The following is a 72089-nucleotide window of genomic DNA, read 5'->3' as shown; positions in this document are numbered from 1 at the left end:
AGTGAAGGGGATGGATATCATGATCTGGGGCCCGTGTTGATCATGTGGCGTATTGATCGCCAATCGAAACCACTGCTGAAAACGCAGGATTGAGTGGGAGAGAGCGAGAAAGAGAGTGGGAGGGAAGGCAATCAGCTGTGGCTTCTCGCTCCGGTCAGTGGGCCGCTATCAGGCTGCTGCTGCGGTCGCCGATTCTGCTGCAGAGCAGGAAATGGCGGTTTCAGAGAGTGTTGAACATCTTGTCCAGCTTACATGCGTTTGTTTTGAGGGTCCCCCCCCTCTGAGCTGGCGTATTCTGGTCTGCTCTCACTGATGCAGCAGTCATGAATGACAAATCACAACCCGCCGTGGATTTGCTTGAATGACAGCAGAATGAAACTCGAGCATGAGCGCAGCGTGTCGGCGAGCTGCAGCACTGTGGACGACACAGCGGTCGTCCTCTGAGGCACTCTGTGTGTTGTGAGCTGTGACAGTGAGTTATTGACGGGCACGTCAATAAATTAGGATTTGGACATTTCTAGGATTTTAGGATATTTATTAGATTTTAGAATGCTCCTAGGATTTTGGAACATTCCTAGGCTTTAGGACATGTCTAGGATCTTGAGACATTTGTTGGATATTAGGACATTTATAGGATTTCAGGGCATTTCTAGAATTTCAGGCCATTTGTTGGATTTTTGGATGTTTCTCTGACCTTAGGATATTAGGAAATTTATAGGACTTCAGGGCATTTCTAGAATTTTAGGACATTTGTTGGATTTTAAGTTATTCTTAGGATTTAAGAAATTTCTAGGATTTAAGGACATTTCTTGGATTGTCAGACATTTGTAGGATTTTAGGAGATTTGTTGGATTTAAGGCCTTTTGTAGGATTTCAGGACATTTCTGGATTTCACACAGCAGTTTTCCTGTGAGGCCCTCAGTGTGTTGTGAGCTGTGACAGTGAACTATTGATGGGCACGTGGCTCTGCAGTGTTGTTCGGGGGCCGCTGGCCGCTGCGCTGACCTCTGACACCCGTCCATGCACCGGCCGCCATTGTTAGGGGAGAAGGAGGAGGACAGAGGAGCAGGAGGAAGAGGGAGGAGAGGGGGAGTAGATGACCCATGGGCTCCTTGTGTTTGAGTTCTCCCTCCCCCACAGCCTCACCCCTCCCATCCCAACACCTCCATCCATCCCTCCCCCCTCCCCCCCGCACACACTCCACCTCATGCCGATCAATGACAGTTTCATGTGGCTTCTCTGGGCCTGCAGTGACGTGTGTCCTATTGATTTATCGACATTACTCCAGGCAAGCCAACCCAGAAGCCCCCTCTCTCAGTAGGCAGCCAGGCTCCAGCCCAGCAGAGGCGTACCTCCCCCTGCGCCGGGTGGGCCCGTGCCAAGTCATCCAACTGTACCAGGCTCTGTGGAAGCAGCAGCGCATTAGCTGCACACAGCCTGCCTGTGTTTTGGATGCGTGTCTGCGTATGTCACTGAGAATGCTTTTAAGCATGGCCCCCCTCCCTCTGCACATCCAGTCTCTGCCTGTCCCCCCTCTTCTCCCCTGCACTCCATGGGACATGTAATGGGGACAATGAGTGAGACACCCTGGCACTCACAACACATTTACTGTCGCCTCCGATTTCCAGAGGCGACTATTCCACTTTTATGGTTAAAAGGTTCTTTTCTTTCATCCGTGTCAATGTCATGCCTCTGTGGCCATGGCCCATCCTCGTGGCTATTGCTCTCATCTGCCCCTCTTCCTATCTTTTACAGGGGTGGGGGTGCAAATCAGACAGGCCCATCCTTTTACACTCTGCCCCCACGCCCCCCAGGCTCTCCTGTGTCCAGTGAAAGGCCAGTGGATTCAGAGCGAGGAGGGGGGAGAGGGCAGCTGGACACACCCCGTGGCCTGGATGCTGGAGTTGTAGAGGAGAAGGGGGGCGGGGGGGTGATCCAACACCATTAGGACAGGACTGCTGCGATGGCAGCTGGCCCTAAAAAAGGAGGAGGAGGGGGGGCTCAGAGATCAGTGACCTGGCCACAGTGTCCAGCTGGGGGGTCATTTCACGGCCCACCTCCGGCCACGTGCTGGATGACCATCTGGGGATCTGCCGACCCACAACAGAGGCAGCATCAGCTTCTTAGAGACAACCAACAACAAAAGTCAAGAAATCTGTCCGCCTGATCTGGAGGGATTCGGGGGCACTGCAGCTGCCTGTTGTTGTTTGGCATCAAGTGCGGTTTGCATCTGCTGTTCAATGCAATGCAGCATTTGCACCTCACAAGTGTGTGATCATGTTAATTGATTGCAGATTCATGCAGTCTCTCTCCTCTAGTTTCGGCTCTCGGTGGTGATTATTTTCAATATAATATTTATATATATTTTTGTTAATCGTACATCCAAAAAGAGTTCAGAGCTCAACTCAACTTCTTGAGATTGAAGTTTTGTCCAACCAGCAGTCCAACCCCTGTCATCACAGCAGTCCTGTCCTAAGATTTTAGGACATTAGTTGGCTTTTAAATCATTGCAAGCAGCCTTTGATGTAACTTTAATTTAATATGTGTCCATTTGTGACGTTTTGTTTACCATCACGTACATTTGTTAATTTTTTTCTCCCACATTCCTTCTCATTTTTCATGTATGCCAGCTAGCTGACATTATGTTTGAGAAAAGTTTAAATCTTATGTTTTATAAGCACCGGGCAAGTGGGGCAAGACATCCTTTTTTTAATTTTATTTGTATGGATCCTTGAAAAGTCCTGAAAAAGTTGTGAAATTTTGTCCGTGAAAATATATAGAAACCTTTCTTTTCTGTCACAGAAATTTGTTTGAGTGATAAATTGATTGGCTGATCTGCTTTCCATGTAAAAATCATCCAAAGTTTTAGAAGTCATGGAATTTTGTTTTTGTTACTGTGATTTTCTGTCATGCAACATAACAAAGTTATAGAAACATAGCACTAACGTGTCTGTGAGAAACCATGTTTTGTTTGCATTACTTTATGCTACTTCATTTTCTCCTCACAACCTGTCTGTCCTTTCGTGTGAGTGAGCTCAGATTTTGTTTGAATAGAGTTTGGATCTAATCTGTTTGAAAATGAAGGGCAAGTATGGCAAAACTCGTTTTATATCCTTGCATAGTTTAGAAATTTATTTTGTGACTGAAAAATGTGTGTGAAACCTGAAGTACTGCTGAAACACTTGCTACACCAGACAAAGACAAACTGGCACAGAAGGAAGTGAACACACAGTTTATATAGACGAGGGGAAGGGGACAATAACAAGACTTCATACCACAAGGTGTGATGATCAGACGCAGGTGAAACACATTAGAGGAAGAGCAGGTAATCACACAGCAGGGAAACCTGACAACAAAGTGAGGATCTGAATGATATTAGAGAGAGAGAGAATAAGAGAGATGAATAAAATAAAGCAAAAACTTAAGCTGACAAATGAAAAATAAAATAAAAATCCCCCCACACAGAAGCATGACAGTCTTTTTAGCAACTTAAAGGGTTTAAAGAATAAAATCCAGTTTTTCCTTTCTTCCATTCCTTTATTTGTCTGTGAGTTTTGTAAATTTTATAACTGTTTAGGGGAAATGTAGTGGAGTAAACGAGAAAGTTACATAAATATGTAATTAAAGTACAGGCATCCAAAAAATACTTTAGTACTGTAATGAAGAATCATTACTTTGTTTTGTTACATGTCACTGCCAAAAAATAAACTACTAAACTAATTGATGTGGCAATTACTTTTTTTCCAGGATATTTCCTTTAAAATACACACACACACACACACACACACACACACACACACACATATATATATATATATATATATATATATATATATATATTTATGTTAATTTTTTTGGTAATTTTCTTGTAACTTTTTTTTTTTTACTAATTTCTTGCTAATTTTTGAGTCATTTCTTGTTAAGTTGCTTGTTGCCAATTTTCTCAGGCTGCAAAGTTTTAAATTGTTCATTTTGACCGACCAAGAGTTCAACCCCCAGCGATATTCAGCTTAACATAACTAATTAAAAACACAGAAAAGCTGCAAATCTCACATTTGAGAAGCTACAGCCATAGATAGGTCTGTTTCATTGATTATGAAAATGTTTTTCTGTCAGAGGAATATGATTTTTTGATGAATCGATTAATTTTACGACATCTGCTGTTCTTGCTGATGATAGTTTATCTGTTGGATTGTACCGCTGGAGGGTTAAAGGTGTTTTTAGAGGTGCAGGAGAGCACTGCGGGTCACTCTGCCGTCCAGATGGACCTCCAGATTCTCTTTCTGCTGAGCCGTTGGGTTTGATGGCTCTGATCGGAGAACAGATTAGCGCTGGTTTGTTGTCAGTGCGAACCTCACCCCTCCTCCTCCTCCTCCTCCTCCTCCTCCTCCTCCTCCTCCTCCTCCTGTGCTTCTTTCTTCCTCCTCCACCCACTGTCCTCCCCCATCCTTTCATCATCCTCTCCCTCTGTCTTAAACTGTTTAAGGTGATCAAATTTTGCCCATCCTCCCAGCGTGGTCGGAGGAGATCAAGGGTCTCTGACCTCGGCCTGATTGTAAAGGAACCTCCAGAATAAATCCAGGTCCTGCTAAACAGATCGGACCCCTAAAGGATCTTTGTTTTGGGGGGATTCTGTAATCCCTTTAACATTTATCATTGTTCTGCTAATGAAAGTGATCTTTGCGTTCATGTCTGATAGGTTTCTAATTAGATTCCCATAGACCCGTGTGGAAATGATCCAAAGGATGAGCCGGATTGGAGTGCCGGAGTTATTGCTCTCAGAAACACCGGAGCGCTGAAAGAAATTCATAAATGTGGTGGAGGGCGGGGTGGGCTGCAATTGTGCACCGGTGTAATCTTTGGTCAGCACTTCTTCATGGCCGATACGGCGATAGGAAAAGAAATCCTCTTCTGAAATTTGATTAATTGCTGTTTCTCCGCCTCTCAATCCAAACATTGGTGGAAATGGAGGCCGGTTGACAGGACAGATACATCAGCCCGTGGAGCTGCGAGCCCCTGGCAAGCAGAGGCATTTCTTATCCTGTAACAGGATATCCACATACAGCGAGGTGTGGAAAAGTGAGAACTGCATCGTCTTCATTTGGCCATAACAAGGGAGAGGGGGAGGAGGAGTGTGAGGAGGAGAGGAGGGGAGGAGGAGGGGGAGTCAGCCAGCCAGCCAGGCAGGCAGCTCGCTAGGTTGGGCCGAGGCGTATCGATTGATTTCCCAATAGCCTCTGGTCCATGAGCGGCGAACCCTGCCCCCGGTTGCTAGGTGACCACACCGTCCAAGATGGAGAGCGGGGTGATGAAGGGTGACAGCAGCTTTGAGGGTCAGCGGGGCCACTGGTCATTCTGCAGCCCCTCTGGGACGCTCCGGACATGCAGATAATGCAATGAAACTGGACCTCGGCTCGCAGCAGAGACGAGCGGAGCTGCAACACAGAAAGACAATATCGGGAGAGCACAGTGGCGTCCACCATCTTTGTTCTCCTCGGCTGTGATCAATGCGGAGTCTGCGAGACGCATTGGGCTGTGTGCACGTTCACGATGTACACAATCAAAGCGGAAAGCAGCCGTTCGATCAGTTTTATGGAGATCGTGCAAGGTTCAGGTTTCCACAAAAAGTAAATTTGTTGAAAAATATTTACGACAGCGGTGAGATTTCAGAGGGGCCGTTGACCATATATGAAAATATTGATTTGACAAACAAAGGGCTATTCAAATAGTCATTGTCCAAAACAGATTGCCTAAATTTAAAGATGAGGGATGTCATCTTTTTACAATCACAGTAAAAACTCACCACCACAGCTCCAAAGCAATTTACTCAAATGTTCAATTTACTAAATCGCACAAGAGGTCAAGAAATTTATTGTCACGCTTCTGTCAAAATAAATAAGCAGCACTGAGATCTGCAGAAATTGTTCATTTATTCTTCCTTATTGTGGAATTAAATGCAGTGTTTGATATGAAGTGCTTTGTTTGAATGACATATCTACACGCTGGGTTACAAACTGATTGCAAGTAGAACATTTACAGCTTTTTATCAAAGTATGACTCATGACAGGACCTCTCCTCATAAAAATATATTTTTACTCATATAATCTTGTGTTTTAAACGGTCAGCCAGTGAAACATATCAGTCCGAAAGCAGAGGAGACGCTCGGTGAAATGCTCACAAAGCCTCCGTGATCCGAAGCGTACAAAAGAAAAATACAGTAAACATGAAGTGGCCATAATCTATATCACATATTCCACAATGATACATGATACCGTGGCGCTTTTCTACATATCGATTGTTCCACTGTGCCAGTGAAAAATGATACGGAGGGCAAAAGAGAAGAAGAAGAAGAAGAAGAAGAAGCAGGAGGAGGAGGAGGAGGAAAAGGGGGGTGGATATAAACTGGGAGACAAATGTAAAAGGATCTACATCACACTGTAAGCTGTGCACTGAGAGAGAAGTTACCAGAAGGCAAAAAAGCAGCACAGGAGGGGGTGGGAGGTTTTGTGTGTGTGTCGGTGTGTGCGTCAGGTTGAGGGTCACGGGGAGAAACCCATCCAGTCGGCCCTGAAAGGCCACCTTGCATTCTGGCTGCTGCTTGTGTTCTTCCTGTATGAAGGATTTCCCTTCATCCTGTGCCGAGCCTCTCATGTCCTCCTCAGAAGGAGCCAGAGCGTTTTCATGTCTGTTGGAGTTCCATATCCCGAGGACGGAGGACTTATGTGTCTCTGTGTGCGCTTGTGTTTTTTCCTCCCTCCTATCTATTAATAATATTGGGGAGAGAGAGAGAGAGAGACAGCGAGATAGAAGTGGATGTTTGCTTTGGTACAAGGCGAGATGTTTCTCTGTATGCAGCCCTAAGCTGTGCGAGTATTCAGCTCTTAAATATTCCCTTCCCTTGTGACTCCAAAGTATCTCTCGCCCTAAAGGGCTGCGTGGACCTCCCTGGCCAAATATCAACATACCTTTAACAGCAACTGGCAACCGAAATGTTCAGACCGGAGGATTTTAGGGCCTGGATGGCTGGAGAAAGAGTGAACGAGGAGGAAAAAGGAAAATATAAAAAGAAACTGAGTTGTGTCCCAAACATTTAGGAAACAATCATTTGTTACAAAACACTGTGATGTTTGGCCTCAAGGACTCGAGCGCGGCAGGAACTGAATACCTTGACAAGTTGGCTGAGCGCATTGACTCCTCTGCCAAAAATCTCGGCGTCATTTTTGATTCTGACCTCAGCTTTGAGAAGCAAATCAGTTTGACGGTTCGATCCAGTTCCCTTCAGCTGTGGACAATTTCCAAAATCTAGTCTTTCCTCTGGCCCTGTGATCTGGAGAAACTTATACAAAGACTGCTGTACACACAGTGTTCCAGTATATTATATTCCTTATATGTCTTCTTGTCCCGGCTGTCAAAATGCTCAACTTCACTGTCTCCAAAAAGAAAGACCTCATTATCCTCGAGCTGGCCCCTCTTTATTTGCTTCCAGTGCCATATTGATTTTAAAATCTTATTGTTTGTTGTTTTGGGCTTTCAGTGACCTCTCTGACCTTTTCAGCCCTCAGATCTTGTCCTCAGACCTGAAGCTGTTGGATGTTTGAGACTGAAACTGAAAGGTCCTTAAAAACTAAAGGACAAAATAAGTAGTTTGTCCCACTTGTAGGCAAGACTAAATCTTTTGTCGTTTGTAATTGAATCGATGTTTTAGCTGCTTAGGAGGAGAAGAATGGTAATTAGTGACGGCGCGTCATTGCATAAGCTGAAATAACCGTGTCGTGTTCCCATCAAAGCCGTTTGGAGGCAGAGGCGATAACTGCTGCAGACTCATTTGTGAATGCCGATCATACGCGTGCTCATTACATTAAAAAAACAGATGTTTGCAGGTTTTTTGTGCAGTGGGAATGAGGTTTAAGAAACAACGTCAAGGTCTTGCACTTTTTTTAACCCCTTCATCCAGCCTGAACTCCTCCCCGTACGGCGCCACAAGCTCCTTCCACCTTTGCTTGTGCTGTAATTTGCATGGCCACAAGATGTCCTTATCTGGTAAACACGGTCCACAGAGGGACTGCTGCAGTTTTCCTGTTGAGGACGGTCTCCCTGCAAAGGGAAGCACAAAGGAAATGGAGTCTTTTCTGTCTCCTGGTGTGTGTGCCTCCCTCTCAGTACGAGGAGTGGTCAAACACTTGAAACCTCTGAGTTGCCTCAAAGGCCGTTTTTATTCCTCCGTGTTTGGTCCTGCAGCACGCCACATCAGCTCACTCTCACAGGACACATCAGCCGCTTTTAAATGTGCTCTCTAAATAAAGTGACTAAATTACCACTGAGGGCCCTGCACCCAACACACTCCTCCAGCCCTGTGTTTGTGTGTGTGTCACTCTGTGTGTGTGTGTTTAGCAGCGTAGAGCGAGGGGGAGGTGGATGGAGATGGTATCAATCGCCAAGCCAGGCCATTGAATGTATTGATTAGTTACCTTTCTTATTAACATGCTGATTAAAGAGAGAAGGGAGAGAGAGAGAGAGAGAGGGAGTGAAAGAGGGGCGGACGAGGCTGCACACACACACACTCCTCGCCTCGCCTCGGACGGATGAAGAGGAAGCAGCAGCCGCCGCCAAGAAAGAGAGAAGGATGCAGAGTGGATTTAACAGCCGAGCGGGGAAGGAAAATCGGGGAATAATTGGGAAGAGGAGGAGAGAGGGAAGCCAGATGCAAGAGACGAGGATGAGGAGGAGGAGGAGGAGGAGGAAGAGGAGGAGAAGGAGGAGGTGGGGGGCGGATGCAAAGGGGGGGCCGACCTGACTGGAAAACCAAGGAAGGAAAAAGAGAGAAACCCTGCTGCCTTTGATCCCCCACTGAGTTACTGGCTGGAGAGACTGACACACACTTTTTGGGCTGTGAGACACACACATTTACACCCACACACACTTGAAAACTCACACACACACACACTGTGAGGCTGAGAGGCCGAAGCGTGCATTAACAGAGCTCAGCGTGTGTGTGTGATCAATATGTAGGTGCTTTTTAAACTCTACTTTTATCAGTGAGTGACCATGTTAAACAGCGTGCAGTGAGGGATTTCTTTAGATGCACGCCAAGGTTTTCCGAGAAAAGCGGTTTTTATTCCGAGAGGGACCGGAAGGTGTGGAGGGCAGGATGGGTGGGGGGTGGGGGTGGGGGTATGCAGAGGATGCAGGGAGATGCAGACTTGTTTATTTGTATGTTTGTGTTGAAGCGTTTGAGTGGGTGTGTCTGCGTGTTTGTCAGTGGAGGAGGAGGAGGAGGAGGAATAGATATCTGCAGCAGAATCAGATATCTGCATGTTGTCTTGTGCAGGCAGCATGTACAGTTTGCTGTGTGATCCGGTTATCATGACTCCTGGTGTGTTTCTTGTGGTTATGAAGGAGTGTGAAGGCTGCAGTTAACACAGCAGGCCTGTGTGTGTGTGTGTGTGTGTGTGTGTGTGTGTGTGTGTGTGTGTGTGTGTGTGTGTGTGTGTGTGTGTGTCACCTAGGCCTCGTCTTTTTCACATTTATCTGATTTCTAGTGTTTTTAGTGTAACAGATGTCTCACTCTGCTCATTTTTTTACAGTCTTAAATTATAAAACAGGTGGAAAAAAAAAGAAAAAAACAGCTTTAATCAAAATTTTAAAACCTAGATTTAATTGAATAAAAGTTGCTTTTTAGGCACGTTCTTGTTTATATTAAGTTGCTTTATTTATTGAAATGAATAATAATTTCATCAGGCAGCAGAATCAGATATTTGCATTTTTTTATGTGAGAAAGTCATAACAGGCAGCTTGTACAGTTTGCTGTGGTCAAAGTTATAGGAACTTGGGATATTAACTTGCTTACTCTTTTTTTTTAGTAATAATTTCATCAGGCAGCAGAGTTAGATATATGAGCATATTATTTTTATGTGAGAAAGTTGTAACAGGGAGCTTGTACAGTGTAAGCTGTAGTAACTTCTGATACTAACTTTCTTACTATTTTTTAAATTTGAAATAGATAATTTCATGAGGCAGCAGAATCACATATGTGCATTTTTTATGTGAGAGAGCAGCTTGTACAGTTTGTTGTGGTTGAAGTTACATTAACTTATTTATTCTTTTCATTTGAAATGAAAAATCTTTTCAAAATAAGCCAGAAAAGTCATTTTTCTAAGACTAAATTGTTTGCATTTAATCTAAGAACCACACACACAAACAGTTGTGCAAATTATTTCCATGCTCATCATGTGACAGCATGTTTTTTGCGTTATTTACTTGTTTATTTAACAGATGCATAAAACATAGCTTCAGATGTAAGATGCAAAGAAGATGCAATTGGGATTGTAAATTCACTTTTTTGTCCAGCTGCCACAGTGGCTGGTGGATTCCAAAATCCATCAGCAACTCAAAAGATGACCATTGTTTTTATTTTATTTGTTTTATTTGCTGGTGAGTTCAGCAAATCTAGCAGCAACTCATATTTTACAAGCATTTTTGGCGTGTTTGGTGCCAATTTCTAACCCTGGATGGTTTGTAGCTATGGCTAATTTGCCCTGCTTGGACTTTGACAATTAGTTTTTAACCATTTAGCCACTATAATAACATTTTTGAAATGTAATTCCTCCTCTTTTTCATGTTTTTCCACATTTTTGGATTTCCCTCCTGTTTATACTGTTGGTTCCTGTTTTCCATCAGCATCTGATGTTTTTGACCTACATTTGATTATAGCATACAGAGAAACCACTTATCTCTCTCTTTTTTTCTAAGGAAATGTAGGATGCTGAGTTTGGTGTTATACAATAAAATGATAAAATATATAATTAAATATGGGCAAAGACTGAGTGATAGTAGAGACCAGATTAAGAATGCTGAGATGCTGCTCTTTCAAAAAACAACTTATCAAAATGAAATAGATTAATAATAAATCATTGGTGTTAAACATGGATAAAACAATAAAATAAAAATGTAGCAAAAACAGATATGTGCTGAAAATAGAAGCGAAATTCCTGCTGTCAACATGTAGAAAATGTGTGCCAGAGGAAGTGACATCTAGATTTTCACATTTAAATCTCCTGAAAAACTTGGACTTGGCCTCCTCCTCCTGCTTTGTGACTAATGATGGAGAACACTAATTGTTAAACTTTTTTAAAAACTTGTAATGAGCTCTAAACCAGAGCAAAGAGAGAGAGGGAGCAGGGAGAAAAGAAATAAACTCAGACAAGTTGCAACGTATCGACCTTTGCACCCCCTTGAGCTCCATTTTGCATAAATTAAACACTTTTCCGTCTCGAGCCACCACATAATTTCATTTGCATAAAGAATGCGGAGCCAATTATAAAGGCGCGTATTTACATTTTATATGAAAAATAGTTGTAGGGCAAATAGGAAGGCTGATTGAAATGCACGGATCAATACTTACTGGCGCGCGCTCAAGTCGGACGCGCGCTTACACACATAAAAACATATACACACACACACTATTTCTAAAATGAAGAATTAATAATAAATAATAAAATAAAAGCCTCTTATTTTTATAAAAGCTAAAACATCCCTGCAGCATCATTTTTACACCATTTCATTTAATTTATTCCAAATGTAGAAAATAAATAAATAAATATTCAGAATTATTTCCCCTCATGTGATGTTTGATTGTTGCAGGTGAAACTTGTTTTTAATAGTTTTTTCTCGCTGTTGCTGCTGCTGTGGTGCATTATTGGCTCATCTGCACAGGAGGCGAATCCAGTGAATTAAACGAGTGCATTTGCATTAATCCAGATATGATCGATAATAACATTATTCACACTGCGAAGTCAAGTTCCACATCAGGGCGTACACGATCATTACTGCAACTAAAGCTGCAAATAATAGAGGAAAATAATGTGATTATCATTCAGTCGCTGGCTCAGAGTCGCCAGCAGCAGATACAGTTGTTTTTTGTTTTTTGTTTTTTTTACATGTTGGAGACTGAGTGTGTTTTATTTGATTTCATCTGTTTATCTGAATTTTGATGAAGGAAATCATCTGTTTTGAATTTTAGTCTGATAATATATTTTATAAATTTCAAAGAATAATCAGCCATTTTGGGGATTATCCACTGACTATAATATAAAATGATGCTTGATATTTATATATTAAAGCAAAAAATAAATTAAATGTGGAGTAAAAAAATAAAGGGGCGGTTTGAGTCAGCATTGTGCTGTGTGAGAAATCAGTGTGTGTTTGTGCAGCAGGCCACACGCTGTTCATGCACTGAAGGCCTGCAGCTTATAATGTGTGTGTTTCCATGTCGCCATTAAAAAATGGAGAATTCATGGGGAAAAAAAATCCATTTTAATCATTAAAATGTTTTTGTTGCATAACAGATCAGATAGTAATCATCCCTATTAATCTCACACACAGTCAGCCCTGCAGCTTCACGTGAGCCTCTCAGGTGAGCTCATTTTAAATCATTCCGACCATTATTATTACTATCATTATTATTATTTCGGTTCGTTTTTTTGCCTTTCAGGTGTAATCCGGTCAAATTAATCCAGTTATTGATTATTCACATGGCGATCTGTGTAACGCCAGGTCTCGTGGTAATAATTGATTTTATCGATTGGTTAGAGATGGAGGGAAATAAAAAGGCAGATGACAACAAGAAAAGGAAGGGAAAAAACAGAAACACAGTATCATTATATAATATTGTAAAAGTATTCATTTTTAAAATGAGATTATGGTTTATGTGTAAATAGGCAGAATATAGAAATGCATTACTATTTAAAAAAATAGAAATATGTTTTTTCAATTTCATTTTTTTCTAATATTTTTATTTGTATCATCACTATTGTCTCTACAGCAGTAAAATACAGAAGCCTAAATATTTTCAAAGAAATACTGTTTACTAATACACTAATAATGAACGACTGGTGACCTGCTTTAATTACTGCACTGTTTTATAACGTTAAAATATTAAAATAAATGAATACTGCTAAGGCACTTTCAACATTACATGATCAATAAGCTGGAAATAAAATAAAATAACAACTGTCATATAGTAATAATTGTTTTTCTAACGATTGTTATGTTGTACAACAGGTATCAGATGTTAATATAATATAAAACTTAATACATTATTGAAAGATCATATTTGTAAAATTTAACTGTACACAGCTGCACAAAAAAAGATTTATTTAATCTTAAAATTTTCACTGTAAAGTTTTCTGCCTTAAAACTTTTATTTTTTCAAAAAAAGGGAAAATATGACAGTGATCACCAGCTGTATTTCATAGGATTCATAGGATTTCATATTTACATTTAGTTGTGAATAAAGTTTTAAGAGGAGCATAATGACATCATGATGAAATTACTATTTTATTAGGCTTTTTAGCGAGAAAAAAATGATTTATATATATATATATATATATATATATATATATATATATGAAAATGAGCACATGAGACAAAGTTACGTGCGTTTTACACTTAAACAGGTGAGGAAATGAAACAGAAGTGTCGACAGTTGAAACTCTGGTGTTTTACATCAAAGAAAAGTGACACAGCTCACAAATTTAACGTTTGAGTGAAGTGACTTTATTTGAGATGACTTGCAGAGACTGAGAGAGCAGATTATCTGCCAGATCTGGTGAAACGCAGCAGCTCCACATATAACAGCTGCAACAGCTGATGGCCACAGCTATATGACAGGGAAATTAAAAAAGAAGATAAACATTGTTGAATATCGGTGAATATAAAAGACAACAATAACACACACACACACACACACACACACACACACACACACACACACACACACACACACACAAATGATGGACACCTTTTAGTCTTCAACTTCGGTTTTGAAGCCATGATACATTAACACATGACGCATTTATTCCAGCACCATATATACAGGCTATTCATTGATTTTGTTTTACTGTTTGTGAGGATTTATTCCGGCTGAAGTCAGTTTTGTTTATGAAGTTTGTTGATTAAGTTGAAAACTTGCTGTGATTTTTTTTTAATGGCGTCAATTTATGTATCCTTTCAAAATAAGAGATGAACCGACTATCCGAAACCTGCTGTATTATATTTGTATGATTCTTTATGACAATAAACATTTTGGGAAATTAAATTGTGTTTTGTATGTATTATGCAGGCTACTGTACAGTGAGTACATGTGTGTGTTAAACTACTACACACAGAGTGATGAGTGTACATGACATCATGTAAGTTCACTCTGCCTCTGCAGTGTGTGTGTGTGTGTGTGTGTGTGTGTGTGTGTGTGTGTGTGTGTGTGTAAATAATGCATGTGATAAAAAAAAAACTTAACAACAACAACATCAATCTGTTATCACAACATGGGGGTTATTATTATATTTTAGTAGTTAAATATATAGCCTATCATTATCAATATATAGTAATATATGTTTATGGATATATTTATTGATTTTGTTTTACTTTTTGTGAGGATTTATTCCTGCTGAATCTTGCTTCCAATATGTTTGTTTGCTTATTAAGTCGGTTGTATAAGATGAAAACTTCCTAAATTTGTTTTAACAGCATCAACTTAATGACAATTATATTACAGCTAGATTTCATTCTTCAAACGAAAACATACAAATACTTTCAGAAATATGAAGAATCTGCTTTTCTTTGTTTTAATCCTCCAGATGAGATTCTTCTTCTCTCGCGGCATAAAAAACGTAATTTTGTTGTTTTTTTTTTCCTTTTTCGCCTCTGCAAACAGGAAGTCAATATCTCATTCAAAACTGAAACCCTGCGCGCGCACTCCATCTATTATCATTTACCAATAAGTGATCACGTTTATGCGGTGATTAAACAGCAGATTTGGGGGGCGAGTGTGAAGTCCAGGATGAATAATGTCGCGCTGTGTGTGTGTTTGTCCTCCGTCCTGTTGCTGCAGCTGCAGCTCGGGGACGTCTGCAGGCCTCTTGGGCCAGCATGCACTGCGCGTCCACTGCTGCACAAAAAACGATTCAACTCAGTTTTTTTCCTTATTTTTATAATTTTCTTCTAATAAAATATGAATATATAAATGTTGACGACTCTTCCCTCAGCAGCATAGAACTCAGACAGCAGCCTTTTCTCCTGCAAAAACAAACACGCCACCTCTCTGCCTCTCTTTGGATTATTCTATTTATTTTGCAGGCCATGCATGTCCATCTTAAGGTCACAGCAATGTCCCCTGACCCTTGACCCCCTCGCTATTGGCTGCATGTAATATTGGTGATGCAGGATTTGATGCAGCTACATGTCCCTGAGGATGGAGGCATCAGCTAAATGGTTCAAATCTGAAGGCGCTCAGTATTGGCTTTAGATTAAAAGCTTATATCAGGAGTCACTTTACATGAGAGCTGCGGCTAAATGGCTAAAATGTGAGTGTTCCTCTTTGGTGTATTTATTGCCTGGATTGGTAATGGAAGGTTTTTCCTGATGGCTTAAATGTAAATGTTGTGGTTGTAATGTTGCAGAAGCTAAATTATGAAAAACTGCTGCTGATCTGAAATTTTGGGCTCAGTGTGCACACTCAGCTTGCAATTTTTTGGTGGAAAAATGATGCAATGCAACCAATAAATGTTTTAGTAACATTTTCAGCAGCAAGTTTTCTTCATGTGTTCAGAATGTTCTTAAAGTTTGAGCAACATTCTCTATAAACATTAAAAAAAACGTTTATTGTTAAATTACATTTCATCCAAAAAAGAGTCTCTAATCTCAGTACTCAGTTACATTTTATGAATGTTGCTTTGAAATCGTTCTTCTTTTGTTCTTATGTAACATTGTGGGAACGTTAAAAAGAATCTGTCACCTCTGGACATCACCAAAACATCCTCAGAGTGTTGCGGTTAAAACGTTGCATCTTAGTTTATTCTTAGCATTTAACCTTAAATGAACATTATATGAAATGATGAACATCTTTATAAACATTATTTGAACATTAGGTTAAAATATTTTCGTTAAAACATTATTATACCGTGTAGGTAACGTTAGCCAATGTTGTGGGAACGTTCTTTACTAGCTGAGCAAACTAATCTTTTCACTAAAGCTCCTTATTACGCAGAAATACGGTATTGCAGATCACAAGTAGCTCTGTGTTGACAAACTCGGACCCTGAACCGGGTGTGAGTGGGTAAAGTTGGGGGGCTCTGCAGCTCGAGTGTCAGCCTTCCTTCTCGGATTTGCCAGCCACAGAAGGTGAACTTTCACCCCGACCTCCAAAAGGACCTTTTATTTTCGCTCTGTAGCCGTTGACCATTTTACCTCCAGCTACTCGCCATCCATACACGCATCCCTCCGTGCTGGCTGCGCGCGGAGCGGATCGATAGGGCAGCATCTGCTCCGGGAAGCCGGCGGTCCCACACCGCGCACCGCTCCGCTGTTTCCAAACGCCAGAACTGCTCATCTCTGAAAATTAAACTGACAGACAGATATGATTAGTATGCGCTCTGCCTCCCTGCTTCTGTCTCTCTCTGCGTGTTTCTCTCTGAGGCCGGAGCGCGCGCAAACATGCACGCACAGGCCTCACTATGCAGACTAGATGTACATTTATGCTTTTTATATGCTCCTACAGGCGCCAAAGCACATAAATAGATTCACGTGAACGCGCGCAAGCAAGCATGCACCCACTCAAGTCTGCACAAATGATTGTACACTCACGCACGCTCACAGATTAGACACAAATCCGGGCGTCCATGTTGCACAGTAAATTTACACAAAGTGACATTAAGTGGATGCTCTTACACGTGCACGCACTCGCGGGCACGCGCTGTCAGCAGGCCGGGCCTGCAGTGTGTCTACTCGGTGTTGCAGCAGCAGGTCGAGGGTCTTTTGAAGAAAAAAAGGGTCGCATTGATCTTGTTGAGGGACTTTCCAGACTCAAGTGTTGGCGCTGTGAGTGAATGGAGGCGCGTGCTGAGTGCTGATGAAGAGCTGAAATAAACACGAGCGTCACTTGGCAGCTTTTGCCCCTAAAATGTGGCGCGAGAGGAAACAGAAAAAAGAGAGAAATGCAAAATTCTTCAGGAATGTTTGGTGCTGTAGAGACAAAGAAGGGCTGGGGTCTGGTGTGGAGCGGGCGCAGCATGGTGGGAATGGATGGATCTTTTTCTGGAGTCAATAAGTTAGTGAGACCATTTACATAATTGCATATTCATCCTAAATTCCCTTTTTAAAATGGGTTTGGGGCAGAGATACTCAACCTGCTTTGCTTGGGGGCCACTTTTGCAAAATGACAGGGGCCAGTTACATCAGCCCCATTCATGTTTATAGGATTTTAGTTTTTAGGACATTTCCAAGATTTAAGTATGTTTCTTTGATTTCAGTCTGTTTCTAGGATTTTATGGCATTTCACAGATTTTAGGACATGTCAGGATGTTTCCAGAATTTTAGGACATGTCTCAGATTTGGGGGCATTAATAGGATTTTAGGTTGTTTCTAGGATTTTAGGACATTTCCAGGATTTTAGGACATTGGGAGCTTAGGCCGGACCTCTGTCAGGGGATGCATAAGATCCTCCACTGACACTTTTTTTTTTATATAAACAAGCCCTATTTTGATGGTGTTTTATGCACTCTGGCATCTTATGTTTACTAAAAGTACAAAAAATCCCTGAAATGTATTCTCTAGCTCTGTGTCTTTCAGTCTCCATGTTCCAGTTACCTCACTGTGACCAGAGCATCACTTGTTACATGATGAGGAAGAAACCGACATTGCAGCTTGCAGTTTGTGATGAGACACAATAAAGAGCCGGGCGCAGCGCACTGACCAGGATGCGCGCACATAATTCATAAGTTGTGCATGCAATCAGCTGAAGGAGGCTTAACCTGTGGGGTTATGAGAAAGGGAGCATCTCCACCTCCACACCTCCCCCGCCCAGTCACCCCTCCCTCCTTCCCCCCCGGAGAGAAAGGGTTAATTGGAGTAGGAATTTCATCGCACATCTGTCAGATTTTTAAGGCCGTGACGCACTGAAAGCAGAGAGTCAATGTGAGCAAGGGGGAGGAGGAGGAGGAGGAGAAGGAGAAAGAGTTGGTGGTGAGATCGATGAAGTGGCAGGCAGAGGGAGGAGGAGGAGGAAAATCTCACGAGATAATGAAAGAAAAAGAGGAGAGCTGCTAGTGGAGAGCAAAAAAACGAGGCAAGACCCGGAGATTTTTTGGAAAACAAAAGACCGAGAAACGGGAACCGGAGAGAGAGCGCGAGAGATTTCGGTGTGTTAGCCGCAGATGGTTTTTGCACTCTTGGTTTTGGTGAATGTAGCACCCCGGGGCGCAGCGGACCAATTGTGTGAATCTGCAGGGCTGCTCGGCGACACAATCGGAGACATGCACAGGACGGACAACAGCCGCGGACGCGTTCTGAGAGGTGGATCATAAAAGGTAGGATTCATGGAGCTCCGCGAGGCTTCACACGTCGATGTTTGTGTGTCTGAATCGCCGTCGTGTTTTTGGTAGTTTGTTCACGCGTCGTTCACATTCATTACATGCTGGAAATATGCAAACGCACCCAATACGCACCTAATGCTGAGCGCTTCGCATGCGCGCTCCTTCTGTCCGGCCAACTTTGCATAAAGAGCAAAAAAATCGCATGTTGCAAAAATGAAGTGATTAAAATGCTGATATCGATGTTTTCTGCCGGGATGTGTGAGATAAAACGACTAAATGCTTCTATTATTGTTTTGTCTTTGGATGCACGAGTGTCGATTAGTGTTTAATAGTGAGCAGACAAACGTTATTCCCTCTCTGTGAGCATGAAAGTTGAAACGGAGCGGAGTAACAGCGGCTGTCTTGTCTCACGCAGGCACAAAGCTTCTGCCGAGGAGCACAGCTGAGCACCAAAGACACCACAAGAGCTGAGGATCAAATCTCAGGCAAAGCTCCTCATGCTTCTGCAAACTGCCTTTCTGGGAGTTTGAGGGAGTTTGAAGACAGTACTTAACGTTATCAGATAATTAATTAGACACCCCATAAGCCCGGAAATCAATTAATTCACAAATCGATAAATCCATAGTCTGGTGTAAGGAGAGCGCGCAGACTGTTGGCCCCGGCTGCTTGAACAACAATAACAAGAGCAGAGCCACAGCACGCGTTTATCTGCTGAAAGTGAAGATGGATGGGAGTCTCGGGGAGATGTCCCTCCACAGCCACTCCGATCTGGCTCACAGTCAGGACGGCAGGGCCATGCTGCACTCGCGGGACCTTTCAGCTGCTTTCCCCAGGCCCTCCCTTGGGGGACCCTCCATGTCCCTGGAGCCGGAGCCCCGTCCGCCGGGCTTCGACCACTCCATGTCTGCACTGGGATACAGCGGCGACTCCCCGTCCAGCTCCGGCAGCACCTACACCACCCTGACCCCCCTGCAGCCCTTTGACGACAAGTTTCACCACCATCACCATCACCACCCCTGCCTCCCTGTCAGCAACGTCATCGGCAGCTTCACCCTGATGCGCGAGGACCGAGGCCTTGGCACCAACTTCTACAACCCCTATGGCAAGGACCTGGCCATGACGCAGAGCCTGTCGCCGCCCTCCACGGGCTCGGGCCTGGCCTCCTCCATGCACGGCTACGGCAGCTTGGGCAACAGCCCCAACGGCAACGGCGGCCAGATGCTCCACGCCGGCTACGACGTCCACGGGGGGAGCCTCTTCTGCCGGACGTCCGATTTTGGCCGCGAGATGTCGCCGCCGGGTCTGGGAGGAGGCGACGTGTCAGTGGGGCATCAGCTGAATAAAATGGAGGCCCACCAGCACGCCCCGGGCCACCACGCTCACATCTACAGCCAACACTACCAGCCCCACCACCACCCGAGCCAGCAGGCCTCCAAGATGGGCGAGCACCTGCACTCCTCATCGTCCGGCTCGTCCTCGCCCGGTGAGGGCATGCTGCCGGGCTCGCAGGGCAGCGGAGGCGGCGGGGAGGAGATCAACACCAGGGACGTGGCCCAGCGGATCATCACTGAGCTGAAGAGGTACAGCATCCCCCAGGCCATCTTCGCCGAGAGGGTTCTGTGTAGGTCACAGGGCACGCTGTCTGACCTCCTGAGGAACCCCAAGCCCTGGGGCAAGCTCAAGTCCGGCCGTGAGACCTTTAAGAGGATGTCCCGCTGGCTGCAGGAGCCCGAGTTTCAAAGAATGGCCTCACTCCGGCTGGAGGGTAAGATCTGGCTTTGCTCTCTATCTGCCTCACACACATGTACACACTGTGCTCACACACACAACAACAAACAGACACTCGCTCTCCTCTTGTTTTCCCCAAACACCTTCCTTCTCCATGTCTTCCAAAAAAACAAAACCCTCCTCTGCAGCATCAGTATGCAGCTCAGGTAGAAACATGAGGAAAAGCATCACACTGATGTTTCCTTCTTGAATGCAGCACGGCCTCCATCTATTGTCTCATAATCACAATTTAGCAGCACACAGAGACAGTTTGAGCTGCAGAGGACCATATGTGCCGTTCCTTTGTTTACTTTGCTCCCAAACAGCTCCTATTGATCTGTACAGTAGTTACAATAATAAAAAAAGCCACAGACATTTGCCCTCCTCTCAAACGAAGCATGAAGATCAGCGGTTGGCAATTTAATCGCTTTTGAGCCCACAAAATAATTTGTGCAGATATGCCCATTCTGGAGCGATTGATTAATTCTAGCAGTGATTTATATCTGCTCAGCGCGCGGCTGAAGTTGACTTGGCAAGGTAGCTGATGCAAATGAGGCTTGAGCTTCTGCCAGACGTCTTTTATCAACGTCGTCACCGAGGCAATTACTGCGAGGCTAAATACGAAAAAAACGCGGTCCTGCTCCGAGGCAGCAGCGTCGTCACTTTCCTCATATCTGTGAAAACAAGTGGAGGGTTGTTGCTGATGTGGAGGTGATCTTTAGTGCTGCATCAGCTGACATAATTAATTGGTTTTGATAATCAATTTATTGAAGTCAATTAGCCAGAAAAACAGGAGCTCCTCAAAATGTGAGATCATTTTAAATCCAATATATTTGTGGACTTTTGGCTCATTTTTCACAATTTTCTTGAATTTAGTCAGATTTTTTTGTTGCACACCAGTTAGTATTTATACAGATTCTACAGGCTAAAGATTTTTTTGAAAGGCACATTGTAATCTGCTGCTTGACATTTAATATTCTTTGGGGATGTGGATTGAAGAGACGACAGCACGCTGTACAGTGCCGTGTTACAGTGTTGTCCCTCCACAGGGACCAAGGGCCCATCTGATACACGCAGCACAGAAACAGATCCAAGTGAACACAGTAATATGAGAGGAGCATACGTGTGTGTGTGTGTGTGTGTGTGTGTCTCACTGCGGGGGTCTGTGAGGAGGACGTGTGTGTGAGCCTGCCCAGTTGATCACTGCTTTTCGCTCTCTGTCAGCAACTCGACTGATTAAGCTCAACAACACAATGGAGTTCATAGGTAATGATTGTGCACTCTTGCAATCCCTTCACAATTATTGATCTTTGATTGTTTGGCTCTGAGAGCACATGTGTACATCCTCCATTCAGCAAAACGTTACAGCAGCCCTTATCTAAAGACGAGTTATCTGCCAGTTTGTTGTGTAATTTGACAGAGATTTTGTTTGATGAATCTAATCGTGAGAGCTTTGTATGGAAAACGCCTCTTCCTGTCTCACACACACCTTATCTTCCTCGGGATAAAACAGCCCCTTTTTGTTCTTCTAATCATCAATCATTCTCTCTTTATTTTGCAGCATCTTCATCTTTCCAAACATTATTTTAACGAGTCCGAGAAGCCGATCAATCAGCTCATAAAAAATTAAAGTCCCTGCACAGAGAAGTGTGCTATAATGTTTGACAATGCTGCTCTCTGCGCTCCCACACACTCTCAAACTGCATATTTAGTTCTTGGCAAAGCCACAATTTGGACAGCTCGGCACTTTTCTACATAACCTACTTTCCGAAGGGGGTTGTTGTTTTTTCCCCCCCCCCCCCCGGCCAACCCCCTTTTGTTTAATTACAAGCCTCTATTGATTTCCATGGGAAAGAGCAGCACGCCTTGCCCACACACACCTCGGCCGCATCGGCAAATCGAGACTGGAATTAGAATGCGCGGTGCCCTGTGCTCCTCAGTCTGAAGATAGCTCAACTGCTCTCTGCTTCACGCCTCAAGTTTTAAGATGATCCTCCTTAATGCAGCACTCGCTTAAACACATAGAAGGCCCTTCAGTGTCAGCCGGCAGCAGCGTGTTATTTCCATAACTGTGTCTCTGATAGATGGAGGCTGCAGAGCTCTCAGTAATTATGGAACGTAGCCGCTGCCATTTTGTCTTTTTCAAATAATTGTCTTTTCTGCGGAGACATTTTGCTAAACACGGAGGAGGTGATCCCTGGGATTTATCCGCAGTGTCTTGTTTTTGTGTGGATTACTGCACTGTATATATGAGATGCATCTGTAGCCCAACCTCAGGCGGTGGAGGAGGCAATCAGGATTTAGTCGGAGGAGAAGGAGGCAGGATAAAGACCACACAGCCATGCTCCGACACTTAAAGTCAAGCAGTGTTGGAGGGGGGGATCAGAGACTATAACTTTAAAGATGATGGCCGAAGCCCTTGACTAAAGGTCTAAATGAATAAGAAAGGTCAATGCGGTTTACGTGTCGGCTCCAGTGCCTGCACCACCCCCACAGTAATGAAAGCCACAAAGCCTCGTCCACCTCTCGCTGCGTACAGTTCACATCCTCCCAGCGAGGCTCAAAGGTCAACGCCGATTCCATTTACATATCAGGAATTGTAAACAGGCGAACCCACAAACATGCTTTTTTGTTTTTTTTATCTTGGCTCTTGCAGCTCCCCCCACTCTGGCGCTGAAGGGGTTAACCAGCCTCTGTGGGTCGAGGAGTCTGAGCTGCACAGATTTAATCAATAATTTCTATCAGCCCCTGGCCCAAGAAATCAGCAGGGGGTGGGCTGGGGGCTGCGGGCGGGGGTGTTGTGTGTGTGTGGGGGGGGTGTTCTGGCTGGGAGGGGGGGTGTAGGTTGAGACGCCGGGGGGTAGGGAAAGGGCTTTCGATCACGTTTCAGCAACACGAGACAGGGGCATACATCATGATTAGGGGCTGTTCCCACGATCATAAGAAGCCTATAGGGGAATATTTATGTCTGCAGGAGTCGCCCCAGCGCCGCCGATTTATAGCATGGTAATTGTGAGCCTTTTACACATGATTACAGCATAAGGAAGCATTTAGTTAATGGTCGGCGTTATGATCGTCAGGACGGCAGAGAGCCGAGGATGGGATGGAGGCGAGGAGGAGGCACCCCGACTTCTCCAACAAGCCATAAATCCGCGCTACAAGCCAGCCGTAGCCAGCACTATCATGTCACTCCTTTCATTAAGCTGAGAGTGCACCACTGTACACCTCCCAACCCCCCCAGCACAGAAATATTGATGGTGTAACGCCAGTGAAAAATGTAGCATTTGGAAGAAAAAAAATAATAATTTCACTTGTAGTGATATTGACATGCCGCTGACATCTTGGCCTGTTCAGATTTTAATGAGACGTGGTTCGATAACTCTCAGAAATGCAAACGAGCGCCCCGGATGCCCAAAAGCTAACAGGCACCTGTAATCTCCAGTTGACAAGGGTGCATCCCCGAGTCCAAACACTTCCTTCAGATAATGATTCAGAGGAGGACGAGCACACACACGGGGAAATCACGGCCAGATTTATTCATGTCCAGTCGAGTACTTTAGTTTCAGAAACTCAGCTGGATGTCGGGGCAATCAAAGTCTAACGGCGCCGCACACACACATGCACGGCTCCACGCCCGCCTCTGAAGCTGCTGTTGTTGATGGCACTCGTGTGGAAAAGACGGCAGTAAGGTCACACTTATCTCTCAAGCGCTCTGCTAATGAGAGGAATTTGCTGCTGTGAGTTTGAGGAGTGCAGAGGCGGTCATACAGTAAACATCAGGCCGCGCCGTGTGAGATGTTTCTCAATGGGAACATGTAAGCCAATCAATCCAACGTGTCGGCTCTGCTCTCGCTGCAAACGCCACCATCTTAGCTTCATATCATGCGTGTTTGGAGCATGTGTGAGTGGGATTGTGTCTCTGCGTGTGCTGGGCTTTGAAATATTGGATTTCAAGGTTGTTTCTTGCTGTTATCTCCATCTAATCAAGTCATTTTGGTCCATAATAGAGGACCATAAACCTTGTTTAGAAGTGGAGACATCTGACAGTGAGGCGACATTATTTAAAGAAAGTTTACACCACAAAGAGGCACCTCAAAATAAAAGTGTCATCTTCTGCCTTTTTGTTTCAAAACCAGGCATTTGGGAGGAAAACGATAAAGAATAATATTACAACATTTTGTGTGGGAATATTGTATGGATACACAGATGCCAGGTATCATTTAAAAAAAAGTTATTAATATTGCAAATACAAATTAAACTCTTGGTAGATGTCTTGAATAAAAAAATTAATTGCTTTTTCAGTCCACTAGATACATTTTGTTGCAATAAAAATGACTGACGTGAGATGAACAGAATGGAAACGTTATCTTATTAGATAAAACAAATGTTGTACAAGACATTTCCCCCTCAGGATTTGGTAGAAATGTGCATTCCCACCGCCAATAAAAATATAATAGTAACAGAAGACTTTTATTGAAATTAAATGCATTTCCACCGTAAAGTAATGCAGAAAAGGCACAAATTTATGTATAAAAATTCCCGACCCGAAACCCCAAGTTTCATATGTGTCTGACCCAAAGTTTATATGAAATCTTCAACCTTGCTTTTTGTACCATAATTTGATAAAAGGAAATATATGTCATAATACTCAGTGTATTGCAAAACATTTAAAATCACAATAATACTGTATCTTGACCTAAGTTTCATGATAATATTGTAACTTGGGGTTTCTGGTGATTCCCAACTCTGTTCAAAATACAAATATGTCATTAAGCATGCATATTTCTTTGCATTTATTAATTCATTTATATATTTATGTTCCCATTATTCACTGGCAGGGTAGCAACTACTCTCTCTGTGGTTCACACAAGTAAACATTACTTCATAATTTTAAAAAACACAAATAAAAAATTATTAAGGCAAAAAAAGGGAACGAAACACAACAAGAAAATGGGCAAACTACAAAAATAACAATAAAAGAAAACAAAACAATTAATAACAACAAATGAATGACAATATTATATATATATATATATTTAAAATTGATTGTTTATTTTCAAAGGGACAGCGCACAGTTAAAGGCACCAGACTTAGTTAGCGGCTGATTTGCATCTGTTGTCGGGCAACAGGTAAACAAAAACAAAAAAAAAGTAGCCTTCATCGCCTAAAACACCACAATAAATAAACGACCACAAACTTTCTTAAATTCACTACATACAACCACACAAAAGACCATTAATGTGAACATATCACGCAAAAAGATGCAATACATAAAAGTCCATCAGTATAACATCAGCATGACAGACGGTAAACAAGAAAATCATTGATGTTGACACTTATGCAGATTTTAGCTAAAATTTAAATGCTGTGAACCTTACAGTTTATATAACTCCAACAATGAACCAATGTGCCCTCACTGTGAATAAATAATCAGCAAAACATCTGATACAAGTCAAAGATAATAGTTGCATTACTGAAAACAGCAAACAGCAGTGACTGAGAATAAAAAAAAAGAGCATCATAGATTTCTTTATTAATGACAAAAACATCTGAGATTGTAGGAAAACTTGTCCTGTGTCTGAATTTTAAATATTTTCCCTTTTTTCACTTAAATCGTTTGAACATATACAGTAGATGTGTGACACTGACATGTCAGATACGACAGAATAAGAAACCAAAAGACAAAACAAAACAAACTGCTTGGGTGCACGAACATTATTACATCTTTGATGATCAGCGTATCTGTTGATTATTGTTCCAGTCCAGTGTCGTCTCTTTAAGTTTTGTATAGTCCGTTTTTTAAAAAACATTTTCTTTCTGGTTTTGCTTCTTGTAGTCTCAGTTTGTGTGCCAATTTTTCCATTGAAAAGATTTCTTCCACGATTGTTGGCCATTGGTGTTTTGTTGGTTTTTTACTCTAGTTCCTCCTGACAGCTTTCTTGCTCACCACTTGCAGTGTTTTGATCAAATATCTATTCCTGGCAACAACATTTTCTTCAGAGAACTTACGTAGTTAAAGCACCAAACAGCTGTTAGGGACCTCATATCCTTGTTTGTTTTCTTTTAAATCCTTACCATTTCCCAAAATGCAGTTATCCAAAAAACATGAGAATGAAGGCACTCTTGCCAACATTTCTGATGACTGTTCAGCTGCTTTCTTTTCAGTTTTGGTGTAATAAAGAAACAAATCAGTTTCTTAAATGTTTATGAATTAGTGTATGAATGATGTATCTTCCACATATTCTGCCAATTTTTATCTGAAATTTCTACGTTGAGTTCTTTCTCCTATTTCATCTTGATAATTTTTATTTATCCTTTATTGAGCCAGGAAGGTCTCATCAGGACACAATCGGTTACAACAATATGCAATATCATAAAGCAGCACAAGTGAAAATAGTGAAAGAAGAGGGCTATTCAGAGCATACCAGTGACATCTAAACACATTCCCCCAAAGGTATGAACTATAAAAAGCAGCAACATGTTCCCTTCACTTAATTTGTACAAGAAACAAGTTGAAATCATCACAGTGTTTTGGCAGAATTCTTCACTTATTGTGAGAATATAAGACATTTGGGATCCTTTTTCTACACAAATATAACGTGTTCACATGGATGTAGCTAACCACGGACACAAGGCGTTTCTCTTGTTTTACAGGATTTTATTACACAAACATGCACTCACACATGTTGTCAAGTGTGCCATGAGAACTAAAAACACACAAAAAAAATCACAATATAAGTTGATCAACACATAAAATCTCTCTACCTCATTGGCATAAATAATATGCTCAACTTAGAGCTTGACCACGTTAACTTAAAGAGGAGAACAGAAACGGCCTTGAGCGTTTTCACAGCTCGTAATTTTAATTTTATCTCCACAATTCATCTTGTGCATCAGTTTGACCACTCAGCCTATATTACCTTGCAGGTGAAGAGTTCAGCTCTTAGGAAACACAGTAAACAAGGGAATACATTAGTTCAGAGACATATATTTTTAAAACTGATCTTATTGTTAATAAACAAAAGACACACAAAGCATCATTTAATTCAACTCAAATATTAATAATAAAATTAAAAAGGTATAACTGCCACTTATAGCAGCAACAGTGGACACTATAAGTCCTAATTTAACTCTCAATAAAGTAATGTTTCAAATAAAACACATTTTAGCACAATCGGTAAGAAAATACACTTTTGTTTACAGATTTCAGGCCTCCAGGCCAGTGTTCAATAAAGTCCAGCATTGGCACCAATGCACCGGTCCTCCCTCAGTGTGTGTGTGTGTGTGTGTGTGTGTGTGTGTGTGTGTGTGTGTGTGTGTGTGTGTGTGTGTGTGTGTGTGTGTGTGTGTGTGTGTGTGTGTGTGTGTGTGTGTGCGCACAAACACGCTTGCTTACACTCAGAAACGCGTTTGATACCATCAGCAAAACGTTCGCTCAGCCGCGCAGCGCTGATTGAAACCTCTTAAAAGTGTGCATTTAGGTAATTGCACGACTCCCCCAAATATGTTTTAGTCCACTTAAGGCTTCTAAACACCCCGAGCAATGCCGACTCTGCTTGTTTCACTCACCCCTGACGTAACCCGCCTTTAATAGAAAATAAATTAGTTCCCCCTAAAGTGATTATTACTCACTCAGTGCCGCCACATGTAAATGACTTTTATGAGAAACTAATGATGTTGAAGTGTCCACTAAGGGAAAGAGAAGAGAGGTGGAGGGAGATGGACAGAGAGGAGGGGTGGTGGTGGGGGAGTTGGCTCGGTACACAAAGGCAGAGGTTGGTGTTGTGTTTCCTGTAAATACAGAATTACAGCGTGTTGGAGGTGAAAGGTTCCGCGATGGATATGCAGAGAGAAACATTCAGCCTGAATTTAAAATGCTCGTCTGATTCTCAAAATGGATCTGAGCTCAGCCCACACATACACACACACACACACACACACACACACACACACACACACACACACACACATATCAGCGTCTCTCACACAAAACTGGCCCTGCTTTTTTTTTGCACGATATATTTAAAAAAATAAATAAATTTCAGACTTTTCGTGAGGAAATATTGATTATATAATTGGGCAGGCTGCCGCAGCTACAGTGGCGTTTAACCCAGACCCCGAGTTTGTATTTTGTGGTTGGTGTAAGCGAGTCTGGCATTAAAAAGACAAATTAACACAAGACTTCATCACCTCCATCACCACTTAAAAAGTTTGAATACGGAGAACTTTGACATCCAGCTAATTTTTCCTCTGTGGTATAAAAGAAATATGGAAATGCAGAATATGAAGGGAGGCAGAGTCTGACTAAAATATGGCAGCTTTCTCAGTCAGTTTATTCTAAATGCAAACACAAGATGAAAAAATCATCATTTTGTGTATCTTATTTGTCAGTAATGTTTCTTTTGATTTCTGGGAGCAGATTTCAGTTAAAATATAAAAACAGACACCAGTGGTGGAGTATAATTAACTACATTGACTTAAGTACTGTACGTAAATGTGAATTTGAGGTACTTGTACTTTACTTGATTATTTTCTTTTTGTACTATTTTATACTTTTACTTAAAACTACTACTTTGCAGATGAATATTTTGCATAAAAATCAGAAGAAGAGTTTATAAATAATTTATTTTATTATAAATTAAATTACCCAACAATTTACCAAAGCACAAGTGGTTGATTAATCAGTCAGTTAATAGTTGCCAACAATTTTTATAAATGCTTTGGGGTTTGGGGGTTAGCTATTTCGCTATTTTTTAATTTTGAGTTTTTGGATGTTTTTACTTCTTTTAAAAAAAGTTGTGTGGGTTCTTTTTCCCCCCAAATTTATCTTTGATCATTTTGAGTTTGGTGGTGTTTTTTTCCCTTTAAAAATAATTTAGAGGTTGTTTTTGGGTTTGTTTTTAAAGATTTGTCAGCTTTCAGTACTTTTACTTTGAATACTTGAAGTACACTTTCTGAGTGAATATAATTACTTTTGCTTATGTACCATTTCAAAGCAGGACTTTTACTTGTAACAGAGTATTTTTTTACAGAGCTGTATTAATATTTTACTTGGGTAAAGGGTGCAGATACTTCTTCCGTCACTGACAGACACAGGAAAATAAAAACTAGACTCCATGTGTGTTTTTTAAAAATAGATTTAATGATAAATAAGTTGCAGGAATGACATCATAAGAAAAGAAAACCATGGAGGATTTTTGCTGAAAATAATCCCTGTTGGGTCCATCGGTACTTTTGCAAACTGAGTGCTTCACTGTGCATCTGTTTGTGTGTTTTTTTGGAAGACACGGCCTTATTCAGTGGATGACAACACCAGATTTTGTCTGGAGGCCAAATCCATGTAAAAATATACAGTGTTTTCCAAAGCAGCATAATGAGAGCCGTGCAGAGCTCCGGCCTGGATGTAGTTATCTGTTTTCTGCCGGCAGCAGCTCACGGGCAACACGACGTGAAGGGTTGAACATCTTGATTCCTTTACTGCACAATGAAACAAGTTGCTGATTCATCTCTTTTAACTAATCAAAGTTGCTTAGCTAATCTGTTTTCTTTCAACAAATCCACTTTCCCTCGGCTTAATCCATTTGTCCTAGTTAGCCAGCCGGTCTGTTAGCTAACCTGCTCCCCCCCTTTCCTTTTTTAATTTATCTTTTATCCGTCTGCCTGCAGCCTGCAAGCGGAAGGAACAGGAACAGAGCAAGCTGGAGCGCAACCAGGGCCCGAAGCGCACCAGGCTGGTGTTCACAGACCTGCAGCGGCGTACGCTCATGGCCATCTTCAGGGAGAACCACCGCCCGACCAAAGAGCTGCAGGTCACCATCTCCCAGCAGCTGGGCCTGGAGCTCTCCACTGTCAGCAACTTCTTCATGAACGCCCGCCGACGCAACGTCAACAAGTGGGCGGACGAGGGCCGTCCCTCCTCCACGGGTTCCTCGGGCTCAAGCGTTTCCTCCTCCGCAGTGTCCTGCAGCACGGCATGATGACGGACCGCCGAGGAGGCGCGGTGGGGAGGGCGCTGAGGGAGCAAGGGGGCACATAGACTGGTCTAGGCAGAGATCAGCCGTCATAAATGTCCTCCTCGTTATCAGAAGGAGCGACGGAGCCAGCTATTATAGATGATTTTATGAAGATGAAGCATTTTCCCAAACCAAAGTCGATCGCTCCCTTGAAATAGAAGGGGGCGATACCCAGAGTGATATGAGCGCAGGGCGCGAGGTCCTGCTTGTATAGTCAAGGGCGCAAAGATGATTTGACTCAAAGATGAGTCACGCCCTCACATAGACTCCATCTCATTGCATTATTTTGAGTATCTAGATTAGAGATAATGAGGGTATTACAAATCAGGAGGAAGCATATTTTGGTGTACCTTCTAAATCTTTACTCATCTCTCCAGACATGAAGAATCAAGAAGTGCTCACATGTGGGGAGCTCCATCGTGTAACTTCTTAATCAAAAGTGTTCATCATCCAAAGACGTTAATCCTCCCCGCGATGTTCCCGTTTTTCCTCGAGAATCAAGGCGAAAGAGGAAGAAAAGGCTTTTTTTTAATCTTGTTTTTTCTGAAGAAGCTAATTCTCCTTTTTTTTTAGCATGTGTTTTCAACGGTGGCGTTGTTCCAAGTTCGGAGCCTGGAATTATCAGGACGGTTCTGTAGCGGCCTTGACTCCACGCTGTCAATCATTCACCGCCAACAGGAGCCTCTCCTGTGTTTTAGGAAAGTCGGTCCCGCCTTGAATGAATCAAGAGTTTTCGGGGGGGGGGGGCATCTCGCCATACGCCAGGACAGAATCAATAAACACAAGTAGGACGCAGACTCGTTGGTGCAACCGTCTAGCTTTAAGACTCACACCGAGCTTCCAAACGAAGCTCCTCAGCCATGTTTGACTCAAAATTAAGCCAAAAAAAAAGAAAAAATGAAACACGGAGGCTCGGCGGGAAGAGCTACACAATGTATAGTGACATTATTTTTTTCCACTCATTTCCAAACACCTCTGCTCCAAATCTTTTTTTTACAGATGTCTAGAAAAATGGAGGAATGTGATTCTTTCAGCCCTTTTTGTACAGATTTCAAGCACATCGCTCGATTTATAGAAACACGATGGAAGAGTGGGGCGGTTTGTTTCAGCCCTGCTGACGTTACAAGGTCATTTTTTTGGTCCACAAAGGAACGGCTTTAACACGCCTCCTTATAGCCAATAGTGAAATCCAACCAAGAACGTTTCAAATGCAATTGCTGATCTGATCAATGTATTTATTACTGCATTTGTGTATTTATTGTTTTGTTTTTTTTCCCTTTTTTCTTTTTCCTCTCTATTTATTTGGTTATTTATTTATGCTATCTATATACTGTAAGTATTTATTTAACAATGCTCTGTATGTCTGTGTGAACTGAGTACTTTTTCTGATGGGCACTTTTAGCTGTAGAATCCCATCGTAATACCAAAGATTAACATTGCCTCCCTGAATGTACGGCCTGAATCCCCAAAACCCCCAGTCCCCGACCCCGGTCCCGACCCCCTGTTCAGCCACCCAGTGATGTTGCGTATCTCTCTCTCTCTCTCTCTCTCTCTCTCTCTCTCTCTCTCTAAGGCCTGGCCTTTGGGTTTGTTTTTTTGTTTTTGTAGAATAACGGGGATTTCTTTACTCTTGCAAATGTCTCTGCGGTCAGCTCTTAACGCCAAGGCCAAAGCTTGTTTGAATGTTGTGATAATATTTATAATTAATACTATGAATAATAATAACAATAATAATAATGATGATGATGAGGCATCCCATAGGTTCACAGGTTGCTTGTAAAGTTGTGTTCAGACCAATGCCATCCGGCGGAGTGTGTAAAGTGTCCGGGGACCCACTTAAAGCGCCGTCTGAGTCCTTCAGGGTCACATGAAAACATGCGTACTGTGCGTCTGCCTGGGGAAATGCATGATTGTGACCCCCCCTCTTGTCCCATCTCTCTCACCTGCCCCCCTCCCCAGTGCAGTGCAGACACTCCTGTCTATGTCCGACTCCGTGTGATTTCACCGTCCCCCCAACATGCCGAGCCTTGTGACAGTTGTCTCAGTTCCATCAGGGCTCTTAGGATTCGCTCTTTGACCTTCTGGGTTCTTAAGGTGTTTCTTGGGTTTTCATTTGCTGGTTTCTAAAGGTTTGTACTCCTGGTTTGTTCTCGTCTCTGGATCTCTGATTTGGTTGCGAGGCCTCTCAGGAGTGTAGCTAAACTTCTTAAAGAGTTTGTTCTAGGGATGTCCTGACGCCCCCCCCGATCTGAGTCATTGGATATCGAGTATCTGCAATACTGAGTCCCGATCGAATACTTGTATTTACCTCGATAATACAGCTGATACAGCTGCACGGTGCACACTTCAAGTGTTTTAAAGTTATTAAAATCATTCTGGTGTATGTGATGATAGTTTAATAGCTCTGCAGTGCAATGCAAGAAAAAATGTCTGCGTCCGAAAAGTTCCAAATAGTTTTTTATTTTATTTTTACAAAATAACAAAGTAAACAAACTGAAAATATAGTTTCTAGTTATTGGAATAGCAGCATCACAAAAAAATCTGCAGCAAATTTTGCTCTACGTTTACCACTCCTGCATTATGCCGGACAAACCAAAGGATTGCAAGGAGTGCGTGATAAAAATATCTAGATCAGTTAAAAAATGCGTTGATCCCGATCCTTCAGTACCGATCCTTCAGATCTGATTGGGACATCCCTAGTTTGTTCATCATCTTGTAAGAATCTGTGATTTTGATGCGAGGCTCCTGGGACTCTCTATTACCCCTTTCCACCAAATCAGCTCTGGTTCTTGAACTGGTTTCGTTTGGGACTATTTGTGCAAACCAGCAAACGTTTCCACCACTCTTGAGTGGAACCTTTGTAATTGACTTTGCGTCACCAACGCAGGGCGTTGCACAACGGAAGTAAACAATGGTACCAAGATGGCAAATCACATTGTTTACCTGCAAGCTTTTGTGACATTATTAATAGGGCTGCACCCGACTCAGAATTATGCCAGACGAATCAGAGTTCGTCTGGCATAGGCAGTTAAATACAAATTTTTAATGTTGCGTTTTGTTTTCCATACAGAGTCCCGGGCTCTGCGGAACGTATAGTGTGTCACCTAATAGAGTAAACAAGCTAATGGTGCTAATGACAGGTTGCAAATGTGCAACAACATTTTTTGTAGACTCAAACAAAAGCCTGTATCCTATTGAGCTGCTGTGAGCTGTAAAATCAGCATTTCTTCACCTAATGGTGCAATCTCTCTCCCTCTGTGCTGCTGCCTACATGTCTGCAGCTGCAAAGAGGAGCGTAAAAGTAAGAGCGCTCAATCTGCAGCAAAATCTGGGGACCAAAACTACCCAGAAGTTCACTGCACAGAAGTAAACTACTCCTCGAGTTGAGGCAAGCTTCCAGCTGATGATTCGAGCGTCCGACTTTCAAGGGGCAGCGCTACTATCCATAAAACCAGCACATGTTTTGAGCGGAACCATTAATGGAAGACATTGCACAACAAACAGTGGAAGTAAGATGGCAAATCACCTCGATTACCCGCAAGCTTTTGATATATTATTACAGATATTTGTTTTTATCTAAAAAAATGAGCATGGACCAACTTTTCATGATGCAGAAGACAAACAGTTGTGAAGACAACTATTACATGCAAGACTCCTTCGTCTCTTTTCAACCTGCAGAATATGCAGAACATGTCTTGTGATGTCTTCACAGTTTGTTCTTCAGGTCAAGAAAAACTTCCTATTTTTGTCAAAATGCTCCAAACGTTTCAAATTTAGGTGTGCGAACCAGAACTGAAGCCGTTGCATGTTGGTGGAAAAGGGTTAGAAGAGCGTTAGTGGGGTTCTTGGAGTTCGTTCCAGGTTCTCTCAGGGTCGTTTGGGTTCCCCCGACAACTTGCAAGTGATTTGTATTTCCAGCATTTCCTAAATCACGAGAAAATCACCCAAGATGTGATTCTGTGACCCCTGTGTGAATGCTGCCAAAGAGTGGTGAGGCTAGCTTGGCCATTTTCCACCCGTCTCTCTTTCTCTCTCTTTCTGTCTTTAACGGTGGAAGGGGGCGGATTGCCGGGGCCCCCTTCACAGCGTGCACTTGAAAGACGGGCGGTCATGAAAGAGGCCATCGACTTTTTCGCGGACTTCAAAGGGGAGGCTTTTTTCATCCCGTCTCCTCTCTGGGTATCTGGTCTGGGGTCCGCTCTTGGCCAGACCTGTGGGCTTTAGGGGGCATTCAGAGGGGGCGGGGGGGAGATCAGAGAGGAGGCTGAATCATCCAGAATGAGGATGGTGGTGTAGGAGAGGTCGGGGGGTTTGGGGGATAGGAGGTGTTGGAGTGGTGGGGCATGGAGCTGAATTAAACTTTAATGAGCAACAATTGTAAGCATGCTGAGAGCAGGGGGGGGGGGTGCGCGCTCAAGTCTGTACAGGGGGGGAATAAAAAATAAAAGAGCTGGGAGGCTCCTCTGCTCGCTACTGTCATTGTATCAAAGCTGAGGTGACACCTTTCAGGTTGCTCTTTGTCTCGGAGACCGCGAGCCTAAAATGGAGACAGAGCTTTTTGTATTGAGCCACCTTCTGCTCCGTGTCAAAGCAGGGAAGCTCTTCCCGTTCTGTACAGATGGGAGGCGTTGAGGGGGAGGCAGGGGAGAGGCTGCTGCAGGTGATCAGCATTGCCATTTTAGCCTGCGGCACCCCCTAGTGGCTTTTCTAGAAACTTGAGCAGCAGCAGCCGAGGACGCCGACAGAGCAACTCTGAGGGGGGAAATACTGACACAACTGAAAGCCGATATATACTTTCAGAATAAAAAAACGAAAAAAAGATTTTAAAAAATAGTTTGATAAACCAAAAAAACAACCAAAGATTGATGGGTGACTGCTGAACCGTGATGTATCTTGGGTAGTTTTAGCAGTTTCTTATCAGAGCTACCGTAGCACTCAGAGGATTCAAAAAAAAAAAAAAGCACCAGTGGGGTTCGGCGTGCTGATTATTTATTATGTTGAGCTGGAACTGAGAAACTGACATGAGGCAGTGTCTTCAGATGGAAGTCTCTGTGAACCCCAGTGTCCCCCCCTGTCTGTCCCTGCCCGTCCCCCTGTGTGTACATGAAGACTTTACCCATCTACCTCAACTGTGTGAGATGTTGTGTGGCAAAGATATTCCTTAACCAAAGAATCCATCCTGTCAGGGTGTCTGTCTATCTATCTATCTATCTATCTTGTCTGTCCATCCGTCTCTTCTTCATGCCTTTTACTCCGAAACCAAATGTGCTGGAATCAATCTGTAACAGGAGCCAAACGCGGCCCCCGTCCAGCCAAAGCTTTAAAGTCCAGTATGCTCGAGTGTCCCATCAATCCATGTCCTGTATATAAAGAAAATCATTCTCAAGACCAAAAAAAGAAGGAGGTGACAATCCAAGCAAGGAGGATCTTGCTGTAATCAACGTTGCCTATTCCTTGTTTTCCGAAAAACTAGAATCATTGCTGTTAACAGAAAAGCCCAAGAATCATCCAAAAATAAAAAAAAAAGGTCGGAGGAGACAGAAGCTATTTTTCCACATTTGTAAGCCACCCCTCCCACCCCTGTTTTTCCAAAAATGTTTAGTGTAGTTGAAATACTGTTTGATCCCACTGTTGTAAGTAGGAATTAATGAAATCCATACAAAAAGCTTTAAACGGGGACGAGCTGAGGGAAATATTATATTTGACTGAGTCTGAGTTTCCTCGGCTCCGACTCGACCCACCATGCTTTATCGTGCCATTCTTGTCCATGTGTTAGACTTACTAATGAATGTGGCTAACCAACCAAAGGCTTTAAAAAAAGATACACAACACTTTAAACGTCAATCATGGTGGGACATTTTGTATCAACAACTAAAGAAAATCCCTTTGAATACCTCATGTGAAAATTGTTTGTTGTGATGTTGCACTAAAAAAAAATAAAAATGACTCATTTGTAACCCAACGCTGGATTTCTGTTGACTTTGTTCTGACCTCGCTGGAGGTGTTGGCGGAGAGCTCTCAGCGCTCGCAACCAGAGGATTTGATCCGAGACTCTGCGGTCTTAAACTGTATTTTCAAATAAAGTTAAATTCATCCAACAAAAGGTGCAAAAAATCAAACTCATGAACTTTGCTGTTGCCTTAAAAGTTGACCCTGTGTTGATTCACTGCCCGAAAAATACAGTTTTAATATCTGCATCTTTCAGCTCCATAATTATGCTTCATGAAAACATTCAAACTTTACAGCAGGAACTCTCAACTTGTTTTGCTTAGGGGCCACTTTTGCAACATGACAGAAAACAGACAGGGGCCAATCACAGCAGCCTCAAACGTGTTTATAGGATTTTAGGACATTTCTTGGATTGTAGGACATTTCTAGCATTTTAGGATGTTTCTCGGACTTTAGGGACATGTCCAGAATTCTAGGATGTTTCTCAGATTTCAGGCTGTTTCTAGGATTTAAGATTTTAGCACATTTCTCAGATTTCAGAACGTTTCCAGGATTTTAGGACATTTCTCGGATTTTAGGACATTGTTTGGGTTGTAGGACATTTCTAGGACTTAAGGGTGTTTCCAGGACTCCAGGAGATGTCCAGAATTCCAGGACATTTCTCAGGTTTCACAACCTTTCTGGAAATTTACGACATTTCAAGGATTTTAGGATGTTTCTAGAATTTTGGGACATTAGGGTCTTAGCTAGGACCTCTGTCTGGGGTGTGGGAAATCCTCAACTGGCACTTTTTTTGATTTGAATATTTTTGTTATATGGTCAAGAATAATGTTATTGCACAAATTCCCTGAAATATGGTGATATTATTTTAAAGGTCATATCGCCCACCCCTAGCAGGCAGTTAGTTTAGCATACAGACTGGAGGCAAACGCAGCCTGGGTCGGGCTGTAAAACCATTTTTTTTGCCAAATTAATCAAAGGAGACAGATGAGAGCATTTTTTTTTGTTTTCATAAAAGACTTTAATTAAAACACACCAAAAGGCTTCTCACTTGAGACGATGTCACTGCCCTGCAGGGATCGAGTGTGTGACATGCCATCACATCAGCATGTGCACAGGACGGAGATATTAACCAGAGACACGCGTATTGATTTTGGCGTTCCCTCTGTTGCAACATGTAAAAGCTAAATTGACCAACAAGCCAATTTCCAAAGGAGTCGATGAATCCTTTCAGTCGGTTTTCATGGCGGATTTAACAGACAAACCGCGATTTCAAAAAAATCTCAGCTTCACCTTCATCGTGTCTGATGCACATCAGGCCGAGATCACACATCTGTCTCTTTATTACACACAAATATAGAAATATAGACAAACAGTCAAACACAGATTCTACTTCAATGCTGTTCATGTAGTACGAAAAAGTCCAGCAGCTTTTGACTTTCAGCATCAAAACATGCATTAAAAAGAATTTTAAAAAATGTAGAAATATTAAAATGTTACGATCAATGTGACATTAAACTGTAAAAAAAACCCCTGTATACATGAAAAAAGAGAAATTAAACGATTGGTTGCAGTTGCAGCTACATGATGGGGTAGCACCCGTACAGAGCGATGCCACACTGGTCGTTCTTGTTACGAGCCATCCGGACGTAGCCCTGGTCTCCGAATTTAACTCCCCAACTGGAATCACAGAGCAGAGACACAGATGAATATAAATAAAGAGAATTAACAGAGGTTTCTAAAATACCTTTTCAGCAGTAACCAAAAAAACCAATTCGCCAATATCAGTATAATAATTATAATAAAACTACCTTTTAGTTGCCAGCCAACATTCCCGTCTTTAAGAGGCTGTACCGGGCTGAGTTTTAAAGAGATATTATACTGATATCATATGAAACTAGATCATACTAGATCAGAGGAATCCAGTGGTGTCAAACAAATCATGCTAGCCCCTCAGAAAGAGGAGTTAATAATGCTCCAAATTTAGGCTTTGGTGATGATAAAACAGCGTATGGCCACGCTTCACAGGGGTCCCTTGACCTCTGACCTCCAGATTTCTGAATGCAAATGGGTTTTGTGGGTACTCATGAGTCTCACTATCACAGACACGCTCACTTTATGTTAGTCCCAGGCAGTTTTTGTCGTCATTTGATTCCTTATCAAGAAAAATGTCACATGGTCTTCAAAACTGTTTTGAAATGCAAAATGATGGAATTGAAAACATGATTAAAAAAATGTGTTTAGTCACGATTAACTATTGGAATTCTGCAATTAAAAAAGGTAATAGTATGCCACAATAATAACAATAATAATAATAAATGATACAGGATGCTCGCCTGGCATGCACTTTAAAAATGTAGGTTCCAGGTTTTATTTCCACAGGAAACAGGATTGAGAACGACATGTTCGGTTTCTGAACGCTGCCAACTGGCTGTTGGTTCTAAATTTGTCGCCTGTTGCTTGTATGTGAATTTTTATGCTGTTTACTTGTTCTTTTATGTGAAATCCTTCCTGCTGCTGTCCTGGCCAGGACTTGCTTGGAAAAACAGATTCTGAATCTCATGGGAGTATTCCCAGTTAAACAAAAGGTTAAATGAATAAAAAAATAATCATTTCCGTGGTATGCTGCACACTGAATATTCACAGCAGTGTTTCTCACACTTTTTTTGCAGCAGACTTTGTTTGTGTGAGACACGAGGCAGAGTATTTTGTTTGGGGACTGAGCAGTAAAAGTATTCTGGACTGATCACTGCATCGATATCGTGTTGGTGTCTTGTTCACCCCTGAGGGATGCTCACATGTTTGTGTGCATGACACAAAATAAAGAATCGATGAATCAATCTGGCGACTGGACTGAAATGACCCACAATAAAGTTTTAAACTTGTTGGTAAAATAAAATGTATAAAGTCAGAGTGGCTCCAAAGTTGCAGGACTGGCATAGACACAGGAAGCGAAGCAGGACTGTGTGCAGTGGATGAATGTGAGTCTGTTCATCTGATCAAGCTCATCAGCTGCTTTAAATCATTAAAAAAAGATTCTTACTTTAGATAACATTAATAAACATTGTCTTTGTCGGTGTAATGTGTGTTAAAGTGTTCATATGGATAAGGCTGAATATTTTAAGAAGTTCTTTCCTGAATGTTTTTCTCTCTTTAAAGAAAAAGTCTCAGAAGTGGAGAACAGAGCTCAGAGCTCTTTTTTGTGCTGCTCACAAAAGTCTTTTCATGTCTCATCAGAAATAAATCAGCCTGTTATTTGGATATTACCAAATTCTGATGCGTTTCTCCTGACCCCCCCTTGGGAGCAAAAGAATAAATCATCAGGAGATTTTTCGGCTGTGCATAGAGGTTTCTCAACTCTGAGAGCAGATCAAATATAGAGCTGAAGCTTCCATTTGATCACTGAGACAAAACTCTGAAATCTTGCAGGCTCATTTATAAGCCAATTAAGTTTTCTTTTGGATCTCTCGGTTTATTTCGGACAAATAAAGATCAGTGCAGTGAGAAGCAGAAAGAGCTTTTTAAGATGATGAATTAAGGTTGTGCTGAAACAGGAAGGCTGTTTGTAAGAAAGTCTGAGAAAATGATGTGAAACTGAGCTTAGTAATGTCTCAGAGACACAGGCTGGACAAAGGACAGATCTTATTTTAAATTTGCTTTTCTTTTAAGAAAACCTCTAAACCTCTAAATGTTTTTGACATTGGCATTGGCATGTGCATGTGCATGTGCATGTGCATGTGCATGTGCATGTGCATGTGCATGTGCATGTGCATGTGCTGTGTAGTCAGTGTGCTGCGACGCTCTGACTTAACCGGATGGTTTTTATAAGCTTGAGCTGCCCAGCACCTCACAGCTGCAGCTCATCAGTCGTCAACAGGAGGAGAGAACCAACAGGTGAACAAAATCAAGGTGACGGTTCAAAGTACTTTCGGTTGTCTTAAAAAAAAGTTAAGTGAGCAGTGTCCCTCCGCAGGAGAAAATACATTTTAATTAAAAAAAAAACCCTAATAATCTGCTCCTCTCTAACACAACACAACACAACACAACACAACACAACACAACACAACACAACACAACATAACATAAAATAACATAAAATAAAATAAAATAAAATAAAATAAAATAAAATAAAATAAAATAAAATGAAATGTAGCAGCAGATGTTGAAGTTTCAGGTGTTTTCAGATATCACTGCTTAAACTCTAAATTAAAGGGCATATCTCCCTGTTAATATATTTTCACCAAACACATAATTTGGCATATGCCTCCCACTTTAGCATTTACAGTCTAAAGAAAAGAGCACAAAAAATATATGAGTATGACAAAACAATAATGATAATACTAAAATATGAACTAAAGTTAAAAGTAAAAACCAAACAGAAAGAAACAAACAATAAAAAATAAACAAGCAAGGAAAAAAATATTTTAATAGTAAAATTTTTTAAAATTGTAAATTATTTAACAATTAATGTTACCTTTTATATGTTTTCTCTCTTGTCTTTTACTGGAAGTTTCCATCTTATATCCATATATTTCCATATTATTTTTTTATATTTTATTGCTCTGTTAGGCACGCTGAATTGCTCTGTATGAAATGTGCTGTATAAATAAAGCTGCATTGCCTTATTTTTGATGCAATAAGTGATGAGAAATAAAACACAATGATTTTGTTACAGTGTCTGATAAGTCTGTTCAACAACTTAAACTCATATCAGCAAAAAGTCCCTCTGTGCGTGTTCACACGGTGTGTTTTACTGCAGAGCTCTGACTTCCCTGTTTCACTTTACTGCGTAAATATGCATGTATGCCCTGTATGTGAGGACTAGATGGGGATTTTTGGGACATCAGAAAAAAATCTCACCTGTTCTTCACCAGCCAGTAGTCTTGTCCGTTCAGCGTGCCGTAGCCCACAGCTAACACCCCGTGGTTCACATTCTGTGTGCAGCCCGGATCATCGAACACTCCTGATGGCAGTGGTCAAAATAAGAAAACACATCTCATTATATTCATGTTTTTTTGTTTTCTGAGAAGAAATATTTAAAGGTCCTGTGAGTCAGATTTAGGAGGATTTAGTGGCGTCTAGCTTTGAGAACTGCAGATCGCAATCAGCTAAAAAGTTTTTACAGGAGCTGAATTACCAAAAAAAGTGATAAAAAAAATAAAGATCTGAATGTAACTTTACTCATTTCTTTCTATTTTTGGTTCATTTTTTGGTAAGTTGCTTATTGTTTTTTTCCCCATTTTTTTAAAGCTATGATATATTTGCTCAGGTTTAAAACTTGAAAGATTCACAAACACCAGGCTGAACAGCTGCGTTTTGCTGCCCTCTGTGGTTGAAATTTACTGTTTTGCACCTTTAATTCCAAACAAGTCAACAGTGACGTCGACCACTGGAGGTGTGCGAAAACAAGATTGTCAGAGAGTGTTAACTAAATCACACTCCATCTGTGAACTTCTGCAGTAACCACTTCCTGTCCCACAATGCTCTAACAAGACATTTGGATGTTTCTGCATCTATTTCAGTCATGTAAGAGCAGATGAGTGTGTGCAGCTGATGGTGTGTGACGTACCGCTCCTGTAGAAAGGAAATGTGGGCCGCGTGGCATCAATGGCTACAGAGATGGGTCCGATGGTGGCGAGCGCCTCCTTCAGAGTCCCCTCGTCTCCGTAAGGCAGGAAGCTGTATGTGGAGCAGTTGGCGGCGCGGTACGCGGGGTTGTAGCGGCACAGCTGGGACTGAAGTTAGAAGACAAACTGGGGTTAAAACCGATGATTGACATTGTGTGATATTCACCCAAAAATCATCCATATTTTTAAAACTTTTTTCCTCAGTCGCTGTTGTTGATGTTTCCATGTTGCAGCAGGTTGAGCCGCAGAGCAACTCTCAGACACAAACACGAGTCACTGTGCTTATTAACAGAACATTTCACATCACTGACGGAGTTTTTCTGCATTTTCGGGTGAATTGGAGCCACAACACCTCCGCGAGGCTGGAACAGTCTGTCGGATCGGCTCAGAGCTGCCCTCCTCCTCCACACAAACACCAACAACAGTGAACCAGATGAAGCCTGGAGGACAAACACGTTGTCCGCTCCGATTAATTTATTGTTGCTCCAAAGAGACATTAACAGCAGACAAGTGAGGAGAGTGTTGCAGTCTGCAGCCCGAAGGGCCCGACTTAACTTCGTGTACACCCACATTGTTGTCTGATACAGGAATTTGTTCACTGTAAACCCGAGTGTGCACCACATTTCCTGCTTGTTTCCACTTGTGTTTCTATTTACTGTAAAAATCTGTCCGCAACTTCCTGTTTCAGAAAAGAACAATCATTCCTTAAAAGTGAGTAGACAAACAATCCTTTATGTGCAGGAGACGTACTGACTTACAATGACAAATGACAGTTTGATATTTTCACCATGCAGCCAAATAAAACTCTGAAGCATCGAACACCACTTTTTTTTTACGGTCGCAGCTGACAATTGTTTTCATCACTGACGAATCCATTTATTTGTTAGATAAATGTCAGCGAAAAGAGACAAATGTGCATCACACAATCTCCAAGTTCAAGTCTTCAAGTGTTTGGTTTCCTCAAACCAACAGTCCAAACACATTTTAACTTTTCTAAGCAGGATTCAATTACAGATTTAATCTTAAATTGATTTCTTTTTTTCCCCCCACAATTGAACCACAGCATATATATGTTGCACTTATTTACACTTTATTATTTGCACTTTATTGTTAGCTTGTCATTATATTTTAAACCTTATTGTTATCTAGTTTATGTTTATATATTTACTTTTCATTACTTTTTTACTTTGTTTTGTATTTGCACACTCTGTATGTGCACTCCTCTAACTCTGCATTGCAACAGCAATCTCGCTCAAGATAAATAAAGTCATATCTTATCTCATCTTAACATGTTTGAATATTTGAATTTTCTCTTCTCCAGCAGCACTGCACACACACACACACACACACACACACACACACTGATCAGAGGAAGACTTGTCTCTGTGATAGTTTGTTTGCTTGGAAGTTTTTTTCAAAGAAATAAAATGAAAAACTGAGGCCAGAGAATTGTGATTTTTAAAAAAATGCTGCCATCTTAGTATAGTTTAGTATATTTAAGAGGGAGAAATAAATAAAGAAACAGGGCATACACTTAAACAAAAATCCTAAAATACAGCAAAGAAACAAAGGGGAAAAGAACAGGTCATTAAAAAAAACCACCTTCCTAAAATCCAACGAAGAAAGAAATAAAGAAACGGGTATACAGTTGAAAAACTAAAAAAAAAGGAAAAAGGTTTAAAAACAATTATAAAAGAAAAAACAAAAACAAGAATGGACATGCAGTTTAAAGACTGGAAAGGGACAGAATTTTTAAATACATCTTTTCCACCTAATTTTGCACCCTTTTTTTAAGCATAGGAAAATCCATAAAAAGTAGGCAGACCCCCCCCTCATGTGTACACAGCTCTGCAGCAGACGAGTATGCCTATCCATTTAAAAAGCAAACAAAATATTCTTATTATTTTTTGCTCGTGTGTCACGCTCGTGAGCTGGGAAACAGTTTGGTAAACAGTAGAAAGTGGCACGGAGAATCTTAAAACACCAAATTCTACTCGGTATTTCCTTGGAACATATAAAGGCAGCATTAGACGGTTAACTTTTAGTTTTATTTTTCTGCCCAGCTACGAGCTCCAAGAGACCAAATTAGTTTGGAATAAAAATTTGATAAATGGGTAAACGCGTCTCTGCTGTGTGTTTGATGAGAGCAGTCCCTCACCTGTTTGCCCGTGTACGGGTACGAAGCTTCCGAGTCGATGCCCTGGTTGTCGATGACGTACTGGAACGCTCTGTGCATGAAGCCGCCGTTGCAGCCGTGGTTGCCGTATTTGCTGGAACAGTCCACCAGGTTCTGCGGGCTGAGGTCCACCAGCTTCCCTGTTGTCTTGGCTAACTGGCCCTCCAGGGCCCCCGCAGCGCTGAAGGCCCAGCAGGAGCCGCAGGCGCCCTGCATGTAAACGAGCCGTGTTACTCTCATGTCATATTTCCTCTTTTCTTTATTAGCTTGGAAGTTACATGAAACACTTCACATCTCCATGTTTGGCAGCTCAACAGGAGAGTGTGGAGCCGGAGCCAGCCGAGTTGAAGAGGTTAAAGAACTCTGCAGACTCTATTGGGAAATTTCCTTGTTTGTCTGTTATCTCCAACATGTTGCACACAACAGAAGGAAGCCCAAAATCAATACTGAGAGTCTCTGGCTGAATGAAACTCATCTGCAACAACACTTCTCCTTTTTCGTCTCGCACTCGACATCAACTTCTTTGCAGGTTTTGAAACAAAAATACACTTTTCTTATTTTTGACTTTTCATGACAAAATCTTGAGACCCATTTTGTGAGAAAATGTCCTAAACTTCATTTAGTAAACTTAGTTTTAGGAGTTTTCCCGTTTGATGTGTTTTTCAATCATTGTGTCTTCAACATTTTCACCACCATTTGTCTGTGGTAATTCAAGAAACAAAGCTCTGAAATAATAATTGATGTAACAAATGGGCCCTCTAAAGTGACACTGACCGACCGACTTCTGCAGGTGTTTTTTATGACGACTTGAAAACAGTGAATCATAACAACCAGATGAGGAATAACAGACTACATGACGTGTCACTCCAAAAAATACTTATGAGGGGAAACTTTATAATAAAACGAGAGGGAAATCCAGACACTCCAAAAGTGTGAAAAACAAGGAGGAATTACATTAAAAGGCTTTTATTGTCGTGGCTAAATCATTAAAAAAGCCAACATGTTTGGACCAGCACCGTTCTTCGTCAGGGCTTCAGAAACATATGCATGATGGATATGGCCCCACCTCCGTAAATTATATTAATTTTAACTCTGGTGGATATTTGGGGTCAAAGAGGTCAAATAAAGGTTGTTCTAAATTTTGACTTCTTGAGTATTTTTCTGATCCAAAAACTGTAACTTTAAAAAAAAGTGACATCACTTTCATCGCTGAGACATTTAAAAGATAAAAAATAAAACTAACATTGTGACTTTCTGGTGTTAATGTCTGTCAGGAATTCATCTTAAGCAAAAAAATCAAAGTGGATATTGTGAAAAAAAGTTGCAAAACAGTTTTTTTGTGGTGACGACTTCCTGTGTGATGAGGAACTGCTTCGAGGAAAAAGAGCAGCGGGACTGAGTGGGACGATGTTTCTGCTCTTAAAGCTGAATCCTGCCGACTGTCGGTTAATGAGTCACTGATGGAAACTGAATCTGGGTGTTTTTGTGTACCTGCATCTTGACGCTGGTGACGCAGCCCTTCTCTCTCCAGTCCATGGTGTCGGGAACATCGGCGCCGGACGTCCCTGTGAAGGCAGATGGTGCCCTCTGGATGTCAGTGGGAGGACTGAGCGCCGTGTAAAACTGCACCATCTCCTCTGGAGTCTGATGGGAAAACCGATAACGACACATGAACAGCAGCACTCAGATCAGTTTAGAGCAGCCTGGATTTATTTATCAGGGCTGTGAATACGACTTTTACAGGACAGAAGTCTTTTACAGGAGTAAAAATGTCTGAAATTATCATCTAAAAACACATATGTGTGAAGTATGGCTACACTAAAAATAATTTTTATTATCATTATTAGTATTTCTTTCTCATTTACTTGATTTTTCTATAAAATGTGAGAAAAAAAGGGCAATATTTCACAGAATCAACCTTTTTTTTATTTTTTAATTCTAATAGCAGGTCAAATCCCCAAAATATTCATCTTATCATTTCAATATTATTATTTTACCAGTATTTAAACCTCTGATACATGAGAAAACTGGTATGATTTCTTTAAAAAAAACACAGAGAAAAACATAATGAGCAACTTGGCAAAAAATGTTTCTCATACAGGAAAAAAATAGTAAAAGGTGACAAAAAGAGATCTGAAAATTAGCTAGGGAAGATTATCAGATATGATTTAAAAAATAAAATATAATAAAGAAAACTGTATTTAAATTGCTCTTAATTATATTATTCAAATAATGTTACAGCTTATTCATTTTTTTGTTTGCCTTTTTTCAGGTAATTTTCTTGTAATTTTATTTATTTATTTTTTTTTACTAATTTATTGCTTTTTTGGGGGCATTTTTTGTTCAGTTGTTTGTTGCCCTTTTCCCATGTTTTTGAAAGAAATCAAGCCAGTTTGCTCAGGTTTCAAAGGGTTATTAATAAAAATAATTGCAGATTTGTTGTCTGTTAATTAATGTGTTGTTGCAGGTCTTTTGTAAAGTAAATATATTTTAAACGCTAAAACTCTGCTGTTAAATAAATCATCTTGATTCCTTGAACATTTCTAAAATGTTGTGACGGTTAAAAGATTATAGCCGGTGGGAGAATAAAATCACATAGAAAGTTTATAATTTAACATTGTGCACTAACTTTTAGTGTAACTTATTATCCGCGCTGTTTCAGCGATAGTTGTCAGGAATCTTTCTTGTGGCGCGATGAAGATCAATAAACTCAGGTTAAAGGACACAAAGCAGACGCCACGTAGTTAATATTCCAGTTTGCAGTCACTCGTTAATTTCGAGGCAGAACAGACTGCAGGCAGTTTGCTGGATATGTGCTGGATGTGTCCTACAGCTGCAGAAATCATCTCATTACTTCACTCAAGTCTCAGAGAAACTTAAGAGCTTCAGACAAAGTGAACTTCCACCAGTCGAGGGGCCAGAGAGGGAAAATTTACATTCTGCATTAAGGTTAAAGCAACGTACGGTCATTTAGATCCACGTTATCTAAAGCTCGGAGACACTTAAAGCTGCTATAATCAATGTTTTAACAAGAGAAAAAGTGTAATGCCAAATAAAGAATTTTAGATTAAAGTTAAAGTTTAAGAAGTCAATCTTTAACACAAGTGTATTTAACTTTTTAAAAAGACTCCCCCGCTAATTTCACAAAGCGGCCAGACTCTTAATGTTACTTTACACAGAAAGAAACAGAGAATTTATACTATTTTAGGGGTCAACAGATTATGAGCCTGGCTGATTATTGGGGTGGATATTTGGCATTTTCACACTTATCTATATTTTATTTTAAAGAACGCTTATAAAATAAATTAATTAAAAAGTGCAAAGAAAGAAACGTTTACTTTTTAAAACCCCAGGGAGCTATTTTTATTTATTAATTTAAATTTTCACTTGACTTCATAGAAAAAGCTGCTGAGAACTTGCTGCATGTGATGTTGAAAGTCTCAGTTTTGATTTAACATGTTAAATGCTAAAGGCATTTAAACAAAGTTTTGTGCTGGAGTTTGTTTAATTTTAAATTATAAATATTGTGAGAAAGATTTTCATTTTTATTGTAAATGCATATCTGTTCCAAATATCAGTCTCTGCTAATCTAATAACTGATATCAGCCCTGAAAAACAAATATCAGTCGACCCCTGAACTATATCAAGACGCAGATTTAAACACACTTGCTGCTCCAGATTTGCACAAAAAAATCTGATCTATCCCTTTAAGGTCCACATCTTTTAAGGCACTTTAATATTTCACATCTCAAACACATTTGCATTTAATTCAGTCATCACAAACTGGAGGTTGACACACCACGACTGATGACGGAGGAAATCGACTTTCAATCACACTATTGATTCGATTTAATATGATTTTAGTCGGACTTACATGTTTACATGTATTTAAAAGTCCAGTTTTAGTCAGACTAATACAATAATTCCACTTTTTCTAACATCATGTAAACATACTGACAGAGTTTTGGGGCCTCACGGGGGTCCAGTTACCTGCTGCCTTGTCATTACTCAGCATAAATAAACCAAAATAACTTCATTATGACGTTTAGCTGTCGATCTTCAAAGTCCAGACTCATTCTGTGTGTCTGTTTCCTTCTGACCTTCCAGCATCATTTATAGCGTGCTGTTATTTATTTATTTATTTATTGTCTCTGTTCATTCAGGTATTGTCCTTGTCTACTTGACTTATAATTTGTCCTGTTTTTTTTCCTTTTGGATAAAACCACTTTAAATAAAGTGTTAAAAATATATATACCTAACTAAACTTCCTTCTGACCTTCCAGCATTATTTATCTTGTGTCATTAATGAATACTTTTTCCGATCATAAATCAATAAATAAAACTCTGTGTCCTCCGGTGTAAACCCGCAGAGTGAGCGAGTGCCTCACCAAGTCTCCCATGTGGTTCATGCTCAGGTCATAGGTGTGAAGCCCCATCGAGGCCTCCAGGTTGTGCATGGTAATGAGCTGTAGGTTCTTCTCCCACAATTCCCTGCGGCGCAAATCCTCCACCTTGACACACACACACACACACACACACACACACACACACACACACACACAGAGTTCATAAGGTCAGTATGATAAATCCCACATATGGATCCTGCGCCTGCAAACATCTGAGAAAACTTACATATTTATAATACATCCTGTTTTTTTAATCTCATACCTCATTCTGGTACTTCTTCTCATGCGTCTTCTTCCACAGCTCCCAGTGGATGTCCAGCCGGCTGTCCAACATGCCGGCTGCTCTGACACACATGGAGACGAGCAGCAAGCCGCCCAGCATCATGCCTGTAAACACACACACACACACACACGCACGAGAAGTCAGGATGTCGCCTGACCTTTGATGAGACGGCTGCTCGCCAACACGCAGAGAAAACAACGCGCCCGGCAGAGATCAGGCCTCGAGTCAGAAACATATGAGAAATAAAAAAAAAAATCCACACGGAGAGGATCGACGAGTCAGAGGCTGCGGGGAGGATCAGCTGTGACGACACAAGGTTTCGACAGGACGCAGCTCATTCAGAAGACAGAAAACTTATGAACACAACACAAATCTTAACTTACTGTTTCTTCATTCAACACACAAAATTCAATAAACCTTCCAACAACTTTGCAAAGCAGAAACCCAACTTTTCTCCTGGAGGTCTTAAATTATTACCTGGATAAACTGACACTATGCTACAAGCCCTGAAATAAAAAATTTTACCTTTTGAAACTCGAGGAAAATGGCTTGATTTCTGTCATAAAAGAGGAGGAAGAACAACAACAGAAGAAATGACCCCCCAAAAAAAGCAGTAAATAAGTGAAAAGTAAAATAAATTTACCTGAAAATTAAAAAAACAAAAACAAAAAACAGGTAAAAAAGAGTTGTAAAAAGTGCAAACCACAAAAAAAAAAGAAAAGCAAAAAGCAAAATAATAGTTAATTAATCGTAATCAAAGTAAAATGTTCAATTAATGGTTATATTGATTTTAGGTATGAGGTTCGGACCTTTGCTGAGAGGAAATTTTAGTAACTGGACCTCTTTGAGTTTTAGTAGAATAGGTCCTCCAGTTGGTGACGCTGTTCTACAGTATATTTGTCATGTTCAATGTCTGACAGAAAATAAATATTTAAACCAAAATAACCTTATGATATCTTCATATCTCACTGAGGAGTCAAAGGGAACCTTTAAGCTTGACAGAAATAGTGATTTGATGTATATCGTGATATATATAGATATCGACTGATATGAAAAAAAAATATTGTGATAACACTATTCTATATCGTCCAAATTTTTGACTCATTTTCAGTGATGTAAACCAATAAATATTTATTTTTTTAGTTTTGTGTCATATTTTAAGCATACAAACCTTAAAAAAACAAAAAAATATATAAAAAAATGTCATCTCAGTGAAGGTCTTTGTGTTGTTTTTTTCTTCTTTTTTTTTTTTAACTTTCTGATCCCTTTTATTTCACTTCTCAAACACTGTGTCCTAAGTGTGTGTGTGTGTGTGGGTGTGGGTCTGTGTGTGTGTGTGTGTGTTTAAGATCTTCAACTGCAGCAGTCTGAGTATCACTTCCACAAATTTAAAGCTATTGAACTGCAAATAAATTCCAAACCGATGCAACCATCACAGGACCAGAACTGAAACTAATGAACAAGCAGGAAATTTGGTCAAACTCATCACTGAACATTTACTTCAGTTATTGTTTTATCACAGCTGGTATTCAGAGGACTCAGGAATCAGCAGTTAATAAAGGAAATGAGATTAGCAGCTAATGTTCATCAATCATTGACTGTCACGTAACAGTCAGTTCAATATGTCGATGTTCCAGTTTCACCTGAAGGGAAAACAAAATCAAGGTGCCACAGGTGTCACCTGATACCTGACGGACTCACCATGACACCATGTTTTTTCACTCTTGTCATGCATGCTAACTGGCTTGTGCAAGTGCTTTCTTTTAAAAAAAGGTATAATAAAGTGATTTTTTATTAAATGTCACTATGTTACGGTCAGATTTTTTTTTTTTAAATACGGAAGTGTTTGCCCCACATAAAATTGTAAATCTCAAAATTTCAATGATAATTTTTGTTTTTACAGTTTCTGGCTGTGATAAATAGTGTCATCTAGGTGATTTTTAAATATGCTTCCAAACCTGTGTCACATTTTAAAAAGAAAACTAAAACATTTAAAGAAAAAGGTCACAAAAAAAGAAAAATCACCTGAATAAAAAAATGCCAGATTGAAAAAATTTTTTTTTTAAAGAAATAAATCCTCAGAACTTTTTAAAGAAAAAAACCCAATATTTATTTTTTAAAAATGCCAACATTTTAAAAATATTGCCATGTTGTAATACAGAAAAAAGACCCCTATTTTTTTTCATAATTTATATTGGTGGAAACATAATTACAAATTATAGCTATTTGAAGATGTATGCCCCTCCCCTACGCCAAAAGATAAAAAATTAAACACCCATCCCAGTGTTTGAAAAATTATTTGACATACACCCCCAATAAATGAAGTCCCTTATTTTTATCTTATTACTGATTTTAGAAATATTAATAAAAAAGACATGATATCAGATTTATAATATATGTTTTAAATAGTATACTGCAGAAAAGATGTTCAGCAAATCATTTTTAAATAAAAAAGAAAATGAAGAGAAACACATTTAGTCCTAAAGTCATGAAAGATCACCACAGCCACATTTAACCTCAGTGAAACAGTTTTATAGCAGCTTTACATGATTATTTCTGTCACTTTTATTTTTACCTGCAGCCTGAACATCTCACACACACACAAAAAAACACAGAAACGAAAGTAAAAGTACACTCGCCTTAAATCTTTTTTTACTGAGGGATTCACTTCTTTTCTAAAATACTGGCATTAATGTAAAGACAGAATATGTTAATAAAAGCTGTAAATTTACAGATGAAAAGATGAAACTTGCCTCGATCAGTCGGACTCATCTGTGCTGTGTTCAGGTTCAGCTCTCTGACGGGTTTCCTGCTCGCTATTTATGAAGAAAAGTGTCACATGATCAGACGCAGCTCTCCTTCCTCTTTTCATGCACTGAAGCTGCATCAGAAACCACCTGAATGACAAAACAAACACACACACACACACACACACACACACACACACACACACACACACACAGAGAGAGAGGAGGAAGTGAAAGCATGACGACGTGAATAAATATTTTTTAAATATTTTTAAACTTTTACTGCGTCAAAACTGAACCACAGAATCAGGTCTTTTTTCATCTGTGAACAGAGGAGGAAGCCTGTGATCTTATTCAATATCCAAACACAATGACAAATCAACATTTATATTAAGACTAAGTCCCAAGACTAAAGTAAAGTCCCAATAGCGTCCTCCAAAGGGTGTGATGTGAATTACAGCTTACATTATTTTTATTTTTTTGAATGAAACAAACAATAAAAAATAGGATTAAACAGGATAAAATATCCCATCCCATTAATTCTAAATGTTTGTTTGTTTTCTCCTGAGGGAAACAGTAAAAATTCATTCAAGTAATGACAAAACTCCACATAAAGATACACAGCAACCAAAAAACAAACAGAGTGACAATGCTGTTTATTTGCTTTTCACTCTCAACCAAATATTGATCTTGTCATCTGATTGAAAGGAAAAATCACATTTACATTGTTCTTAATTTTTATTTATTTATTTTGCAAAAAAATAAAAAAAATAGTTTGGGTTGTTTTTTTCCTGAAATTTATATGAGATGTATTCATATTCAAAATCTAAATTTGTGTGATTTGAGGGATGATGGAAATCTGTCCCTGACTTTGACAGTGGGGAAAAGAAAGTGCTAACATGCTATCTCATTTCTGGGTTTTAGGATTAATTCCTGAAATACTCTTTCTTAGATGACAAGCATTTGTTTGTAGGCTGGGGGGTGTAAAATATCTTTTAGTCATTGTGTTCTTTTTTTTTCTTGCACTTTTTCAGTGGAAATAATTATTAATTGTTGGGTGTTGGCTCGAAAAAAAAATCAACGATGCATTTAACTTTAAAATGAAACCTTTATTCATAGAAAACATCAGTTTGATCATCAGAAAAGTGCTGAACACAAAAACAAAACAAAAGTCGAGAGAAAACCAAATTTAAGGAAGTGATGCTCCAACAGGAAAGGAGGAGCTCCCATCACCCAGCAATGCTTCCTGTCGACATCAATTTAAACTCAGAGTAAAGCTGAAACTGTCGCAGCCGGCTGTGATATGTTAGTGGTGTTTGTAGATTTAACTCGGCACCAAACTCGCCCATGTTCTGGTCGCGGGTTCCTAACACTCGGCCCCGGAGGCGCCGAGTGTTTCTGGAGGCGACCACAGCGGACGTCTGCTGCTCTGAAGATAAAACTGAAAAGTCTCTGAGGGTTCAAAGTGCTTCAGTGACCTCAAGATAACCAGACATCCTCATCAATGTTTTTAAGGACATTAAGACGACTCAACATGTAGCCCTTTTTCATCGTGGAAGAGTTTCATTCCAAAAAAGTCCAGTTTGAGTTTCTTTTTATTGTGCTCTGTTTAAAAAAAACCTTTGTAAATCTGCTGTTTCTCTCTGTAGTGCTGCAGTGTTAGAATGAACTCTGTACATTTTCAAACGTGTTTTTGTGTGTAGTCGTCTGAGCAAAGCCCCTTCGTCCTCACATGACCGGGTAGCTGGCGAGGTTGGCGATGCCGCAGAGGTTGCCGCGGTTGCGTGCCATCATGATGTAGCCCTGATTGCCCCACTCCGTCCCCCAGCTGTCAAAGACAAAAGACAGACACATGAGAGTCGAACGTGGCCAGGAGTCATCTCAGCTCTCAGTTTGTCACCAACAACAGACGGCGTCACATCAACGCCGAGCTAACAAACAGGCCGTCGTTTCATTTTGGCGGCCTCATGAGCCACCTGATGCCGCTCAGACAGCTGACATGTCCCACCTGTTCTTGACGATCCAGAATTTCTTCCCCTTGGTGTTCACTCCGAAGCCCACCGCCAGCACGGCGTGATTGATGTCCTCACTGTTACAGTTGCGGTCGTAGTAAACACCTGAGCACACGACGGAGAGGAAGAGTCAGTGAGCTGAGAAACACAAACACGCCGGCGCATGTGGAGCTCACAGAGGTTTTAAAATGATTTTTCACAGTTAACTTGTGGAAATTTGAAACTTGCTCTGGATGACAAAATCTCCAATCTGCCAGAATTTCACCGTTTCCATTCAAACTTATTATCCTTAAAATCTTCATGAAATCGTGAACACTTTTTATATCATTGGAAGTTTTCCTGCAATCGTCCTTTAAAGTACTCATATCCAGTGATCCTCCTGTGGTTGTGGTGGAGTCCGCCATTTGCGCCCTGGTCTATTAGCCTATTGGTTGAGACCTCACCACAATCATTCATCAAAATTGGGTCTACAAACCAAGCAGCGCTGTAATGTAATGAAGTAAAAATACTTTTGACTTTGACTTTTACAACATTTCTCCTGAGCATTCACAGTACAATCAGAAGGTTTTACAAATCAGCGATCCTAGCTTGCAGGTTGGATTATGGGTAAAGTACATAATGTACATAACCCTTTAAAACCTGGATTGACATAAGCGTTCTTTTGCAGCATTCAGACGCCTTTCACAAGCAATTAAACATTAGAAACAAAGAAAACAAAAGAAGAAAAAAAGGGGGAAAATATAAAAAGAACTGCATACATATTTATCATAATTATATATTTAAATATATGTTACAGAAATATATTAATATACTAATTCCGCACTTAAAAAAAATCAGGAATTTTTCTTGTAACTTTTACTATTTCCTTTGCCAATGTTTTGGGTTATTTCCTGGAAAGTTCCACATTGTCTTCTTCTAATGTTCTTGAAAGAAATCAGGACAGTTTGTGGGATTAAAGTTTCTGGTTTCATGGTTTCATGTTGGTTATCACATCATGTAGATTTGTTAAAAAAGAAGCCAATAGAAGCTCTAACCCTTCGAACCCTGAGCATGTTGTGTGAGCTAAAAACAAACAACGATTTCAGTTTGTCTCTATCTCCATAAAATGATACATATGATAACGAGGAGCGTCTCACTGACCCTTGGTGTAGAACTGGAAGCTGCTCAGCGTGGCGTCGATGCCCACAGAGACCGGACCGTATTTAAAGAGCGCGACGGCCAGCGCATGCTCGTTGCCCTCTGGGATCTCCCTGTAGCCTTTGCACTGGGCCGCCATGCCTGATGAATTGTAGCGGCACGGCTGGTCCTGCACACATGACAGAGGAAAAAAAACTGTCAAAGGTGAAGCTGAAAGTGTTATTTGCAGTTTTGCAACTGACAAAAAGGGCCTGAAATTTAAGACCTTCGACAATCAGAAAATGTTACATAAGGACACAGCGGGGTCACGGTTACAGACTTAAGTGTCTTTATATGAAGAAATTCATTCTTTTAAACAACGAAGCAAAAACTTACAGAAATGCAACAAAAAGTGAATAATCCAAAAATAAATCAGCAGAAAATATCACAGAAACTTTTCAAAATATGAGAATCTGCTGAAAAATCTGAAAAAAATGTCTTCTGTTTTCTGGTGTGTTATGGAAGATATAATTAATTGAGAAAAATCTTTGAATAATTGAATTATGGGATTGATTGTTACTTGCAGGTCTGTACACTGAACATTAGATTTACTGTGACATGCAAACTTCTCAGGACATGTGTGATCACAGCGGCAGAACATTTCTAAAATCCAAACAACAAAGAAACAAAGAAATCAAGAACCAGCTGTTTTTCTTCCTTCATCACCAGCAGATGACTAAAAAGGAAACTCTCTCTTCATTTCTGCTGAATCATTTCCATTTGTGCTGATTAAAGGTCACAAAGTGTTTGGTTTTCTTTCTTTTTGTGTTGAAAGGTGATTGGGTAAAGTGTGACATCGGGACTGCTGAACATGGCAGGTTCAGTCTGTGTCTACAGCTCTGGTTTGATAGTGATTTTAAAAAAAAAGTTATTTGGTATCATATAAAACTAGCATGATTAATTATTAAATAGAAGTAGGACGTTCATCTTAAGTTTGTCTCCACTCCTGTTATCAGTTTTTTTTTTCATGTTGCACATCGCCAGCACAGCGGTGCAGTTGTGTCACAGTGTCAGACTCTGGAAACAGACTCTGGAAACAGACTCTGGAAACAGACTCTGGAAACAGACTCTGGAAACAGACTCTGGAAACAGACTCTGGAAACAGACTCTGGAAACAGACTCTGGCGGGTATTCAGACTGGCTCTAGTTGCAGCTTGTGGTCACAGAACAGGAAGTCACAGCACCAGCAGCGGGGGAACACGTGTTTCACACAACAGGAAGGAGAAACGAAACACTCAGCGAGGTCGACCTCACTTCGCTTCACGTCTCGGGACATGTGATAATTTATTAAGTTGACTGAAAATCTGACCCACTGAAGTGAAAGTCGAGTATAAATCTATTTTATCCTCGACTATATCGGATATATAGACTGGATCTAAATATTTCTTTGATAGGTGCAGGATTTACTGACCTCTCCGACGTACGGGTACGCCTCCTCAGAGTCGATGCCTCCGTTTTCCTGCACGTACTTGAAGGCGTTGGTCATGTATCCTCCTCCGCAGCCGTCGTTCTCTGTGACACAGTCCACCAGGTTCTGGGGACTGAGATCCACCAGCTGACCTGTCGTCTTAGCCAACTGACCCTCCAGGGCCCCGGCTGAGCTGAAGGCCCAACAGGAGCCACAGGCGCCCTGAATCAAAGAGAGGAGAGTCGGATGATACACTGTGCACACAGCAGCTGATAAAGACCTGCTGAGAAATATAAGAGGAAGCGGAGAAATAAACAGAAATACGCGAGGAAATCACACTGATAAATGAGACATGAAAAACAAAAGCTTGTGTCTTCTCCTGTCCGTCCACAGGGAGGCAGACTTTGACAGCTTTGACTCAACACACAGAAATGTTTTTTGAATAACACAATGTCTCTTTTTGTGTGAGTGGTGCAGGCTCACAGGAGGACGAGTGTGTTCATGTCACAGAGAGAAATAAGATGTTTCATCAGGCTGCACGGAAACACCCCGCACATGACATGTCCGAGGCGCTAATATTGTGTTTTAACCCTTCAAAAGCTGAGCAAATTGGTTTCTGTTCTTTCAAAAACATGCGGAGAAGGAATCAAGCAACCCACCCCCACACCACATAGCCTAAATAAATAAATAAATAAATAAATAAAATCAAATAAAATTTAAAAAGCAAGAAATGAGTAAAAAGTTAGCAAAAAAGAAAAAAGAAAGAAAAAAGAAAAAAAACAAAAACAAATGAGAAAATGATGGCAATAGTTTTTTTTATTTTATCTTTTTCAATTTATTTTCATTTGACCTTTTTACTTTATGTTTTATCTATTTTATTTCCCTTTATTTGTGGTTTTATTGATTTTTATTAATCCGTTGTTTGTGGTCTATTTCTTTGTATTATTTTATATTGACATTTTATGTTTTGCATCTTGCATCAGTTTTTTTTAAATTTTAGTCTAACTCTCCCTTAGTTGCTTCTTGCTTGTGTTTAATAGGAGTGTTCTACTTTGCTTTGTTTGTCAAAACACTTTGTATACTCTGTTTTTAAGGTGCTATACAAATAAAGTTATTATTATTAAAGTACTTTTATAATGTGGCCTGAACAAATATTTCAGTATCGTCCTGGCTAAGAGCAGCAATATGAGTTTAATAAAACATATTATCTCAGTCTGCATCAAACAGAATGATGAGACCTGAATACTGAAGCTGTTTAAAGAGTAAAACTGTGTCCTGTGCTGCTGTTTGTGTTTGTGCTCTCAGTCATGAAGAAGCAAAACACCTTCAAAGTTGTTGTCTGACTGTAAATTGAGAGTCTGAGAGAGAACACCTCGGCTGCTCCTCCTGGAGGAAAACGCTGCTCAGAGATGCTCCAATTAAAAGTTAGTAAATGTGTAATCGCATCTTTTCACTGGAGGAGGTCGTGAATGCGGCTCTGAACTCTGCTAGAGCTGAAATCTGCCTCAAACAAACAAAACATCAAAAACACAATTGAGCTGATGATAAATGCAGCCGGGGAGGAGGCTGTTAGTATGCAGAGAGCCACACTGCTGCATCATTCATGAACAACAGGAAGCTCAAGAACAGCTCATAAATCCTGTTCATGGCTGCATTTTGATTTCCACCCACCAGAGGGCAATGACCTCCTCCACATACACTGTAACTGCATTTACAGATGGTATTATTATTAAAATCACAATATTTAGAAACTAAAATAACAATATTGTTTACATTTTTCTTCTAAAATCACCTGGAATTAATACTTTTTCATTTTTGTGCATTTTTATAGAATTTTATATAGAATTTCTAATAAATCATTTCAACAAAAAATAAATTGCTAAAAATTTAAACAAAATTAAATGCATTGTTTTGTGCATTTTTATAGATTTTAGATCTTTTAAAAACTTTTCCATTTTTTTGTTGTTGTAATTTTCTAGTCTTGCAAAACTTTATGTATAGCTGTTATTTCAGTTTTGCCACGTGAAGCACTTTTGACTGAATATTTGTATGAAAAATTAATTAATAAAATTGAATTAGTTATAACATAATCTATCTGAAATAAAGATAAAAATAAAAACTACCTCTAAAACAGATGATTTTTTTTTCTGAGAAGTATGGAACTCTTTTTTTGTGAGTGTGTCTGACTGTACCTAATTTGGAGAAAATACATATACAAAAATCTATTTGCATCACTAGAAAAATATTTTAAAAAAAAAATTGGTTAACCAGAAACATTCAAACTGAACTGCAAAGTCAATAAAACTAAATAAAAAAGTAAAATATTATATATGAAATAAAAACTAAAAAGCACATTTAAAAATAACATAGAAAATAAAATATTAACCCTGCTGAGCCCTCTGTGCTTCAGTTTCAGCTCTCAGAAAACATCACATCATTCTGCTGCTGGCAAAAAGCACAGATGGAGGCGACTCCATCTACTTCCTGCTCTGCTCGACCCTTGTTTACTGAAATAAGACCTGGCTGTCTGATCTGCTCATAATGACTAATTACATTTCATAAAAAAATATATTCTTTTGTTTTCAGAGTCCAGCAGCAGCGAGAACGGGCTGTCTCCTGCGGCAGGTTGAACACTAACTAACTAACTAACTAACTAACTAACTAACTAATTGGGTTGTTTCACTTTTCTGAAGCGTGAAACAAAACTGGAGCAAAAACATATTAAGTGTTTTTAATTTAAAGAATTATTTTAGTATTTGTCATTTCAGATCAATAATGCCTACTTGGAACACAGACTGTATTTCTCTTATAATATTTACAGTTTATTTTTTCATGTTCCCGGTTGATGTCATTATTTTGCTTCTGCCTGCCGCAGCTTCATCTCCCCACAGAAATCAATAACGCTTGTTTTTCCTTCTCAAAGTTGTGCCTGGAAACAGCCATCGGGAATTTTTTTCTCAGTTTTCCCCGAACACACACCATCACCTGCCAAACCCGACACAACTTCTGTTTTTACATTCATTTAAGTAACTTCTGACGGGAATATGAAAGTCACAAAAATAGGAACTTCTTCTTCAGTTAGAGTTTTTGTAAATTTTTGGGTCATTGCTTCTCATGTCGCTCATGTGTTTGAAAGAAGTTTGCGCAGGTTTTAGAAATGTCTCACAAAATGCAAGACATTAGTATTTAGACATTTATTAAACATAAATTAAAAATGTGTAGAAAACTACATTTACAGCTTATTTTCTTAATTATACATTAAAAATATATTATAAAATTAGTATTATTTTTAGACATACAATTCCACTTTTCTGTCTTTGTTGTTTTCTTTTTACTTCAATATTCTTTTATTTTTCTTTTTTTGTTTGTGGTAATTATCACACACACACACACACACACACACACACACACACACACACACACATATATGTGTATTTATTTTATTTTTTTTGCTAATTTTTAGGTCATTGCCTCTTATGCTGCTCATGGATTTCTTCAAATATTTTTGAAAGAAATCAACCCAATTTTCTCATGTTTCAGAAATGTCTCACAAAATGCAAGAAATTAGTATTAAGACATTTAAAAATAAGCTACAGTGTCTAGAAAACTTTTTTTGCTTCTCATGTTGGTCATGGCTTTCTTCCCATGTTTTTGAAAGAAATCAAATCAAGATGCAGTTTTCAATATTGGAGGGCTGATTGGTGTTGCGTATTGGCTGATCTCTGACCTGGTTCTTCACTGACGTCACCATGCCCTTCTTGCGGTAGTCAAGAGATTTGGGGAGCCTGGTCAAAGAGTTGTCCAGATCCACGGTGAAGCTGCGCTCCCTGTTCACGGGGATCTGCAGGCCGGTCATCTTCTCCGACACTTCCTCTGAGGTCTGAGAAGCAGGAGACAAAGAAATGCGACAGGTTGAGTTGCTTGATCAAAAACACTACTCTGGCATGTTGAGTGCAAAAGTTCAGAGTAACAGGTTGCTCTACTCCAACAATAGATGGTATGGAACCTTCCTCACTTCCTGGAATAATCTTGTGAGATAGAAATGTTGTGGGACAGGCAGAGGAGAAGAGAACAGAGAGGATTTATTTTTAGACTTAAGACAAGAACAAGTAAAAAAAGATCTATGGGACGGGGAGGATTTGATTCAGCTGCTGATGGAGGATAAAAAGTGTTTCATGAAGAGAAGGGTTTAACAGTTTTACTCCAAAGTGAGATGTCATTTTTCTGAAGTGTACAAATGTCAAAAAGTCGCCTCCAGAGGGGCTTAAAAGTGCAAATAAGGGAGGTACAAGATTTACAAAACAGTGACATAAAAGAAGATCAGAGGAGCACAAGAGGAATTTAAATAAGTGACTCCTGCTGACTGTCACAATGAAACTGCTGGTGATATGAATACAAGCATTTATTTATTAAAAAAAACCCCTCAAAAAATCCCCCTAAAATTCATTACTATCAGAATCCCCCAGTGCTTTCATCACAGCTCAGGCTGCAGGACAGAGATCATCAACATTAGAAATACAAATCTTCTCTTAACCCTTTAAAACCTGAGCAATGGGGAACAAGAAATTGCTAAATAATTATCAAGAACTTAACAAAATGTTACAAGAAATTACCTGAAAATAAGCAATAAATAAATAAATAAAAATAAAATAAGAAATAAAAGAAACAAGAAAATTGCTTTACGAAAATGCTTAAAATAAAATCAATTTCTTTTCTGTAGAATGATTAAATATTTTTCATAATTAGAAGAATTCTGAATAAAGTTTTCTAGACATTTTTCCATATTTTTTGTCACGTCATGGAGTGTGTTTGTGTTTATAATGTGAGACGCTGGCGGGAAAAGAAACAGGCTTTTTGTTAATGAATGCACTTTGCAGAAAAATCGATTGTCAAGATGCTAATAGCAGCTTATTCTCAGACTGTAAGGAAAGGATCAATGCTGATTGATTTTTAGAGATGCAACAATTAATCGACCATTTCTGAATAATCATATGATCTTTTTAGTCTTTCTTTAAAGCTCCGGTGTGCAGGATTTGAGGGGATATGTTGGCAGAAATGGAATATAGTATAATCAGTCTGTTTTCTTTAATGTATCCTGTAATCAGATGAAAATAAGAATCATTGTGTTTTTGTTATCGTAGAATGAGCCGTTCTTCTGAAGGATTGGGTCCCGAATTCGACATGTTGCACCGCCATGCTTCTACAGTGGCCCAAAACGGACAAACCACACACTGGCTCTAGATGGGGGCATTTGTATTTTCAAGGCAGCCAACTGCAATGAGCAGTGCTGGAGTTACAATGTTTGTAACGTGAAAGTTAAATTTCATTTAAAATTCAGTATTTCTACCACTTTTAATCACAGGATCTATTTCTTTTGGAAAGGAAGCGACCTTTGTGGGTAATTTGGCCTCCAGTGAAAACCTGAATGTCTGGATATTGAGGTATCAGAGAAAAAAAATAGCTGACTTCACATTAGCATGTGTTGGACTCGCAGCATCGTGCCAAAATGTATCAGAAATACATTGATTTTTATTTGGTTTTTGATCAGTTTGAATCACAGAGTCTATTTTTTTTGGAGAGGAAGGGTTTGAAAAAATGTTTAATAAATGTCTATTATACATCTACTTGCCTTTAGACTTTAAGATTTCAGTTATTCAAGGTTAAAAAGTCAAATTTTGCTGTTCATAATGTAAACGCGGGTGTGCACAACTTTTGTTAACTCTTTCCAGGTTTTGATGTACTGTATTTTTAAACATATTTAATGATTATTTTACAATAATGGGCTGTATGTAGCTGATAAATCCTGTTCTATAACAGGACTAAAGCTTAAAGATGATGTTTGAATGATGTGTATTGCTCAGTTGGTCCCTAGCGTCTGGAGCAGAAAAAGGTGAACGCATATTACCTGATGAGAGAAAAGGGGTGAGCGTGTTGTGGCTGTCCCCAAGATGCCAAACCACAAACGAGATTCACAGATTTGTAACATATAACTGCTTTATTTGGTGTTTACGGCTGCTTTAATCGCCTGCTGTGTTTGTTTTAGACAGAGAAACTGCAGGAATTCTAGCGCGGAGACTACAAGAGGCCAGACATGACAGAGAAGGAAGGAGAAACATGTTTCTCTTTCCGTCAAACCCTCATGAAGACTCCTACAGACGGAGTCAATTGTCCTCCACTGTGACACAAAGTAAAAAAACAGAAATGAGTCCGAGAGTGTGCAGGAGCGCCTCGGACTCACCATGTCGCCCAGGTGGTTCATCCCCAGCTCGTACGAGTGCATGCCCAGCGCTGCCTCCTGGTTGTGAGCGTCAATCATACGCATATTCTTCTCCCAGATGGCCCTGCGGATCTCCTCTTCACCCTGAGACACACAAGTGCACGTTTGAGTCAAAACAGAAACACACTGGGTGGTTTACAAAGGATGATGGGATACCGAAGGCTGGTTAAACCTTTGAAATCTGAGCAAACTGCCTTGATTTCTCCCCAAAACATGGAACGAAGGCAGTGAGCAACTTAAAAACCTAAAAATTAGTAAGAAATTAGTAAAAAGTACAAGAAAATTACCTAAAAATTAGTTTAAAAAAAAGAAAGAAAAAAACAAGGCAGGCAGGACTTGGCAAAAAGTGTTTAAAATGTCTAACTCTGTGATATAATTTTAAATATGTAATTATGTTAATTATGAATATAGTTTTATCTCCTAGCTTTTGTGTTTTTTTCCCCCCTTGACATTTATTTGCATTGCTTTTTTAAAAGACAGTTACTAATTTCTTGAAATTTGTGGAATATTTCTTACCAAGTTTCTCAACTTTTTTTCATGTGTAAATCATAACATAAACATAAGAGGAACGCCAAGAGCAATGACAGAAAATATGACCAAAAAATGTGCAATACATTTGTAAACAGTACAAGAAATTTACCTAAAAAAATGAAACAAAACAAAACATAAACCCAAAAGGAAAACAAGACTTGGGAAAAGTGCTTAAAAAATTACAATAATTCTGTAACATAATTTAAAAAAAAATTATTTATGATAATCATATAGTTTTCCCTAGCTTTTTTTCTTAAACCCTAGACATTATTTCCTCACTCTTTAAAAAATCAAATTGTCTAAATCTACTTATTTCTTGCAATTTGTTGATCATCTTATCAAGTTTCTTACCAAAGAAATCAAACCAATTTACTCAGAGCTTAAAGGTTTACAAACTTATGAAAGGCATCTGAAAGCAGCGCTAGAAAAGTGATGTTACTCCAGGTTTTAAAAGGGTTAAAGTCAGACACAACAATAAAAGTCTGCATTTCTAACCAACATTTGGAGAAGACTTTAATCATTTTACATTTTTCACCTGACTGGTTTCATAAGGAGATCAAAACATACACAGATTTGATTTAATCACCATAATTTCAGTCTTAAGTTTTATTTCCCTTCATTCCTTCCTGTGTTAACACCTGACAGCTACAAGAAATTAATTTGGGCAAATAGGGCAAATTTATATTTTAATTAGCAAGTCTGTCTGTGTTATAGCACCATTTCATTAATTAGGCCAATTAAAGCAGAGCACATAAAGTGAGCATACATCTTCCCTGGTACATCTCATATAGCAACATAACTGTCCAATGTTATCGTGAGCTGTGTTCAAATATTCTTTATTCCTTCATTTTTAGAATATTTGTATCTCATCACCACAAAGTGTCTATTAAGAGCTACGAGTGAGACTGATCATTTTCTCCATCACAACATGTGAATAAGATAGAGTAAAGCGCTCGCTGAGTTACTTAAAAAACCTCCATGCTCTACTTAGTATTCGTGGTCTTAACAACCATTAGCATAACCATAATCATTATTTCTATCTTGATATCCATTTCAGTAATGGAAAATGCAAATGATGCGAGGAGACTTTGATTCTATTACGGTGATGTCAGTTCAAGGAGGCTGAATTAGACGAACTGTTGGATGAATACTGATTAAAATCACAGCGAGCGAGAGCGAGAGAGCTGCGCTGTCTTTCTGCTGACTGCACAAATGTAAATAATACACCACATAATGAACACATGGACACACACACACATTCAAATAAATACATGCATGTACACGCAGATACAGATCAAAGCAACGTCAAACACACATGTTTACATACTGTGCATGCACCCCGGCACATGCAGCACTGTAAATAAACTGCACACGTGCATCTGTACCCACACACAAACACTAACACAGCTGTGGAGTGGTGACCTCTCGCCAGAGGTGAAGCGCGGAGGGATACTGTAACAGATGCTGAGTGAGCGCTCAAGACGGAAATCTGCAGTCAGCTCTGGTTTAACACCAACTGAACTACATTTCCTTCTTCACTGCCAGCAGCTGGAAATAAATCATTTAAAAAAAAGATGACTGTAAATTTTAGCGACGGTGAAACTGAAAGAGGAGGGTAAATTTAGAGGTGAGAGGAGTTTCCACTGTGGGAAGTTTGTGACAGCAGCTGACTGCTGCATGTAATAAAATACAAAAACTGATGGCTTAAGCTGACCTCAATTAAAAACTAAATTATAAAGCCTTGGAAAGACATTTTTTCTGTGTGATATCAGTTGTTGAAGCCATGTTAACCCTTTAAAACCTGGAGCAACATCACTTCTCGTGCTGGTTTCAGATGCCTTTCACAAGTATTTAAACCTTTAAGCCTTGAGCAAATTGGTTTGATTTCTTTGGTAGGAAACTTGGTAAGATGGTCAACAAACAAACAGTGAGGAAATAATGTCTGGGGTTAAAGAAAAAAAGCTAGGGAAAACTATAATTATCATAAATAATCTTTTTGTTGTGCCAATTCTTTAAAAAAAAGAACACTGAAAAAAAGGCAATGATCAACTCTATAAGAAAAGTTCTACAAATTGCAAGAAATAAGTAAATTTACAAAATTATTTTTAAAAAGCTAGGGAAAAAACTGTAATTATAATAATCGTAATTACATATTTAAAATTATGTTACAGAATTATTATAATTTTTAAGCACATTTACCAAATCTGCCTTGATTTTTTAAAAACCTAATCTAATTGGTCTAATCTAATTCTCAGGTAATTTTCCTGGGTTTTTGGGCTATTTTTTGGGTTCTTTTTTCATTTCATTGCTCATTGCCCTCTTGCCATGTTTTTAAAGAAATCAAGATACTTTGGCTATTTATGCCTGTATTTACTTCCTGGTTAAATAAAACCTGAATCAAAGCAGAAAGAGTCACTCTGGCTTTACAACAGCCTTTTAGAAATGAACTTCCTAAAATACCGAGTACAGATGAGAAAGATAAAGCGACTGTAAATTCTCATTGTGCTTGCTTTACTTTTGGTTCTCTGTTCTCCACCTGTCTCGTGTCTGCGGGCCAAAACAAGGACGTAGAGCAACCGGTGCCGGCCACTAATTTCTCTCTCTTCCAGTCTACAGTGTTTCTGGTAAAAGAAAAACCCGATGATATATTTTAACATTTATGATTCACCTTTACAGTTGAAGTTAGAGGAAGTAGCTGCAGGGCAGCTGCTTCGTCAAAGTTTCTCATCAGAAGTTAGTAATGAAGCATCAAACTCAATCCAGAGGGAAAAATCTTAAAAAGGGTGAGCTGCTTTGTTATAGTAAATGCTTCATAAACTACAAAAAGATTACAGGGGGAAATAATGTGGCAGCAACTATACGTCTTTGTAAAAAGTAACTGGGAAAAAAATCAGTAATTGCACTCTCTGCTAATTTTTAAACTGTTGCCTCTGCAACACAAATACTTCAGATGTTCTAGTTGGAAAAATCTGTTTATATGCCGATGATATGATACTGTCCACTGGCACACCACCACCACCACAACAACAACAAAAAAAAAATCTGCTTCCAGATGATTTTCACAAGTATTTAAACCTTTAAGCCTTGAGCAAAGTGATGTCTTTTCTTTTAAAACCATAGAAGAAAAAGGTAATGAGCAATTTGGTAAGAAATGTTCTGCAAATGCAAAAAATTAGTAAATTTAGAAAACTATTTTCAAAAATCTATGGAAAAAATATATTTCTAAACATCATAATTAAAATGATGTTACAGAATGAAATAAAATGATAGGCTATCTTAAAAAATAAAATAAAATAAGACTCTACATATAGAACGAACTGAATGTTGGCCAAATGACAAATCAATAAAACCAGTGGAATGGACATGTGTTACTTCCTGAGAGGAAGATCTGCTCTGTTGTCTAAACAGAGCTGCATCCTCCAGATAAATATCCACCAGACTGACGACAGGCCAGCTGAGAGAGCGAGAGGAGACTAGCACTGAATCGACTGGCCGTTAAATTGAGTCAGCTGCAGACAGACAGTGAGTCAAACACAAAGACGTCCACATGTTGAGCAATTTACTGAAGCACAAAGAGAGACGCAGCGAGGGAGGTAAGAGTAAACACAGAGAGCCTTCAGACGGAGAGGAGAGCTCGATAAATGCTCATTGATACCTCCGTACATACAGACGCAGCTAAGAGGGTGAAGCCACCGACACTCAAGATAAATGAAGACTTTAAACGTCGCCATGGAAAAATTATTCAGTCGACTCGACTGTGCTGCAGTTTTTCTCTGGAACAACTGACACGCCACCAGCAATAATGAACATTTGACATCCTCTACTGTTACTGTCAGTTTGATTTTCACATGCAACGTGCACAAGTGATGTAACTTGAGAACGTGGCCAGATGGAATCAGACGTGTGGGCATGAAAAGCTTGAATGACAGTCAGGTAATAACTTCTGCCTCGCCACTTTTGCTTGCCTACGTGGTCTTGGATTGGAAATAATGACGGCGAGTGAGGTGGCTGCAATAGAAATAAACCTGCTGATGTTTTGAACATCCATTGCCATGGTTACTGGGATGTTATCCCCAGAGGAGATTTCACTCAGTGAAAACACAGTTATCTTGCAAATGTGTTTTATCAACATTAAAAAATATCACTTAAATTTTTCACAAATCTGTGACAGAAACCCGCCCACTGACAGAGACTCACCAGGCCGTTGTACTCTCTCCTGTGTGTGGTCCTCCATTCCTCCCACTGGACGTCCAGAGACGCTTCATCCAGGTGGCTCAGAGCCGACGCCGCCAGCAGCAACACGCAAACAAACTGCAGCATCCTGAGAGAAAACGCATCATGTGTCATATACATCACATGCAAAATGAATGTATGCTGGAATTCTTTCTCAGTGAGGAGGGAGAGTCAGATCCGTTATTATGAATAAAAGATCTAACATGAATCATCACTTTGGATTGGTATCTGCAGACTGGATTACAGTAACATAACAGTTTCAGTCACATGATGGTTTAGTCACTGAGCTGGTCAAGGAGCTGTTTATTTTTCCAAGGAAACCGTCCAACAGCTGACACTGGAGATGAAACCTGCGTCCTGTCCAGAGGTCAGAAAACTAATGATCTGTGCTGCTTGCACAAGAATTCAAGTCTGTTCAAAGTTTTTCTTTGCTGCAAACTTGAAATTTGAAGATAATGAACATCATCTGTCAGTTTCACACAAAACATATGTGTACCAGTCCACAGACCTTTTGTTGTTGTTGTGTGAAAAGTTCCTTTGCTGTCTCATCAGAGTTTCAGAAACTGACTTTGCGCCCTTTTTAACTCTAAACCTGAGAAAATAAATCACAGCAGTCCGACTTGTTTGTCCATCTTTCTCTGCTTTCTCTCCATCTGTCATTCATTAGCACCTCCCTGCTTCTCTCTTGTTTTATTACTTCCTCCTTCTAATCTGCATTTGTGTCCACTGTTTCTAGTAAAGCCCATCGATCTGTAAAGTTTTATCTAAACCGAAAGCAGACAACAAACTCTGAGTCTGTGTGAAGAGAGCTGCTTTACGCTGTCTGCTTCCTACACACATTGATTTGATCCTGTCTGGCTTCACCCCTGGGTGGTTGAAAGGAAATGTGATCATTTGAATAGCAGGGTCACATGATCTATGCAAATAATTTATAGTGAAAACGAAAAACATGTGCACTGTGTCGTGTAGCTGTGTGACTCGTAGGAATTCTCCTCATGATGGGTTCTTTGTGCTTCAAAAATCATATTTTACACCATAAATCGATAGTTTGAATGATATGTTTTCTGTCTCACATTAACTCTGCAGAGGTCACAGCAGCTCCCAGTTCAGACGGCAGCTCTGACTTCCAAAACTCTTTCTATGAAGGTCCAACTGGGTCAAAATCATCCTCTAATCCTAATCCTATTAACGCTAATTACTTTCTTAGCTGGCAAAAATACTTATGAATTTATCTCAGCCAAAACTCAAACGGAAGGAATGTCAAAAGTCAAACTTTAACTTGCTTTAAAATTACTGCAAGACATTTCTATCATTCAATCTGAATCTCCGTAGACCGAATTTTACAAAATCTGAAACAGTTCCAGAGAAAGAATTCACAAAATTCAGTAAACAATAAACTTTACCTTGAGTCCAAAAGAGTTTTGTGAAGTTCTCTGAGTGCGTCTTCCTTGACTGCCAAAGTAGGTCAGCGTGTGAGTTTATATCTGCTGGATTTTGAGGAAGTACGCTCCAGGTTTGGGGAGGAGTTTCCTTTTTTTTCCAGGCAGGGGAATTACATCTGGTTTCACTCAAATAGCAAAGATCCTGAACACAGATGATGTCAGGTGTCGGATTACACGCATCTGAAACTTCACAGAGGCTGATCTCAGCACCCCGCTGCATTCTGGGGCAGCGCCTGAAAAATGAACAAGTCTTTTGGATTTTTAATAAAGATGGTTTCTTGAACTACATTCTTATTTTAACCTCAAACATCACTTGTTCATATTTCACCACGCTCTGATGCATAAATCATGTGCTTAGTTCTTGGCTTTTATGTACAAGAATCAATATAATATGAAAAAAGAGGAGAGACTTTTAACTTTGTGCTGTAGTCTGCTTTAAAGTCATGCTAAATCATTTTGCAGAATAATTCTGTATTTAATGTGAATGGACTTTGAGACCCAACTGTAGGACACTAAGCAAACTTTCTTTTTTATCTTATCACTTAAACCTAATGCTGAAGTGAGCACATGTCCAGGCTTGTTACTTTGCAGTAGCAAAACTGCTCTTTTACAAAAGGAAATGATATTCAACCAGAAGTAATGGCACTGGAGTCGTGCAAAGATGTGTTAAAACCTGCTGTGAATCCTCCAGCCGTGCAAAATCAGACTCTCTTTCCATTAACCCTAAAATTGCACAAATCAAACTTGCAAATATAAAGTACGCCTAATGGGAACACATCTATTTAGAAAAAAACTCAGATTTTGCAAATTTTTTTATGCTGGCATGAGGAGGCATTTCATGTGATTTGAAAAAGCCATATTTCGTAAAACTGCAATAGAAACACTTTTTTGTTTTTATAGGTCACATGTCGCTATGGCTACGTGCTTGTTGGTAGGAACTGGATCCCTCATGATGCAGCAGGAGCTACAAGAGCTGTTATTGCATCACATAAAAGTCCAAAAGTTTTTAATCCACAATTCCTCTGTGAGCTTGTGGAATTTCACCTCCCAGAAATCCCCCGTATGTTGCTCCTCCTACGTATAGGGGCCTTGCCTTTCCATTGGCGCTCCATAACATGCCTACTTGGCCTTAAATCGCTTAATTTTTGAGCAAATCTGTAATGGAAACCCGTCTACTGCAGGGTTACATTGTTGGTTTTAAAACATGTCTCCTTCGATATACTAGTAATCTGCTCTGCCAGTTGCGTTTACACATAGCTGTGAAATTGCTGCCCGGGTGATGTTTGTATTGTGTATAAAGTGCTATATTGTTGTTTAGTTATGTTTAGATCTCAAGGTTCACATAATGAGTTTAGCAGGAGCAGAAACTATGCAAGGGGGAGACATGGTACGTTCACACCAAACACAGAGCCATTTTTTTTGCATCACACGATTACAAACAGTTAATGCAAAGATGTAAATAGATGTCAAATTCATTCAAGCTGAAATTTTCCAACTTGTGTGACGCTGTGTCACGAAAGCCTTTAAACATGGAAATCAGGTGTATTCTCCTGACGTTACTAAGAATCAGAATTGGAGAACAGACTCATTACCACCATCTGTTGACTCAGTCTGTTCTCATTCTTAACTCGTAAAATAACACCCCTTTATCAGTGCATTTGGCGTAAGAATGTAGCGCCAAGATATGAGGGCCTGCTTGGGACATTAAACGCTGTATGCTGTTATCTTACAGGTAACTCTAGTGTGTAGTGTAATAGTGTGTGTGAGCGTATTTCACTATGTTATGCAAGAGCATTTCAATCATGTGTGTGAATGGTTTTCAGTTGTGTTTGTGAGCATTATTATTCCAGTCGGTTGCGTGGGAGCATTTCAGTTGTGTGTGTGTGTGAATGAGATTGGTTTCATATGTGTTTGTGAGAGGTAATTCTGACGAATGTCCCACACGGCCCCTCATACCTAGAGGAACCTTTTGCATGCACATGAAATGCCGCTGGATGGCGTCAGGTGAGAGCAAAGCTGGGCAGAACTGGTTGTGGTGTTATTATATGCTGGTGGACCGCCTGACAGCAGATGCAGAAGGATACCTAAAATGTAATACTGTATTTAGATGCTGAGATCCACTAACAAAGGTGCAGCATGTGATTACTTGAGTTGAGAACATCAGTGTTGCACAGAGCAAAACAGAAAGACACAGAGAAAAGTGAGCGAGGCCATCGGCTGGATCACAGCACTGAGCCTCGAATCACTTGATTCCAGCTTTTCTACAAATCAAACTGAAATAAATATTAGTGTTTGCTGCCTTTCCCAGTTAGTAAGCACAGCTGTTAAGGGCAAATATTTAGAAGTTGTGAAATACTGCAAAAAACACTTTAGCAGCTGTTTTCACACAAGTAACAGGAAAGGAAAAATTCACTTAGCATTCGGTGTGAACACACCTTCACACCCAGAACATATCACTCCTGATGCATGTTACTACTAGGCTGTTCTAACTTTATTAGTAACTGAAGGCTGACATTCAAAATTGCTGCATATTTCTGAAGAAGAGCAGAGAAGAGGTCTCAGCATTAACTGTTCATGAACACGACAGATCAGACTGGATCACTAGCGTTTTTCCCACGACGGAGCCAAAATAGATCTTTACAATATTTATTTTTTCTGCAGTGTCGCCTGGTTTTGTGGATCAGGACTTCCTCATGCTGTTAGTCAACATGTGTCCAGTCTGTGTGTGTATATATATATATGAACATGTCGTGTGACTCCTATAGTCACACAGCAGTCTAGCAAATGTAGTCACCTCTCTAAATAAAGAACGTCCCGTGTACCTCATATGTCCAATGAGACATGGCAGCAGGTTACTCAGACTGAGGTCTGAATGAGGAATCACTGCAGTTTGATGGAGAGGATTCAGCAGAGGTACAGAAATGCAAAAAATAATAAAAGTAACATCTACTTTGAATGTAGTATATTGAAAATATTCACATTCTGTGTTTTTTTCATCTAAAAACGTATCATGAAAAAACGTGGCATTTAAAGTTCTGAAAACTAATGAATATTTGATATTTATGATTAGGACTGATGTTGGTTAAAAAAATAACTCAGTGAAAGTAGAAAATTCTATTAATATAGACTATAATATTTTTCAAAGCTTGATTTTAAAATTGCATTTTGTGTGCAGGGTGATATGAGTGTGTGTAATATTAAAGCAGGCCCTAAGGGGTTAATAATAAGTAGCCCTCGAATACAAGTTCAAGTGCTTTTATGTGAAGTGCTGGTGAACAAGACAATGAGCCCTATTTGCTATTCAGTAGCTCATGATGCTGAAGTGCATTTAGAGCGTGTACAACTCCACTTTGTTAGTTAAATTAAACTAACAAAGTGGGCACAAAGTGAGGCGCGAGGGGCAAAGGGGTTGTTTTTAGTCTCTTAATTAATATGTGTGTTTTGGGCTTATGCTTTTGTGTATTTACACTGTGATTTTGACAAACTGGAGCATTTTTTTCTGCAAAGAGCGCAACAGTAGGAGCAGTGATGTGACTGCAGCAAACATCAAACATCATCAAACATGTGTTTCTTCACTTTTCAATCTGACACACAGCACCCACGCTGTCACGCTGGCCCACAAGCACCGACATTTGACTTCTCCAGTCCTTATATACTGCAGACAGATGAAGCATATC

General features: G+C 40.1%; 3 protein-coding genes across 4 annotated transcripts; 1 reads left to right on the top strand and 2 right to left on the bottom strand.

Moving 5' to 3' along the window:
* The first annotated feature begins 17920 nt into the window (after window positions 1-17920).
* onecutl (one cut domain, family member, like) lies at window positions 17921-34326 on the top strand. Of its 2 annotated transcripts, XM_088084704.1 has the most exons (3): window positions 17921-18359; window positions 18781-20130; window positions 29799-34326. In XM_088084704.1, exons 2-3 carry the CDS (start codon window positions 19089-19091, stop codon window positions 30107-30109), a joined length of 1353 nt encoding a protein of 450 aa, XP_087940830.1. In that variant the 5' UTR covers window positions 17921-18359; window positions 18781-19088; the 3' UTR covers window positions 30110-34326. The 2 variants fall into 2 exon arrangements, with proteins under 2 accessions (XP_087940830.1, XP_042345160.2); XM_042489226.2 differs by having other exon boundaries at window positions 17921-20130.
* A 3093-nt stretch (window positions 34327-37419) lies between these two features.
* On the bottom strand, window positions 37420-51492 carry LOC121945417 (cathepsin S-like). The gene is made up of 8 exons (XM_042489576.2): window positions 51340-51492; window positions 48566-48690; window positions 48286-48408; window positions 45389-45541; window positions 43880-44107; window positions 41664-41829; window positions 40955-41057; window positions 37420-37774 (listed from the first exon to the last, which is right to left on the bottom strand). The coding sequence occupies exons 1-8, from the start codon at window positions 51356-51358 to the stop codon at window positions 37675-37677; spliced, it is 1017 nt and encodes a 338-aa protein (XP_042345510.1). The 5' UTR covers window positions 51359-51492; the 3' UTR covers window positions 37420-37674.
* Window positions 51493-52421: 929 nt separating this feature from the next.
* Window positions 52422-68525, bottom strand: ctsk (cathepsin K). The gene is made up of 8 exons (XM_042489577.2): window positions 68374-68525; window positions 66935-67058; window positions 62168-62290; window positions 59657-59809; window positions 55933-56151; window positions 54486-54651; window positions 53342-53450; window positions 52422-53161 (listed from the first exon to the last, which is right to left on the bottom strand). Exons 2-8 carry the CDS (start codon window positions 67055-67057, stop codon window positions 53062-53064), a joined length of 993 nt encoding a protein of 330 aa, XP_042345511.1. The 5' UTR covers window position 67058; window positions 68374-68525; the 3' UTR covers window positions 52422-53061.
* Window positions 68526-72089: the final 3564 nt, after the last annotated feature.

The sequence above is a fragment of the Plectropomus leopardus genome, chromosome 11 (genome assembly GCF_026936395.1).
Source record: "Plectropomus leopardus strain MGB_pleo_1.0 chromosome 11, ASM2693639v1, whole genome shotgun sequence".
NCBI lineage: Eukaryota > Metazoa > Chordata > Actinopteri > Perciformes > Serranidae > Plectropomus > Plectropomus leopardus.
Note: the sequence above shows the minus strand (reverse complement) of the source record. Positions and strands in the feature narration are given on the sequence as shown.

Excerpts from the sequence above, each read along its gene's own strand:
- onecutl (XM_088084704.1), top strand. The coding sequence starts at position 19,089 with ATGGATGGGAGTCTCGGGGAGATGTCCCTCCACAGCCACTCCGATCTG. Across the intron at positions 20,131-29,798 it reads GGCCTCACTCCGGCTGGAGG|CCTGCAAGCGGAAGGAACAG; the intron begins GTAAGATCTGGC and ends GTCTGCCTGCAG.
- LOC121945417 (XM_042489576.2), bottom strand. Across the intron at positions 45,542-48,285 it reads TGAACCACATGGGAGACTTG|ACTCCAGAGGAGATGGTGCA; the intron begins GTGAGGCACTCG and ends TTTTCCCATCAG. Across the intron at positions 41,058-41,663 it reads ATTTCCTTTCTACAGGAGCG|GAGTGTTCGATGATCCGGGC; the intron begins GTACGTCACACA and ends CACTGCCATCAG.
- ctsk (XM_042489577.2), bottom strand. The coding sequence starts at position 67,057 with ATGCTGCAGTTTGTTTGCGTGTTGCTGCTGGCGGCGTCGGCTCTGAGC. Across the intron at positions 62,291-66,934 it reads GGAGAGAGTACAACGGCCTG|GGTGAAGAGGAGATCCGCAG; the intron begins GTGAGTCTCTGT and ends TGTGTGTCTCAG. Across the intron at positions 59,810-62,167 it reads TGAACCACCTGGGCGACATG|ACCTCAGAGGAAGTGTCGGA; the intron begins GTGAGTCCGAGG and ends CCTGCTTCTCAG.